Here is a 72,089-nt window from a genome sequence, read left to right as displayed (position 1 = left end):
TAAATCATATTTTATAACACAAATGTCCCACTAATTGGAGGTGGGAAAAATCTCTGTTTCTAGTAATGTTTATTTTTACGTTAGTGAGATGTTGGGCAGTGTCACAGCTAGAAATCGTAAGATGAGATTAAAAAACAAGAAGAATGTCACGAATATATGGAATTCAAAATGCGATCTAAAGCAATTTTCCCCAAATGTTAAAAAGATTTGATAATTAAATTTATATAAACAGTACTATTTTTATTCTATTTACATAATAAGTTTATCGAACAAAGTGAATTCAATTAAACCATTTCAAATTGTGAGTTCTGATCTAACGCTGAGTTGGGAGGGGAGCTATTATGGGAAAGGATAAATACCTACATTACTACTTTTTTTGGTGTGCCACCTGATGTTTGATATTCGTTTTAGGTCCTGACTAATTCAGATTCGCATCGAGAAATTTTATTTTCGTGATAAAGTTCCCTACAAAATAGCTTCATTCTCGAGGCTAAAATCTGAAACATCTGATTGAGGATGAATAATATTTAAGATTACTACACCATAACTTTTGATGGACGGTACAACACTACTTAAGATGTCTTCAAAAAGAGGTGACAATTTATGCATACCACATGCACATTTCAAGAAACTTGACTAATTATAGTAATAAATAAACTTAATTAATTGTTCTTGTCAGTATGGGATTTGAACCAAAATAAATGAACATGGGTTGCTTGGTTGGTGAAGTCCCTATTTTGATTTGATATCGAAATGGATCCAAAGCATTGGTTGAATATCTAGCCTTTGGACTTTTCTAGGATTAGGTATCAGGAGAGGGAAAATAATATGACCCTTCAACAATATTATATACTAGTTCCTCCGTCTCCAAATAGGTGGCGTTAATTCTGTATTTTTCTTTTTTAAATGTGTTGATATGTGTTACTTAAACTGAAGGTCTTTCGCATAGCCTCTCTACCTCCACGAGGTGGGGGTTAAGTCTGCGTACACTCTATCCTCCCCAGATTCCACCTATAAGATTACATTGGGTATGTTGTTGTTAGAAACTCAAAAATTACAGAAAAATTCTTTAATAATAAACTAAACTAATGTAGATATATATTTTAAACTATTGATCATTATTCACATCATTTGAATGTCGGAAAGAAAAAAGCGACAAATAATTTAGACAGAGGAGCAACTAATAATGAAAAAGTATTTTCTTGGCCAACTCATAAATTTGAGGTATTCAGGTGCATTATTGCACAGTTTGACTTGAGAAACAAAGTACAAAAATGGGACAAGTGTTTCGACCACGTTGTTACTTATGAGGATTGTTGCTCCCAAACGCACATGCAAGTATATGTGGTCGTACAAGTAATATAAGATTTTAAAGTCTAGATATCGTACCAAATAGTCACAACATCATCTACTTGAAAAACCTCAGCAGCTTTCTGCGGCCCTGCATGACTCATTTCTTGATACTCGTAAACACCTTTAGACATTAGCTTAAGGAGAGCCTCCATCTTTTCATATGTTTTGTTCAAGATCTGTCCCCGAGCTGAAGCATTCAACAAGGCTCTTGATTCATGCCTTAGCCCTTCTACGAAATAGTTCCCAATGATCTCCTTCATCTGCATGTGATGTGGACAATCTCCCAAATAACCCTTATACATTTTCCAATTTTGTGATAGAGATTCAGATTCTTTCTAAGTGAAGTTGGCAATTTTACCTCTCAGCTCCTTTGTTTTCTTGGGTGAGAAGAATTTATCGATGAATTTGTTCGATAATAGCTCCCACGAAGTGATAGATCTAGCACGAAGATTCGTCAACCAATCCTTCGCTTCACCAATCAATGAGAATGAAAACAAGACCAGCTTCACATAATCGTCGAAGACATCTCTATATTGGAAATTTTCGCTCAACTCCACGAATGTCATCAAGCGCTTATGCGGGTCTTCATGAGGTTTACCCATATACTGGCACGTATTCTGCACCAGCCGCACTGTTCCTTCTTTTAGCTCAAAATTTTCAGTGATATCAGGCTTGATGATAGCCTTAGCAGTATTTGCCAGGCTAGGTCTAGCGTAACTAGACAAAAAAACATGTTGTTCTTGTGCCATCTTAGCAACTCTCGTGGGAACTTGGACAACTTCCCTGTTATCAACTCCAAGATTGTCAACCAACCCGAGATCACGCCCGTCGTCCGCCGCATTTTTTCTACGCTTTGTGTAATGTCCGTTCAATTTCTAGGTCAAAGTCAGCTAATACTTTTCTTCGACTTCGAGAGTTTGGCATAAACAAGAAAATGCACCTGAGGAGCACAAGTCAACCAAAGAACCAGAGTAAAAACTCGAATAGAAATTCAAAAATCCAAACTAGAAAAAACAGTAAGTTTTCTGAGTCCCCGGCAATGACGCCAAAAACTTGTTGCTCCCAAACACACACACCAGTATACGTGGTCGTACAAGTAAATATGATTTTAAAGTCTAGATATCGTACCCACAGAGACTTAGATTTTATGTTGTTCAACAAATTCAAATTTTGTTGTAACTATTCAAGAAGGTAACAATCAAGGTGTTTGTTGTAACTAAACAAAAACTGAAAATAAACAAATAAATAAGAGTGTTTTGTGACTGAGAAACTTGTGAGGAAGACTGTATGGTTTATCAGATGAGATAAAGTTCCAGGTCATGGCTTTCGACAATCCAGTTAGTCCTTTGACAATTTTACCTATATTATCTCCTGGGTTACTAGTTGATGGGTTGATGTTAACTTTATGATATTCTTTCGAACTACTCACAAGACGGTAGATGCTACTATTAAAGTCTATATTTCTATAATCGCAAGAAGTAACAAGAACGCATTTATATCTCCGTAACCAACTAAGTAGGGCTAAAGGGTATACTTCTATCCTCAATAGCGAAACGATTAAATCGAACAAACTCTATTTATTCTTATTACGTACGTGAATTCCCTCTTTCAAGTCCAATTCACACACCATAGATAGTGTATAATTAGTGATCAAGTAATTAAACAATTAAGCACAATAATAAATAAGCAACCCAAAATATGAAAATTTAATCGATAGAAATTGTTGCCAAACCAACTATCATATCTTTGCCACATCCCCAGAATAAAGAAGTTTAGCTACTCATGATTCTAGATGAAGAACAAGAATTCATGAATAATCAAGGGTTGAAAGAAGAAAATAAAATAAAACCTAGGAGAGAGAATAAGAACGACGACTTACAAGTCTTAAGAATATCCCAGCACATCGTTTACAATTAATAAAACGTCTATTTATAGTCTAGGGTTAAAACTAAAATAAGTAGATCAAATCCCAATCGAAATGGAAAAAACTGTGTGATACCCGCGTCACACCCACTTCGCGGGTCCAACATGGGCGTGGTCTGAGATTTCTACTGCCGATGTTCAGAAAGGGTCTTGAGCTACTTTGGACATGCGACGCGAGTCCAACGCGTGGATACACCATCTGCGACGGGGGCTTGACACGTGAGGTCCTTCGCCTTGCCCAAAATTCTCTAAGTGTTGTGCGATCCTCTCGTCAGTTCGTGCAAATAGAATCACCTCCAAAATCTACCAAAATTGCTCGGTTTTCCATCATTTGTCCTTGTTGTACCTAAACACACAAAACTTACCAACATAAGCTCGAATACAACGATTTCATCATAGAACATGTGATTAAAGTACTAAGAATGAGAGGTAAAGTGACACTATATATCGATATTCGTGCCAAATATCAAGGATAATTGGAGAAAATCTTACGTATTTATTTTATTATTATAGGGATTAATATAAATGGAACAATGATAAGTTTTTTGTTATAAAATTAGAGCAATATAAGACAAGAAGTGTAGATAAAGATGTAAAGAGGAGAAGAAGACTTTCTTCTTATTTCAAGTGTGCATTCAAAGGTGAAGAACATCCCAATTTATAGGATGAAAAATCATCCAAAAGGTTACAAATATTAAGTGCCCAAATTAATAGGTACATGTCTCATACAAAAGGTTTCCGGAACTCAGCAGATATGTATGGATATCCATACAATGAATATGTATTTCATAATAATTTTCAACTTAAAATAGAAAGCTATTTGTATATAGAATATTGGAAAGATCTCATTCGCCATAACTTAGAGGCTCAAGAAAGATAGAAAAAGCTCGAGGCTCAAATATTGAAGGACGTAGATATTCGAGAAAGAGAGTTAATAGTCATAATTTACGGACTGCGAGGCCAATGAAGATCAAATTTAGCATCACTTCACTTAAAAGAGCAAGATTATTTTTCTGAAATTTTTTCTCGAATCCAAATTTTGCTCCTCATAAAACTACATAAAAAAACGTGAGGCCTTAGATTTTAAAGATTTTTTTTCTTTCCAAAGTTCGCTAATAGCCTAACACACACTATCCTTCCATGAACATCACTTGACGTGAAATTCCTTTTCATTCTCATGTTAGTAGACTCGTTGATGTCAAAAAGATGGAGTACCGATGATCAATTATTTTCTCCGGCGTAAATTACGGCGATAACGCATGAATACTATATATCTAATTATTTTTCATAATGTAATCATAACGAATATAGTATAATATATGTGCATTTGGAAGTAATTCATATATAAATTTTAAATTTAAATATATAAAGTCTGATTGTAAACTACAATTACATATCATCGTCAAAGGAACAGTCTAATAACGCATAGAATTACACCCTAGTGATAGTATGACCATAAAGCCTTGTTAAGATCTTTCCTAATATCTTGTTAATTATAATTTAGAATTTCAACTTGTTTGAAATTGAAGCCTAATACTTATTTCTTGAATTCAAATAAAAAGTTACTTCTTCTGTCCTAATTTATGTAATACAGTTCGGATTTCGAGAGTCAAATTTATTTATTTTGACCATGAATTTGGACTATAGTCTTTATGGTTTTTTAAAAATAAATTACATATTTAGAAACCACATAAAAATTATTATAAGTCACAATAATTAACAATTTAAAATATTTAAAGGGCATAGGAATAAATTGCGATCAAAGATTCTCTTGTTTGACTCTCGAAAAATGAAAAGTATCATATAAATTGAAACTGAGAAAGTATATATTTAACTTGATGACTACATAAAATAAGTAATACTTTATTAGATGTCTATCTAGCTATGTACTAGTGTCGTTTGGCCAGTGCTAAGTCCGGGCCTAAATTCAAGATATAAAAGTATTATTAATATTTTTTTAGTATTTATTAAGTTTTAATGTCACTCATAATATTTCATGTGACAAAAGTTTATGTTAGTTAAATGTGGTGATTCAAGCTTGCTTTTAGACGAAATTAAGGGAAAAAAACTATGTTCATTAATTGAACCTCAAGAATCAATTTAGTTCTTCATATATAGTTTATGCTTAAAAGTATTAATTCTAAGTTAAAATTACTTTATAGTACTTTTTGTATTTTTAATATCTAAATTTTAATTTAAAATATTAAGTTGATCTAAACCAATTTAGCTTTAAAATTTAGGCAACTCTGGGACGATGAAAAGTGCCACATAAATTAAAACGGTAGCAAGAGTAATTAGTAAGATCTAACAAATGCTCCAGTTGAAAACGATAATGTGACTCCATAATTGCCTAAATTACTTTACTGCTATATATAAGGGAGAATGAGAATTTTCTATAGTCCTCACATGAATTTTGATCCTATAGTATTGTTACACTTGGCTTTGCTTTGTCTTTTTCTTGCCTATTTTCATTTTTTGGCTCATTTTTTTTACTTAAGTCCATTACTATATAGGCCTATATAATTGGTGTATATATTGTTGTAGCAATATTTTGTGAATCTTTCTTTATACTGAAAAATGATGTAAAAGGTAATCTAATAATCCTTTCGGTCCATATTATCTTGTGTTTTAAGCGTGGGCACCCCCTTAGGAAATCACCTATTGCTAGAAAGTATGAAGCGTTTCACTAAATTACCTTGATTAAATAGTACCAACTTAATGTTGTTTTTTATTTATGTAAAATTCACTTATCTAAATAATAATAAATTTGGTAAAAAAAATTATTAATACCTCCTCAATTTTATAAAGAAATATTTATTTGAACTAAATATAAGAGCTAAAAATACAATATAATATAAATAGAAGGAAATAAAGGACAAGAAAAGATTCACAAAATATTAATACAATTCAATATATACACCAATTATATAAGCCCACATAGAAATGGACTTAAGGAAAAAATGAGCCAAAAAATGAAAATAAGTGAGAAAAAGACAAAGCAAAAGCCAAGTGTAACAACACTATAGGATCAAAATTCATGTGAGGACTACAAAAAGTTTTCATTCTCCCTTATATATAATAGTAATATGCAAGATGCCAGGCACGACAGGCACCACACACATATATATTACTACTATATATAAGTGAGGATATCAAGTTTTTGTAGTCCTCACATCATTCTTTGAGCAATGAGGTTGCAACATGTGTTTGTTGCTTTTTTGTTTACCTATTTTCATTTTTCTCATTCATTTTCTTATGATCATTCCCACTTGAAACTTTGTAATTGAATTAAATTGACACCATATATAGTAATTTTTTGTGGATATCTTCTTGTACCTTATTAGATTACTCCTTCCATTTCTTGTTGCTTGTTCCTTATACTAAAACTAATTATTTTTATTTGTCTATTTTAACAAATCAAGAAAGATTTATTTATTTGTCCTATACTATTCTTATCATTAAGTAACTATATAAGAATTATATCCTCGGTCTAAAATTATCTGTTGTGATTACTAAAAATAGTTATCTCAAATTATTTGTCGTTTTAGAAGTTCAGGGTACAATTAATTATTTTTCCTCATTTTGCCCTTAGTAGAATTTTGTCATTAATGAAGACGACACATAAAAATAGATAAATGTTTAATGGAAAGAGATTATAACTTAGACATAAATAAGGGTAAAATAGTCAAATACCCCTCCTAATTATAATTTCTTAAGGGGCTTGTAAAACAAAAAAAGCGACAGATGATTTAAGGAGGAGGGAGTATATAACTTAGACATAACTAAGAGTAAAGTAGTCAAATACCTCTCCTAATTATAATTTCTTAAAGAGCTTGTAAAACGAAAAAGCGACAAATAATTTGAGACGTAGGAAGTAGTAGTCAAACTTACCTCATAACTTATCTAAATAGTTGAGGCAGAAAAATGAAATAATTGATAGTTGACGTGTGTTTTGTTAAATAGTTGGTGATAGTTCATGTAGGAAACTTGCACACCTTATAGTACATGTAGGAAACTCACGAAAAAGTCATAGTTCAGGTGTATTTTTGGCCGTTATGTCTTATTATTATTATCATACATTTTGATAAAATTCATGTAAATTTGGAATCACAATTTCATTTGCAATGAAAACATTTGTTAGGTCTTACTAATTGGTACTCCATATTCTTTTAGATGTGTTCGGTATGAAGAAAATATTTTTCACGAAAATTATTCTTTTAAAAATAATTTCTAGGAAAACAAGTGTGTTGCTTACTTAATTTCTCATCTTTGGTGTAAGCAAAACTATTATGCCAAAATCATTTGTCTATAACCTCGACAAGTAGTATGAGAGGTAGGGGTGGGGATGTGCGGTGGTGGTCGGTGGGGATGGGAGCTACAGTGGTGGGAGTGAAGATGAGGTGTATTGGAATGTGGGGAGGACACAATGAATGTGAAAGCCACTTTATCGAACTTGATTTCCCTACTTCTATTATGGAAGTTATTTTCCTCATTTTAAGGAATATGTTTTTCCAAAGAAGATGTTTTTCAAAAAATTTATCCAACCAAACATGAAAAATTGAAAAACATTTTTAAAAATATTTCCCTTCATACCAAACACACCCTTTATTTGTTTTAAATCATCAAAATTCTGCTTCTTTAGTGAATATCGAATCTTGTGTCCCTTTGTATTTGTTAATTGTCCTTCCAAACTTCCATCCTCATATATAATTTATTCTTTAAAAATTATGCAATTATGTGACTAAAAAACTTTAATGATTATGAAGACTTACCAACAAGACATGATTACGTGTTGCTAGATTAAATTAATTATGCAATCGAAAAATGACATAAATTATAGTATTTTTAAATTAAATTTACTACGTTTTTATCATGGGTTTGGGTCCGGGCTCAACACGGATCACATGCAACTAGTGTGTGTATATATATATATATATATATATGTGTGTGTGGGCACTAGTTAAAGATTCGAAAGGCTAGAGGTCACAAGCAGGACCGTAGTTAGAGGGGCGCCGTAATAGGGTCATAGGCTCATAGCCATATAAAAAGTAAAGGGTGTCTAGTTTCTGGTTTCATTCCAACCCTTTTCGTTGAAAAATTATTCCAAGTAGGCGTTTGGCCATTAAAACCAAATACTTTTCACTTTATTTGGTATTTTGGAGTTAGAGTTGTATTTGGTTATAGTTTTGATAAAAAATATTTAGTTGTTTGAATGTATTGAAAGTGAAAACAGGTATTTTGGTCTTTTTCAAATTCAAGTTGTATTTGAAATTTTCATGATCAAACGTTGATTTCCAAATAAATTAAAAATGTTTTCCGGAAAAAAGTGAAAAGATTTCATGGCCAAACGGCCCTAAATATATAAGATTAAATTATTTTTTATGTTCATTGAAAAATTATATCGAATAAATATATAGAAAGTTATAATGTATGTTAGATCAAAAATTACTTCTACCGAAATTTCTGGTTTCACAATTGGGGCGTTAGAGGTTCATTAGAACCCTCTTCGTCGGAAAAAATACATTATATACAAGATTAAAATATTTTTATGTATATATAGTAGACGTTGAATCATTTTGACTTCTTGATGCGTTTACTTTTTTATATTTCGAATCCTTTTAGTGAAAATTTTAGCTCCGCCACCCTTCTCGAGTGTGGTTCAATAACTGTGATACCTTCACCTTTAACTAGATATTTTGTGTTCGAGATCAAGAAATATAGAACTTCTCGATAGGAAAGAGATATTTCTAAGTGGTGATTGTGTTTTAAATACTTACGTTGCAAACGGATTATGTTTCAAATAGTTGCCCTAAAAGTAACTGTCGTTGCACTTTACCGTTTTAGTAAATTTATGCCGTATAAATTTGAATTAGTCAAGTTAATAGTATATTGCGTATATTGAATGATTAAACAAGAAAAAAAAAACTAAACTGAATCATCGTATTTCCTTTTTCCAACTACGTACCCGAATAATTGAGAAACAAAAAGAACGAACAAAACGAGGAACATATACTGAGGCCTGTTTGGGAATGTTCTTTTTCCTTTTTAGAAAAAAACATGTTACTTCTACGTACCCTATTCTAATCGGCTTTAATTGTGCTCCTATAGTTTCATCACCGTTGAATGTGGGTAGCAAATTTATTCCTCTAAAATTTTATATATATATATATATATGTATACTATATTTAAAGCACGAAGGACCTTAAATATGTTGATTGAACTTTTTGCCCTTCATTAAAAGACTCCGCAATAGACAAAACTATCATTTACTATATTTATTGAATGAAATTATACATACAAATAAAAATTCTTATTGAGAAAAAAATTTGCCTTATGATAAAGAAGGAATAAAAAGAAGAGAATAAGTTGGAGATTCCTTCTTTAATTAATTTCCCTTACAAATAGTGGTTCTAGTGAACTAAAAAAGGGACAAAGAATTAATAGGAGAATAAGTAGAAAACTTACTGTTGAATATATCCCTATTAAAGAGAAGTAGTCAAATTGTGTAGGTCTAAAAGGAAAAGGAAGAAGAGAATAAGTAGGAAATTATTATTTAATATCCTTATTAGAGCATTAAAAACCACGGTTAATATCCCAATGTGTTATTCTCTATGGATACTAGGTTTAATTTACTGGTAAGTATTCATTAACCTAATCATCTTCCTTCAACATGTTCAAGAACTACAAATTTTAAAGGTAGTAAGCAAAATTCCTTCAATGCCTTTTGTTCTAAATACCTCTTCTTCTTATTTATTTATTTATTTATTTATTTATTTATTTATTTATATATATATAAAGTCTCGAGTATCTTGTAATTTAGTAGGCTCAATGTACATACGTGGCTATATGCAATTCAAAAATTCTCTAATCTTTTGTCTCTTCTTTTTTCTTCTAGTTAGTTGAAAGCATCAGAGGGCACGGAGGATATCAATTGAAAATCTTAACGTTTGAACTTTTAACGGATATAAATTTTGCAGTAGGTTAAATTCATCTTAATTCAGCATGTTCAAGAATTGTTGCTCTTTTAATGGATATGAATCTTTCCCTCATGCTTTTTCACTGCCTTTGTATGCTCCTTAACGAAATGTTCTTCTCGATCACTTTCCATTTATTTTAGGCGTAGAACTCTTTTGTTTCTCTTCTCGATCACTTTTCAATTATTTTAAGGGTGAGACTCTTCTTTTCTATATAAATAATAACAAACATAGGAGTAGTATAATTAAATTCCATATTTGTGATCGAATAGTTGATTAGACAATATAAAGCGTAAGTTATGTCTAATATAATTTGAAAGAACTTATGTCTAGAAAAAATTTAAAGTTAATTTATTTTTTTGCGGATACAAAACTTTCCTTTTTGATCGGTTTGGGTATGTTTTGTCATGTGTTTCAGTCCAGGTAAATGATTTCGAATATTTGTCTATGATGACAAATTTTATAGCTAATAGGGCTTTTAATTAATTGAAATACTCTAAATTTTTACATGAAATAACATTCACTTTGTAATACTAATTTAGGTGTCAGCACTATTAGACACAAAGTGATAAGTACCAAAACAGAAAATTGTAGGAATAAATAAATAAAATAATAGTAAAATAATTATGCGAAGTACAACTTCCTCAAGATGGACCTGATTTAGTAACTAGAATTTTTAGGGGAAAATTGCAAAATTTAAAGCAAAAGTATCAAGAAAATATTATTTGGTCATGTTGCCAGTTTTATATGCTTCATCTTTCTTTATGTTATACCTATATTAAGCTGCCTGCCACCACGAGTCGGAGTGCTATGAAAATATCATTATCATGGATCTCTCTTTGGTTGGGTTGAGTCACTTGAAGATGCATAGATATAGTTTACAAGTCCGGAAGATCTTGATGGGTAAAATATGTATAGATGCGGAAGGTGCGCTTGTTATGTTCGTGCATAATGATAACCCCAAATCCACTCCTCAAATAGAAAATGTACACGGTCGTATGCAATATAATTTACTCAATTAGGAGTCGAGTCGATTCCACAGGGAACAATATACTAGGCGATTTAAACAAGTAAGAAATTATCACCAACTACGCTAAGCCAAACACTTTTTCAATATTTGATTTTTGTTTTAACAACTAACAAAGATAAAATTAACTAGAAAGCGGGTAAAATGATCAATGGCCACAAGTATGGATACAAAGGAAATTACATTCAAGTAACGATCCAATGTATTTCACGATTTTACAACTATGACGGAGTTTATGCTAATTAGATAATGATCTCTAAAATCTCATCAAAAGTCTCTCGACCAAATCAATAAATTTCACTCTAAGCTTTCTCAAGCCTTAGAGTGTGATATTAAGCACAATCAATATCATCTCAAGTAACTTTTTTATCTCTAGCTCAAGTTATTAGATGGGTTTTAAAGCCCCAAATTCTTGTTAATTAATCTTTCTCAACTTCAATCTTCCTCTTTCGAGCTCAAATCGAAGTAAATGGGCGGGTCTTACAGCTTGTTTGGATGGTTGTTACCTATTGTATTGTACTGTGTTGTTAATTTAAATACAATGTTTGTTTCGATTGTTACTTAAATTTTCATGTGTCATATCGTTAAATCCATCGTTACATAACGACGAAAATTCTCATTTTATGTAACAACCGATTTGGTGTTATCGCATCGTTACTCTTATCTTTTTTTCTCACTTTTATTATCTAATAATTTTATTTTATCATTTAACCTACTTTTTTATGGTAGCTCTATCCCGTACCCTACCCTTTTTGTGTAGATTTACCCTTCAAGTCGCTAATGTGTGAGATTATGTAACGATGAGAAACGATACAATCTATCCAAACATGTGTTATTCAAAACAATACAATACAATACAATGCAACACATTAGAATACAGTACGATACATTATAAAACAATATATAACAACCATCCAAACAAAGTGTTAGGGTTAGCTAATCCCTTAAGAAACATTAAAGAACAAGATTAATTAAAATTACATTAACTCACTCATTAGCAATAAAAATCATTCAATACATAAGCAAAACAAGAGTTTCATCCAAACTTTAATCATAGAATATTTTCATAAACAAGATTCAAGTAATGGAATGGAGTACTACACACTTAGATATTCAATACATAACAAGGAATTGAAGAAATGAGTAAAAGAGTAAAAAATTTCTCATCTAAGTCTTCAAATCTTCTCTTCCAAAGTGTGAGTTGATGAACCCTAGTCTCCAAAACTTGTGTTGAAAATGGCCAAAGATGAAAAATAATTCCTTCAAGTCTTGCTTTTGTAGTCCCAAAATTTTTCCCACTCCAAATTAGACCAAAACAACCCCTATTTTTTGTGTTTTTGCATATCTGTCCCGTTTTTGCATAACTATCCACTTTTTGCAAAACTACGCAGTTTTTGTCATTTCTTCAATTTAGCCTCTTTTTGACTTGTTTTTCAATTGGTTTTTTCCAAAGCACTTCTCAATCATATGAACCTATAAAATAGAGATGTGCTTGAGCGAAGAGAAACTAAGCTGAAATTACATGTGCGCGACATACGCTTGAGGGGCGTGGCTTTCATGCCCCTTTTTTTTTCAAAACCAAAAATACCAAACACCCAGGCCTTTTTCAATACTCTTGTACCTACACTGTTTTCCTTCCTCTGTTGGGTTCAATTGTGACATTAAATTCTTGCACAAAAAAAATCTTCACTGTCTACATTATTTTCAGCCCTTTGGTCTAGTCTACTTCAGTTATAAAACTATGCGTGTGATGCCCCTTTGTTTTCACTATTTCTCTGGCTCTAAACCCGCAACTGTCCAACTAAATCAAAGAATGTGAAATTTGACAGATTGATTAAAAATAATAAAAGAAAATAATCTAAAAATTAAAATTGTAAAAGTGAATTTAAAATATAAAAAAAAATGGGTTACCTCCCATAAAGCGTCACATTTAACGTCGAGGCACGACGTGTGTCAACTTTATCACTTTTCCTTCCATTTGGAGGATATGAATTTTCCCCCCAATTTTGAATCAAGATTCCGGTGACGTACGTGGGGCGGTGGTAGGAAAGCAAAGAGGTCAACTCTCGGGTATTGCATTTTGCACTTTTTGGCCTTTAAGTGAGGCATGTCATTTTGTCTTCTTGGCATAACAAACTTCAAAACGAAAACACTTTGTTCTTCATCTCCAAAATTCTTCATAGGCTCGGTTAGTTCAACTTTCATTTCACTAACCAAGAATAATGTTGAAAAATGGTTGGAATGCGATCTAAGGCGTTCCATTTTCAAATTCGCTCCTTTTTTGACATCCTCACCCACAAATGAACTACAACCTTCAAAAATTATGTTATGAACTCTTTCATTCAATTCTAGTATCATTTCTTCAATTTCGGCATCTTGCATTATTTTTGGGTTGGTCGGTTGGCAATTCACCATTAGCCCTTGAAAGTCAATCTTGACCTCTTCTTCATTGGAAACCTACTCAAAATTACACTCCGTGGCTTTTAGATATTGAACATCACATTCCTCAATTTTTGCATTCAATTCGGCCTCCAATTTCCGGAGAGCAATTTCAAGTAGCTCCACTTCTCTTGACTTTGCTCAACATGCATTTTTAGAAATTCTTCCATCATCCGTGAAATGCCTTCACAGTGATCCCCACAGATTCCAAGTTATTGAGCTTGATTCATTAGCCACTCTTGGCTCACAATTTCCACTTTGTCAAGTGTTTCTCCATGATGAGAGTCGTTCAAAGTTTTTAAAAATCCACCCATGAAAAAATTCATGTTTTGGACACTCTCTTGTCTACTTTCAACACCCTCAAGTTGGTGAGCATTATGAGCCTCAACCAATAATTTCATTTGATCTTCCAAGGTGCGAATAGCTTTGTCATTGTAATTAATTGCTTGCCTCAAGTCCTCGAGTTCTAAGTTCAACTTTTCCTCCTTTTCGAGAATGGTCTCCAACATGAGCATTATCCTCTCATTTTTAGCATTTGAGACTTCTTCCACTTCCATATCCCTATCATCATCAAAACCAAAAGTAGAATCGCCATAGTGGGGGTTCGGGGAAGGGAAGGACAAATAAGCATAATTAGCCCAATGACCATTTTGACCACCACACCTATCACAAATACTCCACTCATAGGTTTGAGATTGTGCGCATAATCCACTTCCAGGAGAATTTAAACAATTTTGCCATGAGTGGTCCTCCACAATAAAGACAAGGGTCATCAAAGTATGAACAACTACCATCCAACCAATTTTCATTATATGATGGCATTTACAAAAATTAAGAAAATAAACAAAGACAAAGAAAATAACTACACAAATATTCACAAGTTTGGATCAAAGCAAGTAAGTTTAAATCCCAAACTAACCCAAATACGCCAAATTGTTCCCCGGCAACAGCGCCAAAATTGATAACGTCCAAATCCACTCCTCAAAGAGAAAGCGTACACGGTCGTATGCAATATAATTTACCCCACTAGGAGTCGAGTCGCTCCCACAGGGAACAATATACTAGGTGATTTAAATAAGTAAGGAATTATCACCAACTACGCTAAGCCAAACACTTTTTCAAATTTTGATTTTTGTTTTAACAACTAACAAAGATAAAATTAACTAAAAAGCGGGTAAAATGATCAATGGCCACAAGTATTGATACAAAGGAAATGACGCTCAAGTAACGATCCAATGTATTTCACGATTTTACAACTATGAGTGAGTTTATGCTAATTAGATAATGATCTCTAAAATCTCATCAAAAGTCTCTCGACCAAATCAATGAATTTCACTCTAAGCTTTCTCAAGCCTTAGAGTGTGATATTAAGCACAATCAATATCATCTCAAGTAACTTTCCTATCTTTAGCTCAAGTTATTAGATGGGTTTTCAAGCCCCAAATTCTTGTTAATTAATCTTTCCCAACTTCAATCTTCCTCTCTTGAGCTCAAATCGAAGTAAATGGGCGGATCTTAGGGTTAGCTAATCCCTTAAGAAGGATTAAAGAACAAGATTAATTAAAACAACATTAACTCACTCATAGCAATAAAAATCATTCGATGCATAAGCAAAACAAGAGTTTCATCCAAACTTTAATCATAGAATATTGTCATAAACAAGATTGAAGTAATGGAATGGAGTACTACACACTTAGATATTTAATACATAACAAGGAATTGAAGAAATGAGTAAAAGAGTAAGAAATTTCTCATCAAAGTCTTCAAATCTTCTCTCCTAAAGTGTGAGTTGATGAACCCCAGTCTCTAAAACTTGTGTTGAAAATGGCCAAAGATGAAAAATAATGCCTTCAAGTCTTGCTTTTGTAGTCTCAAAATTTTCCCACTCAAAATTAGACCAAAACAGCCCCTGATTTTCGTTTTTTTGCACATCTGTCCCCTTTTTGCATAGCTCTCCACTTTTTGCAAAACTGTGCGCTTTTTTGTCATTTCTTCAATTTGGCCTCTTTTTGACTTGTTTTTCAATTGGTTTCTTCCAAAGCTCTTCTCAATCATATGAACCTATAAAATGGAAGTAAACGACATTAAATGCACTATTTTCTGAATCAAACCATAACAACACTCTAAGATTAAAGAAGAAATAAGTTGGTAAAATACCAACTTATCACATAAAAGCAGTTCAGCATACAGGAGGCTCCAAATATCTTGACTATTGTGGTGAAGAGATTTTAGGTACAGTTTTTTTTTATAGAAGTCACTTATTATGCATTTGTTTTTCATCAAAGAGGTTGTTCTGTTTCTTTTAAACCAAGAATTATTATTAATTTCTCTCTATTACTATATGTTGTTTTTTGTACTTCGGCTATCGTATTATTTAGCTATTGTTACTGGTCATATCTTTCAGCATGGCATGTAGTTAGAGAACTATTTTCCCTCATTAAAATATTCTACAATAGACAAATTGTCATTTACTATTTTCTTTCCATTAATATACATAAACACTAATAATATATATTTCCTTACAAATTAATTGTAATACTAATAGAATTGCATAATATTAGTAAGTTGATTATGTTTAGTTTTTTATTAGATATGATTCGTAAGTGATTTTCTTTGCTTTGTTTCTTCTTCTAATTTTGTCTTTTAATCATCATTTAGTTCTTTTAGAAATGGCTATTGTGTTGTTTTTGTGTATATATCACTTTGGTTCTCGGTAGAGAAAGTGTAGTTCTTTAATTGGTCTTACGCGATAGAATTCGAAAGCAAATATCGGACAAGGTGAGGAATATAATTTTAAAAAAACTGTAGATCACACTTTGGTCGCAAGATTTTGTGAGTTTGGATTAACTTCGTTTAGAATCTTAAGATCTTATGTCAGATACAATTATAATATTTCAAGCTTTGTCTAATAAGAATTTACATGAACTTCTAACCTTTCAGATTCCAACGTTCATCTGTTTGAGTTCGTGTCCTACGAATTGTTAAAATTCTAAAGTCATACTAATTCTATAAGGACTAAGAACAAAATCTAATCCAGCGTTCATGTCATCACTATATCAATTTGCAGTAGCCATGTTGCTCATTGTAGTAAATTGCATGCATAATGATTTTGTTTATGACGGGATGGAGAGTAATTAAATGTTCGTAGTAAAATAGTGTCAAGGGGTTAGGTTTTGAGCCCGCGACTTTTGTCGTACAAAAAAAAAAAAAAAGTTGAACAAAAACAACACTAAAAAAAAAAAGTAGGTTTCACGCACGAATTCTGTGCGCCAAAGGACCAAATTGTAAAGTTAAAACTTTGGTCCTTTCACGCGCAGAATTCGTGTGTGAAAAACATACCCTCCAATGTCGTGACCCACTTCTCCTTCCCCACCACAAAATTCCCCCATTTCAAAAAAAAAAAAAAAAAAAAAAAAAAAAGGCCATTAAAGGAGATTCTGTGGTCCCCAAGCATAGAAAATGTCGTTTTCGTGTATATTGGTATATTGAAGTGTAGGAATAAGTTTCTAAGGTTTGATTTCGGAATAGAGCGGCGTAGAAGCTAGCCGACATTTCAAAAACTCAAAAAAAAGCTTCAATCTAGGTATTTCACTACGAATTTTCTATTATATTGTTAAATATATTATTACCCTAAGCATGATTATTGTGTAATTGTTGCGGACGTCGAAGAAAAAAACTTTTACGCATTTTTTTTTTTTTTTGCGTTATTGAGGGCTGTTTGGACTGCCCCGTTTTTTCATATATTTTTTTTAATTTTTTAATTTGTTAATTGTTAGATTTGCGACTTAAGTATTTGTTAATTGTTAGATTAGCTATTTTAATTGTTAGACTAGCTAATTATTTATTTAGTTTTTGTTAAGCCAATTATTTATTTGTTAATAATTTGTTAATTGTTTGATTAGTTAGTTAATTGTTTTTTTATTAATTATATGTTAATAATTTGTTAATTGTTTGATTAATTAGTTAATTGTTTATTTATTAATTGTTTATGCCAATTGTTTGCTAGCTAATTGTTAATTATTTGACTTATTAATTATTAATCTTTATATTTTAATTGTTAATATATTTATTTGCTAATTAGTTTAGGATTGAAAACCCTTAGTTTAGGATTGAAAACCCTTAATATAATTTTCGATAAAAGATTACATAACTAATACTACTTGTTAATGATTGATTTAAAATACGTAAAACAGATGGATTACCACAATCCTTAATATAATTTTCGATAAAAAATTACATAACTAATATTACTTGTTAATGATTGAAAACCCTTAGTTTAGGATTGATAACCCGTAGTTTTGGATTGAAAACTCGTAGTTTAGCATTGAAAACCCTTAATATAATTTTCGATAAAAGGTTATATAACTAATACTACTTGTTAATGATTGATTTAAAATGCGTAAAACAGATGGATCACCACAATCTTTAATATAATTTTCGATAAAAGATTACATAACTAATATTACTTGTTAATGATTGAAAACCCTTATTTTTAGGATTGAAAACCCTTAGTTTAGGATTGATAACCCGTAGTTTAGGATTAAAAACCCGTAGTTTAGGATTGAAAACCCTTAATATAATTTTCGATAAAAGATTACATTACTAATACTACTTGTTAATGATTGATTTAAAATGCGTAAAACAGATGAATCACCACAATCCTTAATATAATTTTTGATAAAAGATTACATATTAATACTACTTGTTAATGATTGATTTAAAATGTGTCAAACAAATGGATCACCACAATCCTTAATATAATTTTCGATTAAAGATTACATAACTAATATTACTTGTTCATGATTGATTTAAAATGCTTAAAACAGATGGATCACCACCCTCTTGATTCGTGGCCCTTCGACCGAAAGGTACTATATCTTCAGCGGGAGCATAAGTTGCAGCATATATGGACATCCGAGCTACAGGCTGAGGCTCAGGTCCGTACTCGGTTGGGGGACTCAACATGGGAGATCTTAGCTGCTCGCCCCCCACATCCTTGCGTCCTGGATATACTATGTCGGGGCGGTATCTACCGGTGCGTCGATGTTGGTCGGGTACAGCACGATAGGTCGCTAGTGACGGCCTTGATTGAGAGATGGCGACCGGAGACGCACACATTTCATCTCCGCACCGGTGAGGCTACCATTACCCTCTAGGATGTGGAGGTCATTTATGGGCTACAGGTTGATGGACGCCCATTGTATATTGAGGAGCCTCAGGAGTTGCCGCCTTACCGGGATGAGTTGACTAGGCTCACCGGTTTCGAGGCTCCGGGTGATGATTTTCAGGCCAGAGTCGGGTTTTGATATCGGCTCTTCATGCTCACTTGCGCCTCATAGACATGGAGCATCCGATTGGAGAGGACACGCCTCAGGCTGATGTTGACCGACATGCGCGTCTATTCCTACTCATCATATTCGGGGGCATCCTGTTCCCGAACACTTCGAGCTCGCATGTGAGCTTGAGGTATCTTCGGTATATCGACGATCTCGCCGAGTTAGGATGTTATAGTTGGGCGCTGCTGTGCTGGCCTACATGTATCAAGGATTATGCCGATGTTCTATGCGCACGAGGGTAGAGGTCCCTACATTTTGCTCGCTCCTTCAGGTAATATATTTAAGTGAGTGTAATTAAACACAAAATATATATATTTCAAATGACGACTGATAAAAAAAATTTTAATGACTATATCAGATATGGGTGTGGACTAGGTTGAGACCTTTCATCCCACACCTGCTCACCCTCCCGCTGACTATCTTGCTGAGCCGATGCCATATGCGTGAAGATGGTCGAGAGGTATACGCCGACGTTCGAAGATGCACTACAGCCTTCTCCCGTTTAGGGATCAGCTAGACCGCATGACGGCGCAGACGGTATGTTCATATTTTGGATCCACACGCTAGACCACATAGCTACTATTTTAGTCTTTTATTGTTAACTAATTCAATTCTTTTTACAGGCTTTTTATATAGACGTCGTATGATCATATTTTGGATGAGATGCCGGCATTTTATAGTAGGTCAGCACATGTGGATGTCGCGGTGTCTATTGATACATATGAATATCGTTGAGTATCACGCCCCCGACCGCGTGTTACTGCAGTTTGGGTATGTACAGAATATACCCGCGGCTACGGATTGGGAGCACGATTGATTAAAAATAATGTGAGGGACGAGCGTTCGGGGGTCAATGATGCATGTCGGCTCCATGTGCAGCAATAGGTCCAGAGTTGGGATACGAGGATGACGAGCCTAGCGGTGGTCGGACATGATACTCCGATCCATGTGTACATAGAATGGTACATGCGTATCACTCGCATCATTATTGGGAAAATGGCGTCGTCCGGATGGCCTAGGATATGTGCTCTCGCAAAGAGCGTATCTAAGGCGCGGTAAGTTTTATTAGTCTTAAACTTAATCCGTCGTCTTATGTATTACTTTACAAATTTATTCAATTGTTAATATTTGCAAACATATGCGGTACGGACCGTTCGGATGATGCGCTATGAGAGCAACCGCCTACGGAGGCCCCGAGATACGGAGTATGCGGCACGGGTGATTGAGCTTCGGCCTCCGAGAGCCGGTATCTGCTACAAGCACATGACTTTTAGCGTCTCGGTGAGCGTGTTTCCAGTGCTCGCCTCGAGGGTGGCTACCCCACCTTGGGCGGGTGGTCATGGTCGTCTCCGGAGATGGTGGTCACCATGAAAAAAGGGTAGACACTCCGGAAGGGGCGGTGGCCGAGGTGGTAGCCTCAACCGGCAGAGGTGATGAGGCTCCGTTGGCTTCAGAGATCCCGTTGAGTTCTTAGAGGCCGTCGACTACAGATATCCCATCAACTTCTTCTTCCCGGTCATCGACTTCACAAACACCTCTGTATATGCCGGACCCTTTGTCAGATTATATGCCCTGGCCTTCATTCCACATCCACCAGTTCGTGATCCACACGGTGAGCGGTCGGTTCGTGATCTAGAGGGTGGCTTACATCTGGACTTCGACGCCATGTTCGGGGACTTTGTGTTTGATCCCGGCACCCAAATACGCTTTAGGCACCATCCGCATCTGCTCGGGGGCGCTCAGGAGCCCTCTCACCAGGCATCTCAGGAGGGCGTCGACACACAGGTTTAATTTTTAGAATAAAATGATTAATTTTTATATGTTATTTCCTGTTTAGCTTAGAATAAATCTAAACTAAATTGTTTATATGTTATTTCAGGTTCATTCTTTAGACCCATCTCTCCCGGCTATAGCTCGGGGCTCACTCTCAAGAGACCGTTGAGGAGCGCCCCAAAGAGCCCTCTCGCCGACCATCTCAGGAGACCGTCGACACACAGATTTGATTTTTACAATAAAATAAAATAATTTATTAATTAATTGTTTATTTCATGTTTAGTTTAGAATAAATCTAAACTAAATTGTTTATATGTTATTTCGTGTTTATTAAAACTTTGCGCCAAAGATTAATGTGGACGGGTCTCTCCGATGAGATTGACGAGACTCGATCGTTTTTTTGTTGTCCCACTCCCACCGCCCACCGTCATCTCCCATAGGAAGCATGTTATGAACCAGAGTCCGAGTCGAAAGAAGGGAAGCAAGGATGATCATGCCATAGAGCATGTACGAATTAAGAGGAACAAGGGGGATGGAGATGATAGTGAGGGTGGTGGGGTTGGCCTTAGGCCTATCTGTCACACCCCGATCTCACTAGGGTGTGATGGGCACCCGACCCCGTAATCGGAGCCGAGCGAACCCACTGACTCTTCCTACGTACTAATTTTTTTTTTTTTTTTGAAATCTCTACGTCAAGTATACATAACAAGGTGAAATATTCCTTTGTTGCTTAGAATCAAATAAAATAGGTAACTATACGTAACTTGTATCGTAGTACGGAATCGACTCACGGAACCCACGACTAGGTCGCAAAGTCTCTAACTCGAACATATCGTCATGGCACACATATACGTGACTCGGCGGCACTCCCGGACAAGTGGAGCCTACCAATTCCGGCTTACGGACATCTTCTATGCTAGCTTCGGCTCGAATATCCGGGTTTACTCGCCGCGGCATGAAACGCCCCAGAAGAAGAGGGGTCGCACGAGCAATGTACCGAGTATGTAAGACATGAATAGTAACATGGAAAGAGATGTAATCATGTACAACAACGGCATTTAACCGTAGAACATATTATGTAAATCCGTAACCCGTACTTATAAGTGCCATGTTGCGTAGTATCGTGCTTTCGTAGCTTTCCTTACTCATATATATATACATATATATATAAGAATAGAATATATATAATATCATCCGAGGGCGTCGAACCGATCCATTTAACCATAATATGCACATCCCGCGTCCGGCATCCCGCGTCCGGACGATATCATGTGCCATACTCCAATATGATCGGGTGGATACGCGTACATAACGCTCGCCCTTATCCCTATTTTCCCCGTAAATATATGCATATTTCATGTATAAATATCGGCGTATAAACGCCCGTCTCTTTCATCATATACATATATCCGTCTATAGCGCTACCGATTCTTTTTGTCATAGGCACATACTTATATCATGTATATATATTCCGGCGTCTATACGAGTCATATATCATATATGTATACTTATATCATGTATATTTATCGAGCGTCTATATAGCGCTCTATTTTCGTTATCATATATATATGTATGTCGGGTACACATATCTATCGGGGTCATAAGGCATAATTCCGTGTGTTTAAAATCCTTAGAATAGTCATTACCTATACTAGACTCGGGATATCCGGAAATTGTTTAGCATCTCCATATTTTCATTGTTATAATTATTAACACATCGTCAATATATCTATCGTAGGCATTTCATGTACTTTGGAACCTTTAGATATAAGATCGTTCTCGTTATGCCATTGAAAAACGTAGCCTTGGCTATTTCGTCATATACCTTTTCTTATTACGGCATCATTATTATCATCATAGAACTATGGTCGTCGTTTTAGTCATTAAGGCGTTCAATATTGTAAAACTTGGTTTTTGAAGAAAAATGAATATTTTGGAAAATCACTTGTAACTTTTAGTAAAGAAAATCAAAAGGGTTTGTTAAAACCATACTAATTTGATAGTAGGAACGATAACCAAAAACTTTTATTAGCTATCAGGGAAGTAAGCTTAATGTAACAATAAGAAGGGGTTTGGGAATAGTGGGCCCGCCTCGATCGAATGAGGCGGCGTACACAATTTACGTATAATACGTTTCATAATGTGTATGGAAGTCTTAGGGTGATCGGGTCTTATTCTTGCAAGTTCTAGGGTGTTTCGACCTTCCTTTCACTATTCGAGCACTTTTGGTTCAATGCCACTGAATGAATAGTAACTACTTTTCAATCTCGGATTTCTAGAGTTAGGGAAGTCCCCGAGGCGCGAAATCAAGCCTATACGTCTAAGACATGCCAAAGAAAGAAAGTAAGGTCTCACATACCTTTTTTTCCGCTTCTTACGCTCCTCCAAATTCAAGCTCCAAGTTCGCTTTAATCTACATATTGGTCACATTTACCAAACGAGCATCTAAAGGTGAATTCTCAAAATAACACTTGTCTACCAAAATTTCGCGAAAGATTTCCTCTAATGAACATGCGCCATCCCCGAGATTCTAGCTCGGCCCAATTCAACAACAACAACCCGAGAATGGAACTCGGCCACAATACCACAACAATGCCAACAATTCAATTCAATTAGATTCCATTCAATTCATATAACTTTCAAACGATTCAATCAATATAACTTCATCCAATACTTTCCAATTCAATAAGAACATTCAACAATACATTTATTTCTTTCAAACTCATAAACTATATCAACATTTCCATAAGTTACCAACATCATTTTCATCAACTCAAGTGACTATATTAAAATTGCATTATGCTCCAAATCAGCCCACAACAATTATATTTCCATTGGAGTCATCAACCTTCATTTTCATCACATAATCTACAACAATCAATAACCAAAATACTATATAAAATGAGTCCATTATACTCTACTAAAACAGCCCCCACACGGCCTTGTCTTCAACATGCATAATTTCCATGAAGTCCATCCATTTCCACACATTACAACAACACACAAACATCTATAATACATACTCCAAACATGCTAAATAAATTAGTTTTTCACTTCTATATTTTGCAACATATACACGGCCACACATTAACATCCATGGCTCAACTTCAACAACCCTATTTTCATGTTTTTCATTCATTTCCACATACCACAACACCCACAAACCATTCATAACATATAAAAGGGAAGATTGGATCATACCTTCTTCATTCCACTTTCCTACACGGCTAGGCTTTGCTCCTTGCAAAACGATTGGTTTTCTTCTTCCAACAACCACTCCATGTCGACGAGGGCCTTCTACTTAGTAGGAAAACACGAAGGAACAAATTTTTCTTGATCATCTTCCATGGCACCATTTTTGGCGACATATGGCCGAATACTACTATGTCTCTCTCTTCATCTTCTCTTTTCTTTTCTTTCTTATTTCTTCAACTAAAAAGATGACTCCAACTATATATATATATGTCTTCCATTACTTTCCATATTTATTATTTGGCCCCTCAACTAAGGAAATTTTATCACATAATCCCTCTCTTTAATTTCTCTAGAATTTTCTTGAAATTCCATGGCAAGGATGACTCATTTGTCATCTTTCTTTTTTTTTCTTTTTCTTTTGTGTCACATGGCCAATTTGGCCCTTTTTAGAATTTTCATGAAATTCCCGTTTTGCCCCTCGACTTTTCTCAATATTACCATTTTGTCCCTAACCTTCCACATTATTTTCACGACCCATTTTGCGAATTTCTCTTCTTGCCCTTAGCCTTTCTCAATATTTCCACAATTCCAATATTCATAAATAATTTTCCCAACGACTCCGACACTAAAATTATTTTAGAACATAGTCTTGTCCTTAATTTCTCACCATTGTCTCGCAACATCCGGACGTACGAAATACGGGCTATAACACTATCCGTACTCTAAAGGCTCCCAGATCTGGGACCTGAGATTGTGCATTTGTAAATACAAATAAAGTGTACATTTTATGTTAATATTATATATATTTTTTGTTATTAATTTCTTAATGATAATTAGTTATCTTAGTATTTTTTGTCGATTAATAATAACTCGTGCGACGTCCTAAATTAATCAAAACCCTATAAAATATGACACTTAAACCTACGGATAACAAGTTTCCAAACAAACAAAACTTACTTCGGGGTACTTTAGAACCCCTAAAACGACGATCCAAACGCTTAGGTGTACTTGATGTAATGAGCCGATATTATTGTACGCAAAAAAAGATATTAAGTTCTATATAAAATATTGATATTCTGGCATTTTGAAACATGATTAATCTTCAGTCAAAGTACCGAAAAAACGTGATTTTTTTAAAAAATTGACCAAAGAACAAAGGCAAGGGGGCAGTTTATGTTGCCCTCTTTCACGCACGAATTCTATGCGTGAAAGGACCAAAGTTTTAACTTTACAGTTTGGTCCTTTCACGCACAGAATTCGTGCGTGAAACCTACTTTTTTTTTTTTTAAGTGTTATTTTGGTTCAACTTTTTTTTTTTTTTGGGTACCACAAAAGTCGTGGGTTCTTAGGTTTTCGGTTCTTAAAAAATAGGGTCAAAAAAGTATATTTTAGGAAAATTAATTAATTCGAAAGAAAAATTTAGTCAAATTATAATACATTCATATTAATAATTGTAGGTTAAAATAATTATTACAAGAAAATTAACATAAAAGAGGTAAGAATAATATTGTAAACCACGAAGGAGATTAATATAACAAAGCGAAACTTGGAGAGAGGTCTTTGAAACTCATTTTTATTTTAATGTAGCTATTCTTCATATCATATTATTAATTCTTGATAAAATATATTCTAATAGTGGAATTTATATATAAAAAAAAAAAGATTGCTTTGACTAACAATATGTAATAAATCTCAAAACTCTTCTAACAACAAAAAGTTTTTTTTTTTTTCAAGAACTTATCTTTTTGAGGTTCGAATAATATCCAACTATGTTAAATTTAGATTTAGATGACCACATGCAAGTACAATTAATCATTTTAACATAATTTTTTATAGAATTGACAGGGGACATTCGTGCAACACACGAACGTAGGCACAAAGCATCTTAGCAAAATGTCATGCGTCTTTTTTGCCCTTTAAAAAAAGATTTAAGTGAATGTTGCATATTTTAACATTCATTGCTATTTCACATAATTTGTTTGATTTATTGACACGTGCAACACACGTAGCTGAAATATATATATATATATATATTCCTATTGTAAAGCAACAATCATTACTATCATGACGAGGATGCATCTTAATTAAGAAATTTATTCGGTTCAGTATTTTTAAGCACAACATAAAATTATATATGAAAATTTTAAATTTGAGTATGTCAGCGAATTGATTGCGGATCGACAAATATTTTTCTAATTTGCTAAAGATTGTCGCAACATCTATTGTAAAACAGAAGATTTATTACGATGCTCATCCGAAATGGATCTAGGATTTTAAATTTATGGTTTTGAATTCTACAATAAATAGTTTATAAGGTTACAAATATACATATTTAAATTTTCATGTACCAATATATATAGGGATTTGTGTCAAAGTTATTGGGTTCCGTCAATTATAGCTCTATCCCTTAATCCCTGGTGCACAAACCAATTTATGATGTCTCAATCTCTGACGTTTGTCAAGTTGGCCACGTGGAATGCCCAGGGACTTTTTCGACTACCCATAATACTAAATTTACAATGCATTTTGTGTTTAAGAATCTTAATGGACGAATCGATCAATTTTAATAGGGAATTCGTCTCTTATAGCCTGTTTGGTACAAGTTTTCTAAAATTTTATTTTTAAAAGTAAAAAAAAAAAAAATACTTTTGGCTAAAAATAATTTATGTTTGGCCAATTAATTTAAAAAATCTTTTGAGCGAAGCAATTAATGTTTGTAGAAGCTTTTAAAAGTGTTTTTATGTGTATTTTTCTCAAAAGTACTTTTCAAAAAAGTGCTTTTGGACAAAAGATATTTTTTTAGCTTTTTCAAAAAAAGCTAGCATTCCTCAAAAGACTTATTTTCTCCCAAAATCTTGACCAAACACCTCATTTTTTTTAAAATAAGTACTTTTGGGGGGAAAATAAGCTTAGCCAAAAAGGCTATTAGTTTATTTGAGTTAAACTAGCCTTTTACTTAATCATCGTCCGATAGGCATCGAGCTTTAATAGATTAGGCTTAAAATTAATCAATTTGTTTAGGGGAGAATTTTTCTTTAAATGCCCAATAGCACTATCGATTAATTTCTAAATATCTAATACTAAAAGTACCAATCATTTCCCAAAAGTATGGCCATCCTTCACTTTTTATGTTTTTTTAATAAAAAAAAAAAATCCATTTCCTATTCCTTTTCCCAAGGCTAATAAAGCACCTAGGAACTCAAAAGTGGTAAACATTTCTTAAATAGAGGCAGTGTGGTTGACACACATCGATCCATTTCAAAAATTCTACTTTCTGTTTTGTATAAACTTTCGATTAATAAAAAAATTGTATACATTTAAAAAAAAAAAAAAAAAGGAATCTTAATCATAAGAATATTGTATGGCCATCAATTGTCTTTTTTTAAATATTTCACTTACGATTAATACTCTACCTATTGAAAGGAAAATAATAATATATATAACTACGTTATATTTCAAAACGCAAGACGATTAATATTTGGAAGCGGAGTCACATTCCTCTCTATTTTAAGCTTATTACGTATTGTGTGAAGCACGTAGATCACAAAACTTTCCCAAAACTTCCGATATAAGGGTCAAAAACACATCTAAATTATCATTTTTTTGTGTGTTTCATATCTGAACTATCCGAAGTGAGCATATCACACCTAACCTATCACTACATAGTTAGCAAAACACACATGGACTTATATATGATGATACGTGTACTGCACTCTTTTTTTTTTTGTTTAAAAATAGTGCCACGTCCACTCCACGTGGACAAATAATTTCACCGTGGCAGAAGTTAATTCCACATGGATAAATAATTCCACATGGATAAACAAAGGTTAAAAGTTAAGGGGTAATATATTTGGGTAAAATTAAAAAACAGGGGTCATTGTAAAAATTTAATGGGTCTTAGCGGTTAGTAAAATTCTCACCGGAGATTCTCTTCTTCTCCCACAGTGATCTCGTCTCTGCCGCGCTTGGTGTCTTGATTTCCCCCATTAAGCTCCAATTTCATCGTGGATTCCATATTAGTTGCCAATTTTCTTAAAAAAAAAAAAAAAAGTTAGGGTTCTTCATGTCACAAAATATTGGGGATTTTGTATAAAAATTTAGGATTTTGTGATTCGTCTCGTCTGAAAAGAGTTGAAAGGAGTGGAAATCGACTACACACATGTATTCTTTCTTCAGCCACAAATTTCTTTATTTTTAAATTAGGGCTGAATCTGAATTTTACTTGAGAACTAACTTAGTTTCTCCTATTTTTGCCATTTATTTAAACATCAGTGCTTTATAAGGATTTTGATACAGTTTTTATGATAGTTGCCTTATTAAACTTTGCATATATCTATTGTTCCAGGAAAATGGCCGAAATGAGTCAGCAAATATATAGCAGTTACATATACCAAATGAACGAAATTTTTTGATAAAATTTTGCTTCACGGGCATTTAGGTGAGTGAGGTAAAACATTTAGTCTAGTCAGCGTTCAGGTGTGTTTTGCTAACTATATAGTGATAGTTTAGGTGTGTTTTGCTCACTTCGGATAATTTAGGTATGAAATACAAAAAAAAAGTGATAGTTTAGGTGTGTTTTTGACCCTTATCCCACGATTAAGCTTAAGTAAAAAAAAAAAAAAAAATGTTGTTATTTGTCTCACTAAGCCTGCCATAGAAACTACTACCTTGACAGCCAAAATACGAGTAATAAGAGGAGTCCGGAACCAAAATTAACCAAAAAAAATCGAAGTGAACCAAAATACCCCAATAAGAAAAGTGGTACCAAAGTATCTTTAACGCAGTAAATTACTGCGTTAAAAAATTTAATGTTAACGGCGTGGTTAAGTCCAATAGCGCAGTAATTTACCGCACTATACTGTTTTTTTTTTTTTTTTTAAATCACACTTTTCTTTTCATTATCCTTCACTGTGTGATTTGTTTATGTTATTAGATGAATGTTACTGCTCTGAATTAGTTCTTAGTATCATTTTTACTTAATTCGAAGCTACTGATAAATGTAATATCATTTTCTTCAAAATTCAACCGTATTCTCGTTTTTCTTCAAAATTTAACTATAGCATTTTTTAAATTCAAAAATTTCATTGTCATTTACTGTGTGATTTGTCTATGTTTTATATAGATATAGACAATAATTTCATTGTCATTCCAAAATAAGTATCTTCCAAATAAATGTGATAATTCCAATGAATCCCAAGTTGTCTTTTTTGGTTAGCCTATCAATAATTCCCTAAATTAGACATGTTTAATCTAGAACAGAACGTGGAATCCTTGAATAGCTAAAATTGTCTAAGTGAAAATAGCTGTGTGATTCAATTTATATAGAACTCGATTTTTTTTTGTGTGCAATTAATAGAATTTCGGGTCGTCGTTTTAGTGGTTTTACTTTAGCGTGTTATTTTTTAGTCAATGCTTAACTTTTTTTTTTTTATTTATAATTAGTTTAGGATGTCACGCGAGTTAGTTATAAACAGTAACAAAGAGTAAAATAAGATTTATCATTAAGAAATAGCTACGCAAAAAATATACTTAATTTTTACTTAAACCATGCATCATGCCGCCATAGTAGATCTAATGTATTCTACTCATAATACCTTCTCAATGCTCCCACCTAGATTTGATCCCAAGTGGTTGGCATAAAAAAGAAGTAAACCACCAAGCCAAGTTGGTCAAAGCTACAAAGTAGACACTTTTTATTTTTTATAATGTTCACTAATGCTATCTAACTTGTTTTTCATAAATTGAACTCAAGCCTTGAAATTGACATTCAAAACATTATTACCATCTTGAAATATATTTTTTATCATTAGATTTTTATTAAAGATGAACGAAAATTGTGCAATAATTTGGGGAAAAATTCAAATTGAATGAGATAAAGGACGTTTTTCTAAAAACTGGCCCGGCCCGACGGTTTGCACAGCTAGATCTCGAAAAAATACCCAAAATATATTCAATTTTATCTTATTTTTATAACTACTTAAGTCTACTGGATGGAAAATTTATGGGACTTGCATAACGCATCAATTTAGTGAGTTATTCAAACAATTTTTTTTTTAAGAACGTCATTAACGCAGTAAATTAATGCGCTATTGGACTTAACCGTGCTATTACGGTTAAGTCCTTTACTGCGTTAAAGATACTTTGGTACCACTTTTTTTTATTGGGGTATTTTGGTTCACTTTTTTTTTTTTGGGGGGTCATTTTGGTTCCGGACTAGTAATAAGAGAGACATATCACACATGGACATAGTTATCGAATCTAGATAGCCTTCACCTATACATGGTGTTAGTTGGGTGGCCCACCAAACCACTCATGGTGCTCTGCTACTAATTTATGTTTATTTTCACATAATATGTCACTTATAAAAACAAAATGATATTTAATTGGCAAAGACACCAAGAACACTTTTTGCAGATTATCGGAGCGAACCAACACCGATCGTCTCTCGTGGATTAAGTGACCAATTAAATTGTCACATTTCATTTAAATTGTTCAATTAAATTGTGTCAACTCATTTTAATTGTAAATTCATATTTGTAAATTCGTGGAGTTTTGACCATTAAAAATTGGGGCTTTTATCAGTTGGATGTGCAATGAGGTGGCGCCGCTTTGGTGTTAGTTTCTTTGATAACGGTGCAAAAAAGTGTAAGTGGAATAGGAATGGCAATCTGAAGTGAATAAATGGAACAAATATGAGTGAAAGAACATTGGCTTGGCCAAAAATAAAATGATATTTAATTGTTGATTTAAGTATTTCACGTTACGCATAGTTCGGGGAAAAATCGTATCCCAAGATAGTGTGTAGTGTAGACAATCTACTTTGATATGAACATTATAAATTGATTTAAGTGTTCGAATCTGTAACCTATAAGTCACACCGAGATAATGCTACTCTTACCAAGGCTCTCCTTTCGGAGAAACCAATTCTCAAAGAATTTTAAAAAGGAAAAAGGTAATATTAGTCGAATGATGTGATTTCAAAAAGTAGGTGTAGTCAAATTAGAATTTCTTCCAAGAATCAATGAGGGATGTTGTTTAGACATTTACGGTCCCCATTGATTCTTTAAAAAGAGGGGAGATTTGGATTTCCGTGGGAAGCGTTACCATGTTATATATATATGGTAAAAAGTTAGTTGTTTCGATACTTATACGAAATAAATTTGTAATAGTATATATTTGTACATATAATTCTCACTTAACCATAACTAATTACTACATCTTTACATTAAATAAATTACTTAATCGTGATAAGTTTATATAATTGAATTAGCACTGATATAGATAACTCTGTAGCCGTAGTATGACCCTTGCTTTTTTACTTGGACTATCCTATATTAAGTTTTTCTTTCTTAAAAAAAAAAAAAAAAAAAGTAAGGACACAACATTAAACGACTTTCTGTTTTAGATTTTTTTTTTTTTTTGGCTATAGGATATCAAGTTTTTGTTCGAGTTTCTTTTTTTGGCTTTAAGATATCGACTTTTTATTCGAGTTTCTCTTTTTGGATTTAAGATATCGATGTTTTATTCAAATTCCTTTTTTTGACGTTAAGATAATGACTTTCTATTCGAGTTTCTTTTGGCTTTAAGCATATGCTATCTAAATTTGTTGATCTAGTTAATTTGAATTTGCACTGAGATGATTGGGAATGACACATTCTCTATTAAAGGAGATTCCTTTTCCGGATCTTGAACTCGAAACCTCCTATTAAAGAAGGGGAAAAAAATACCATTATATTACACTCTAGTTCAGAATTGCTGTTTAAATATTTTTTTTTTAAAAAAATCGGATATATTTGTCCAAGTATGGTGAAGGTTAAACAGACCCATAGCGTATATTAAAAGCTACTAAAATTATAAACACATGAAGCAATGCCTACTTAATTTGTATTGTTGCTTTCCGATATTCAATATTCTTCTTTGCTCTCTTTTTTCTTCTTTCTGCTTGAGAATTTAGATTATAATTCTCTGTGCTGTATGATTGTTCTTTCATAATCATATTTCAATTCTTATAATTTGTTTGGCCAAGCTTTTAGAAAGTTAAAAGTATTTATCTTCTTAATAAGTGCTTATTTAGAAGTTGAGGTGTTTGACCAAAGCTTTTAGAAGAAAAAAGTATTTTTTGAGTAGTAGTAGAAGAAGTGTTTCATAAGCTGAACAAAGCTAGATTTTCTGCATAAGTATTTTTAAAACCTTGGTCAAGCACAAATTGCTGTAATAATATTGACAAAAGTGATTTTCAATTTGATTAACCAAACACACACTGCTACGTAGTGAAATAGCATGTGAACATGTTCAAATTAAGAGTTTATATACTAATAGCATTAAGAATTTTTATAATATCAGATTATGAGAAAACCACTTACAGGTAACTAGCTATAATAAGTATGAATCCACAATTTGAAATACGAACTAGTAACTTGTTATAACAGGTTGAAATATACCGATAGCAAAAATTAATCTCATTCATACTTGTCCATTCATTCTCTATATTTCCTGATTGATAGGTAACCATATAGTCTATGGATATTTCGGCCCAGGACCACCCAATTAGGAAAAGTCAGTGACCAACTAGATTATGGTCCATATCTCAACTAGAGAAACGAAATTTGTTACAAGTTGTATGTTAATAACAAATGTCTATACTGATTGCAAGTTGCATGTTAACATTAAATTTTCCCGTGCCCTTAATGACATGTTTTTAGAGCTACACAAATGTCCTGATATATTTAAGAACATAAATTTTAAAAATCTTTTTTTTTTTGTTGTTAAACTTCACGCGGAAGTCAAAACTCTGTCACGTTAATTGAAACGAAAAGAGTAATTTTTATAACATGTTAAACTACAAGTCTACAATAACAGCACAAAATATTTTACGTCGTACATGTGGATTCCGGTTCACAATTCCGCGTGCTACGTAACTACATCTGGCACTCTAGGGATATTTGGCCTAGGCTCACCCAATTTGCAAAAAGTCAGTGACAAACTAGATTATGGCCCATTATAATGGGACATCTAATTGTTGAGCTTGTTGTTTTTAGTGCAAAACTTGCCTAGTTAGGATAATCACATAAGAGTTTAAGTCACATATATTATCACTATTAATATTTTTTACTATTAAGTCATCCAAAAGATATCTATAGTTAAAGATGAGATATATAATCTTGAAAGTAAGATAATTCACTAACACAACAGATAAAACGTGACCTAATATAATAGAATTTTTTTTATAGTATATAACTTAAACTCGAGAGATAAACCCGAATTTAACACAAGTAGAACGTTGATGGAGAAATCTAATTGAACACGTACTCCTATATCCTGGACCATCTTGAATACTTGGACCACATGATTGTTGACATATTTGTAATTCATTTACTGGGCCTAGTTCACGGGTCCAGTCAAATTTTAGACTCTCATTATTCATCGGTTTGAATAACTTTTGGCCAATTTTCTTGACTTTTACTTTTCGTAAATAGTTGTTCAATTATGCACTTCCAACTATTGATTCTCTAATTTCAAGTGGAATAGTTCCTTCTCTATATTGTTCTTATCTATAATTCTGGTGTAGGGGCCAGAACTGCCTTGACATCTTATTCAATTTTTCTTAATTTTCGAAGGCTTTACACCAGCACGATATTGGGTATAATAAAAAAAATGGATATAGGAATAATTGAGAAAGAGAAGAGGATATGTCGTATATTGAGTCTTATAGGAACTTAAGGCTCGTTACTAATACTATGCATCTATTTCGGACTTTCTAGAACGAGAACTAGAAGCTCAAACATAACAAAAGGACACAATATTGGGACCTTCTTCGCATGAACTGCACTGTGTGATAGCCATTTTTTGTTTAACCATTCGTATTCGGGATCCACTAATTAATCCAGATTCTTGTCGTGTAGGTTCTCTTTAAGGGGGAAGTGGCCCCTATCGTGAAGTTCTTCATTCCAGGATTTGAATCCGAGACGCACAGTTAAGAGTAGTGAGATTCACACACAGATCCAAAATTTGGAACTTATGAGTTTCAACAACCACCTCAAGTTAATATACGATAACAACTGGATTTACAGTCAAATATTTAAAAACATTTAGTAGATTTCTTAATACATACATAGAGCTAGGCAAAAGCATTTCCCATAAAATTACAAGTACATCCATCTCATGGAAGACCTCATTCATCCCACCGCATCTCTTCATTGTAATCCCTATGACGAACAATATTGGCAAGCGTCAAATTAGGTTCAATTGGGCTGGGCCATTAAGTCACTATTTCTGACAAAGAATTAGTACCAGTCTACATGAGAATTGAGAACACTAACACAGTCATGGTTCCTTGTGCAAACTTTTCAAGTTTGGTGAGGTGAAATTTATTCAACAGCAAATGGATGGATCTAAGATAGAGTTCAGCCCAATTGCTCATATAAAACAGTGTGCTTAATGGGCTATTGTTACACTCTATTCACCCAACTAAGTTTCATTGACAAAGAAAAAGCTCCTAGTGAAATTTGGACATAACCTAAGGTATAGTTAATAGGGGAACTTACACAAATACTACTAAATATACAACTATTTACGGGACTTACAATTATTTTTTAGTTTACAGAATCTATAAAATATACCCTATAAATGATAAAAGGAAAAAATCTTTAGATATGGTCAATTTAGTATAAATATGGTAACAAATTTATACAGGTTATATTTTTTCTTTAATTTGTCCCTACAAATTCTCCTTTCCTACCTATCATTATAATAGAATTAATAATTTACTTAATTTATCCCTACAAATTCTCCATTCTTACCTATCATTAATAATAGAATTAATAATATGATGAAGGCAATAATATTAAGTATACTTGACATAAACAATATACATATACCATATATACTAAACATGTACCTTTAAGTCGTCTTTTGAAGGTTTTTTCACTTTCCCTTTGAATTTAGCCTTCAAACATAGATAGTGTTAATATAACATATATTAAAAATAATATACTACTATATACTATATAGATGCATATATGTGCATCGATATACTATATTAGTATAAGTTAAGCAAAGTGCATTGATATACTATATAATTTAAGTTATATTAAGCATATAAGTGCATAAATATAATATAATTTTTATGAAATACATTAATATAAAATACCTTTATTGATGTTTTTGGAATGTAAAAAAAATAGTATTTATGTAATTAAAAAGTTCAAATTTTGAATAAGTTGTATTTGTGTAATTTTTTGCATGTAGTTGTAATCTTTTTAATTACCATTTTAAAAGGTTGTATTTGTGTGATTTTTCCTAGTTAATAGTAGGAGAAGTTACTCATATATACGGCTCACCCAATTAGTTTATGGCCACTGTAGCCACTTTATTTTTACAAAAAAAAAAAAAAAAAAATAGCCACAACCCACCATATTAAGGGGAGTGTCAGCCCACCAATTTAATAATTTCTTTTCACCTTTTTCTCCCGAGCCAAAACTTTGAACTCTCTTAATATTTTTATTATACAATACATTACACCCTCATACATCATTATACATTATCTATACGTTGTATTTATAGTGGACATTATATATATAGTGCATGAATGTTGTATATATTATATATAATCATGTACAAACAACGTATAACTATGTATAAACAATGTATCCACAAATGTTATATGTGAAATCAATGGTGAACCAGGTCGTCTTCTTCATCAATTTTCCATCTATAGATTTCTAGGGCTAGAATAACCCAAAGCTTCAAGATCTCGACAATAGTAGCGTTCAAATTTCTAAATTCACTCTCAATAATCACCAAATCCCAAATTAATCGAGTTCCAATCGGACCAACTTCAAAACTCGAAACAAAAAAAAAAAAAAAAAAAAGGATTTTTACACTCTATGTTAATTAGGCTAAAATAATTACCCGGTTTAACCCATATTATTTCTTTTACCCGCTTTAGCCGCATCTTCTCCGCTGAGATCTTTCTCTCGTTCTTCCTTTTTTCTCCTCGGCAGTATGTCATCAAATAAGTGATTAGCTCTGATAAATACAAGAATCTATATATATCTTATAAAGTTTACTAAAGAAAAAAAAATTGTTAAGCCCAAGGCAAATTGTTAAAATACTAATAGCATATATTTTATTACGACAATGGTCTAACCAAAGCTAGGTTGAATCGGATAACTTCTAGAGAAAGATATTTGGCCAGCTAGATGGACAATTCAACCAAACCTAACAAGTATTCAAATGCTATTTGAACACGTTTAGATAATCTTTGATTACAAATAGTAATTAGCAAAAATAATCGGGGAAAGTGTGTATGAACACCTCTAATATAATATTATACACTTTTATACGGTGAAAACGTGTGTATAAACACTCTTACGCATTATATATAAACCCCTCTTATGTATAAACACCTCTTGTATAAGTTTGTATAACATTGTATACTAGTGTAAAAGTATGTATAAACACCTCTTATACATTATTATACACTTTTATACTAGGTTGATACATTATCTACAGTAGGTGTATAAAGTTGTATATTGTTGTATACCGTGAAAAAATGATTATGCGAATGTAAATTAAAAATATGGCTATGTGAATGTAATTTTATATCTTTGGATTGTACATTATTGAAATTTCCCCTTAAAAAAAAAAAGGAAAAAAGGTGTGTGGAAAAAGAAAGGAAACGAGAGATCGCAAGAAGACAAACACAAAATTACACCATAAACATAACAAACAAACAAACAAACAAACAAGAAATCTGTGTTCGCCCCGGAAAATCCAATAACAAATTAAGTTGCCTTACTATTTTTGTGTTTACTTCTCTGTGAGCTTTTTGTTGTTGGAAAAGAATAAGAAATTAGGAAATCAATTGAAGCAAACAGTTTATGGTTTGACTCTGTATCATGTACCTGTAGGTCATGCTGATGCTTAGTCTTTTTATCTATTAATGAAAGATTAATATAACGAATTAAGAAGTTGGACACTAATGTTTTTCCAGCTTCCACATGAATGGCATTTCAATAGCAATTGTGAAGAATTTCGTGACACTTCACTCGTTTTAATTATCAAAGAGTTTGGTCACTTCGGTGACTTAGATCACTAAATGGTGCAGTGAAGCAATTATCAAAGAGTTTGGTTAAAGTGCAATTACGCGATCTAATTCTCAAGGGGAGGTGAGAATTGATAATAATTATATGCATACTGTAGTACAATCAAATAAGAATTGAAGGTTTCGTTGTAATTACGTTATGACAAACAGCAGAGGTCTTTAAGTTGTGTAATTTCTAAATTCTGTAATTACTAGAGTAGTGAATGCACATGTAAGTAGTTACACGGTGGTTTCCAAACACACCCTTAATGTTATTGTTTGATAATTAGCTATACCTTTTTTTTTTTTTTTTTTCAAGAATAAACACTTGATGATTGTGAACATCTCACTAACTTGAGACTACAGGAGCAATTAAGGAATTAATCAATTTTAACTATTTTGTGTGATAAAAGATATGAGAAACATATAGAAATAACACTCAAGCGTATATGTGACTTTCAATTGCAATTTTGTAACTTAACGTGAATATCATGACGATTATAAAACATACTAATCATGGACACTTCACTTCAGGATTAAGTTAATCTGCATATTAGATTACAATATACGGGGGTTTTCTATAGTTTATCAATATGTCAAGCATAAAATGACCTAATAATACTACTTAAGACTATAAATTATAAAACATAAGGATACTTTTCCTTATTTACAAAATATAACAATTTAATTACTAAACATACCAGATTTGGGATTAATGTGTTTTTCCATGATTTTGGGTCCTTTTTTAGGAACATAATCTGGATTTGAATTTTTGGCTTAGCATAGCACGGTTTTTTTTTTTAGATTAGTACAGTACGATTCAGTTTCATTTTTAAAGTCTTTTTCAAAGAAGATTTTTCTCTCTCATGTACTCTTTCTCTCTCTTCTCATCGCATCAAAAAGATTTTTTCTCTCTCTGATTCCCTCTTCTTCTTAATCTCTCTAACTTCTCTCGTAGCGAGAATCGTACTCAAATCCAAACTTTATATTTTTTTCCTAATAACAAGCATTTTCATATTCATGACAAACAATTATTTTTTTATGTTTCTTGGCTACTAGAAAATCCTCCCCAATCTCTATTTTTTTTCTTATTCATCTTTACTGTTGAAGCAATGAGTAAAAAAACTTCAATGGAGTCTCCTACTCGTAAAAGCAACAGGCTATTTGCCTCATCCAGCCCAAAAATAGGGCCGATCCCCGACTTTAATTTGCATGCATACACTCAAAGTCCTGTTAAGGAAGGTGGAAAATCACCTATTGTTACAGTAGTTCATCAAAAAATGCCTTCCCGAAATCATGCTAAAAGTAAGGGGAAAGAAATTTTGCCTGCAAATTCCAAAGAAATAGTCTACGATTCTGGTTTTGAAGGCGAATTTGGTTGTCCTACTGTTAAGAAAAACAGGGTTGACGGTGTGGAAATAGCAAAAGGTTTTGACAAAATTGAGGCTCCTATTGTTGTTAAAAAAAGGTTAACAAAGGTGAAACATCAAAGGGGACGCGTGACCAATCAAAATTGAAGGTATAAAACAAGTATTTATTTTTCAATTGTTGTTTTATGGTCAAAATGATTGGTATGAATTTTGTATAGAAAATGGTATCTTTCATTTTTATTTTTGGGTTTATTATTTTGGGAATGAATATTACTTTGAGTATGAATAAAAAGTGTATGAAAATGGTATGTTTCATTTTTATTTTTGGGTTTCTTATTTTGGGGATGAATATTGTATAATTTCGGTATTTTTTAGTATTTTCATTTTTACTTTTGGGTATGAATTTTGTATATTTTTATTGTTGGTTTTATTATTTGGGTGTGAATATTGTATAATTTGGGTATGAATTTTGTTTAGAAAATGGTATGTTTCATTTTATTCTTGGGTTTATTATTTTGTGCTTAATGTTGAGAAAAAACAGAACATTGTGCTTAATGTTGAGAAAAGACATGATTTTTTGTGGATTTTGACTTCCAAATTTTGATACGTTTGTCATATAAGATGTAATTTTGAGAAATAGCCCTCTTTGAAAAAACTCAAATTGCTAACTAAATAGTCAAAGTTGTTAGGGGTGTGAATGTGTTACCAAGACATCCATAATTAGGATATTCATTTTTGAGTTTTTTACTTAGGTTGCCTAATGGAACAAGAAGTTTTGTTAATATTTTGGGTATGAATTTTGTAATTTTGGTATATTTTAATACATACACCTAAGCCATATTTGCAAGGCATATTTCATGTATATTTTTATTATTTGTTCATATGTGGTTAATACATATCCTCTTTATTTACTTTATGAGAATAGGGTTATTTCAACAATGTGATGTCCTTGAATACTTAATGTATGAAATGTATATCTTTGATTAATTGTAATTGCTTCTTTTAGTCTTAGTTTAACCACTGTTATGTATCCCATAAAGTTGTTGGATTCCATCAACTGAACATGGTAAACAAGCCTTTCAACCTTAAGGGTTCCTCTAAATATTGTCAAATTATTTTGTATGAATTTTTATAGAAAATGGTAGTTTTCTATTTACAAGTAGGTTCTTATTATTTGTGTATGAATCTTGCTCTTGAATTTGTATAGTAATAATAAAAAAATTGTTATTTATTACATATTCAGGTGAAGAAGAAGCCAATTCGTTTTTGTTGTTACACCAACATCAAAGCTATTGATAATATAAAGGGTCGACTTAAGGGAAAGCACTTGCAGATGTTTAGGGATTCTCCATTTGGATATTTTCTTGATTTACCGAATATCAAGGTTCACCCACAGCTCATTCGCAGCTTGATGTATGTGGAGACCAAAAACGATAGGGACAATATGTTTATCGTCATGTTGAATGGGAAGGAGCTCTATTTTGGCATAAGAGAGTTTTTCATTATCAGTGGTTTGAAATGCGGCATGCCGAGTGATTTCATTTCGGACCCTAATTCACCAAACCGATTAATGAATAGTTACTTTCCCGATCAAAAAAGAGTAGCAAAGAGTGAGTTGATGAGGATTTTTGAAGGAAAAACTAGTGTGGGGGATGACAATCTTGTGAAAATTGCCATTCTGTATTTTATTAGCACATTTCTATTCTCAACTGAGACTTCTACAGCTTATGTATTTAAGATGCACTTTGACTTAGTTGAGAGTGGTGAATACAGGCCTTATTCTTGGGGAAACGATTGTTTTAAAGAAACACTTGGTTACGTTAGTCACAAGTTGAGTGGTGATCCATCATATTATATGGTTGGGGGCTTTTCACTTGCTTTGCAAGTATGGTTCTATGAGTGTTGCTCAAAGGTTGACATGAAAAAATTAAGAATCCAATGGCACAAGTAAATGCACGGACTTTGCAAGAGTGGGAGCAACCTAAGATGAACGTGTCGAATAATGTTAGTGCATGTTCCACCAGTGGGAGCAGCAAACTTTGAGGTCAAGAAGATTATGCTACAAATGTTGCAAAGCAAGGGACAATTTGCTAGGCTAAGTTCTGTATGAAATATGTATATAACTATATAAATTTTGCATAATGGTCATGTTGGTTTCTGGAGATTACATACAATTACAACAACATTGTTTACAACTTTCATACAATATCCACACAAATTTAATAGAACCACAAACACATACATCTTAAAATACAAATTTCATACAACTCAACATACAATTATAATACAACTTTGATAGAATATTTACCTCGATCACCTTTATATTATACACATTATATACATATTACATACAACTAATACATGTGAGATTTTTTACCACTATTGTTACGCCAGTAAACATTTGATTTGAACACATAAGTAATACACTTATGATACAGTTGTATGGAATCTAAATGAAAGTAGTATATTGCTATGGCGTGAACATGTGATCTTGAATATCCATGTCTTCTTCAACAACTTTTCGACTGATCTTGGCAATCTCTTCTTCTCCCTTATGTTCTTGATTATACAATCCAAATCTTCACGATTTCTCACTAGTAAATCTCCATGCCCTAATTATAGTATCGTATAACCAACAATCGAATATCAGATTTTGGTCTATTGGTATTGTTATCTCTCTTAAATACCTGTAATCAACAATATTATACACAGAACAATATATATGGATGAGTAATTCATAAATAAAACACAAAACATGCAATATATATACATATAACATATAGTTTACATACATTTGAAAGAAAGAGAGAAGAAGTGTATAGACAAACAATCTTACACCCATACACAATACATACAATCTATAAATATTTGACAGAAAAGGCGGAAGAAGTCTACTACATGTTTACATACACATGTTATACAAATACTATACATTCAGGTTAAACTTTAAAAATAAGACACAATTTCTCGATAAAGATTTCAGGTGACCTTTATAAGGATATATACAATATCCATACATATTTCATACACATAAATTAACTAGACAATTAACACAATTTAATACACAAGAACTAGGACTGAAAATCAGTCAAAACTAGCTCAAATTTTACCCAAATAGCCTCAAAATTTAGATCCAGGACTCCTTCGACCTTCAGTTCTTTTGACATATCACCCACTCAAAATTGAATTCATTTGTGGAAAATCAATTTTTCAAACTTGAGCTTCGATCTCTTTTAATGGCTGACAATGAAGTTTTTTTCGAATTTGGTTCTTCTATTTTTAACTTCTTGAAAAAAGCTTAAAATAAGAACTGAACGAAATCATGGGTGAAGTTAAGAGAGAGCCTTTTTAGTCTTTTTTTTTTTTTTGCATAATAAATGGAATCCAAAACACAAATAAACTAGACTACTGTGGAAAGTTGACTCTTACAAAACTGAAAAGGGGAGATACCCTTAGCAATGGGTAATTCGTGCGTTGATGAAGATGAATATATGATTGAAGTTGAGTGAAGGATAAAAATTTGAATGAAAATTGCATCTTCAAACAGTGGTGTAGAGAGAGGAGCTTTTGAAATTAAAAAGATTTTGATGAAGAAGGAAACTGAAATCATGTTCCAATCGTGATGTGGAGAATCTGCCGCTTAATGGATTCAATCTCAAACTTCCATGAATCGTGGATGAAAATAGGGAGAGAAAATTGCAAGGAGATATTATGGGGAGAGGGAATACTGAACGGTTACGTGATTTATGGCTTTTGCTTTACTGAATAGTAACTTTTTTTTTTTCTTTCTGTATTTGATATTTTGTATAGGTTTTGTAAGTTTTCTAATGTTAGGTTTTGCAAACTTAAAAGTATCGTTATGTTTTGTAAATACACCCTCTATCTATGTATATATATGTTTTTCTCCCTAAAAATAACAGTAAAGTGTTTAAAAATTTCAATTGCAATTTTGTAACTTAACGTGAATATCATGACGATTACAACACGTGCTTTATATAATTTTTGTGAAATTTTGGTACTTTCATTTCAAGGTTAAGTTAATCTGGATATTATATTACTATATATGGAGTTTTTCTTATAATTTACTAATTATCTAATTAAAATTTTAGGTCATCATTCAATTAGTTTAGTAAGTAAAACCAACTTGACAATTATATTCATCGTAAGACTCATAATGATCAACTTTACGAAAATTCCATTCTATTTCGGAAGCTTACAACATTGGTTCCAATAAACCCCAATTTAATGCTTCATCTCCCCTAATGATGCCTACACCTTCAAGTCGTTCCGAAAAAAATAGGATTCTTGGTAATAAATTTATGCTACTCAGCACCCTTTTAAAAAGATAATCACAAAAATCCAAACATTTACATATCTCGGTAGCCACTCCTCCTATACGATTTTTTCTTTTTGTTGTTTCCCACCCAGTGTCTGATACCCGCATTAGAGCCCGACTATATCCGTATTCACTTCGAATAGGGCCTCATTCGGTGGAAAGCGCTCCCTACCAATGATTTTTCCATACCTAGGTCTCGAACCTGAGACCCATGATTTAGGGAGGAGTAGCCGCATATACCGCACCACCTCCTTTGTTGGTCTCCTATATGAAAATAATTACTCACATACTTGCAAATTAATCAGTCTTGTTGTAAATACCCCGTATTGTGGATGTCCATTCAAATACACGTTATCATCTGGATAAGCTTACAACTAAGCAGGCAGCTTACAAGTAGCTCAAGCAGATAGCTTGCCAGCAGCTTCCTGAAAAGCCTTGCAGCAACTTTCTTAGGCTTTCAATCAAGCAGGCAGCTTGCAAGTAGTTCAAGCAGCTTAAGCAGATAGCTTGCGAGTAGCTCAAGCAGACAGCTTGCCAGCAGCTTCTGAAAAGCCTCACAGCTGCTTCTTTTCCTCTATAAATAGGAAGTCAATTCAATTCATTTGTATATCAGTTCAAAGTTGAATATTATTTCAGTCTCTCTCTATATACTTCTCTGGTGTATTTACTTTATGGTCTTTATTTTATAAGACGTTATCAGCACGAGACTCTGCCATTTTGAGTTTGATTTTTCATTCAATCGCAATTTTTGAATTTACATGAGTGCAAGATAAGTATTTTACAATAATTTTTCATTGTGTTTAATCACTTCCATCTTTGGGAATTTGATAGTCACTCGTTGAAATGTTTTACTGGAGATTAATGAAGTTCCCTTTTGTTGTATTCTTTTTCCGGTGATAGAAAGAATTTGTGGAAGAACCAAGATTCAAGAACAAGTTGAAGAAACACTTTTCTATTAGAAAGCTCCAATCTATCAGTGGGATTTGCTATTACTTATATTCTATTGACATATTATTTCAGAGGAGTTATGGTAAGTTGTGTCTTGAGCACTATTTTCTTTACAAAGCTACAGAGAGTGCCTTGAGCACTTATTTTTTACAATACAAAGCTGCGGAAAAAGCATTAATTATTCCCGAAGAGTAATACATGATGAGGCTGCGGAAAAAACATTAATTGCTCCCGAAGAGCAATATGTGATGAGGCATCAGAATATGGTTGATGTGATTTTGGTTATTGTCTATCAATATGTTAAATTTATTCTTTAATAATTTTATAAATTGGATATCTCACAGTGCTTCATAGCTCCTAAAGCAGTAATTGCTTTGAAGCCTGATATACTCTTCAAAGGTATGTTAGAGAAAAATATTCTCTATATTATCTGTATGCCTCGATTTGCTCTTGAAGTAGCAATATTTTGAAAGAAGTTCTAACCTATCACGGTTTAATATGCTTAAGGCATGTTCAGATGATTATGTTCCATTCTTGAAGAATGAGAATTTTTTATAAATGTTGCAAATACGGATCCATTCCCTGAAGTAAATGTGACGGTATGTAGTAAAGCTAATGAATACGGACGTGTATTTGGTTGTGAAAATATCACGACTCATCTCCAGAAGAGATAGAAAAATTAAGAAGAAATATTCTGAATATTCTACGTTTTACTCTCGAAGTAGTAAACTCAGAAATTTGCTCCCGAAATAGCAAAACTCAAGACCCTACTCCCGAAGTAGTAGAACTTTGTATTCTACTCCCGGAGTAGTGAATATTCTGAATTTTACTTCCGTAGTACAAATATGAAACTCTACTCCCGAAGTAGTAGAACTTTGAAATTTACTCCTAAAGTAGTAAGACCTTAAAATTTACTCCCGAAGTAGTAAACCTTTAAACTTTACTCCTGAAGTGGTAAAACTTTAATGTTTACTCCAGAAGTAGTAAAACTCTAAAACTTTACTCCTGCAGCAGAAAGAATTAATAAAATATTCTGAAGCAATGTCTTCTTGTGTTTGAGCAAAATAACGAGCTATTGATGAACGTCGTATTTCAAGCACATTTAATAATCAGGTTCTTTCCCCGAAGTGAGTGAAAAAATACCACAACCTATCCCCTGGAGAGATAAAATACAAGGAATGTACATTTTTTTTTTTTTTTTTGTGGTATGAAATTAAGACATTGCAACACGTACCTATCGTATGTCGAAACATATTGAAATATCATTCTAAGGCAAAAGGAGGCAGAGTAGAATGCTTTCACCTATAACCGCATTAACACATTATGATTGGTTGTTATTGATTTCCTTGAAGGAAATAAACATTAATGTATCTCTTCCTGAAGGATGTGATTACCATGTGATTGCCGTTTTGATACAAAATATTCAAATGTCAATGGCTAATCTCCTTGATGGATGAAGTTATAGTTTAACGTTTATTTTCAAAATTTATAGTTGAATATTGTCTTTAAATTTCCATTTGATTACTGTTTTCTTTCATGACACCAGTAGTGTCTAACTAAATTTTCTTTCATGATACCAGAAGTATCTAAAAAATATTTGGTAGTACAAACTAATAAACAAGGGCACCAAAAGAGCTAATTGTTTATCTACGAGTATCACGACACCAGCAATGTTCAAATAATATCTGATTATGGTAGATAAATTGAAGTCTCTCGAAGAGGTTATATGTGATAGCACCATTTATCCGAGCTCGTAATTGTTACGTTCGGAAAACAAACTGTAGTAGACCTGAAGTTTACTAACAATAAAAATAGTTATCATATTGAGACTATAAATGATCGGAATATTAAATATCTTCAAGTTACTACGTGTAAGAAATACACATGTGAAATGTTACCCGAGTATGATGAGATCACATACCACGATAAACTAGAAGTTTATTGATATACAATCTCATGCAATAGCAAACCAGACGTTTATTAAAATAAAAAGCACTCGTCATGGTAAACTTGAAGTTTAGGGGTACAGATAATTTTATCAGTTGACCAGACCATGTTGGTCGTCCTGATTCAAATCTGATGTGCTAATTGAGTATTCCGAATATATTAAAGAACTAGAAAATTCTTCAAGACTTCTTTTGTATTGCTTGTTCTCATGATAACTTGATTACACCAGCTAATATTGTGACTGAATCCCCTAAATTCTGAAAAATATAAAAAGTGAATATTGGCCCCTTCACCTGCGATGTGATGTCTTAAATAGATGCATCTATGAGACGGTCACATGTGAGTTTATTGTCAACCTGTAGTTTGACATCTACGAAGTTGGTTGCTCAAATAATTGAGTTGGAAGCACAATTTTCAGAATATGTAATCAAGACAGTTCATCTTGATAATATTGGTTTATATCCAAGCTGGTTTGGCGTTGAATGCGTCTGATATATAGCTAAATCATTGCTTATGAGAACAAAGCTTTATGTGTTGTATACAACGACGCTTGTATGCTTCAGACCAATAAATTATGATAAATTCTCCCCTTATAATTAGTTCAGAGCCAGGAACTAAACATTTAGCTTTTGATGTGCGGTATATGATTAATGGATATACCAAGATGCACACAGATGGATTTCCCAAAGAAAATGGGGATATGTGTTAGTTTTTCTAACATAAAGGGGAGAGATATAAGCAATTAAGATATATATTGTGAATTATCATCAGTATGATCCTCATTCAAAAGATAATTCAAGTCAAATGCCGGAAGCATTCATTGACCCAAAATTAATCCCATATTTTTGCTGCAAATGCTCCTATTAAATGTCCCTAAAGGAAAAGTCTACAGCATGCATGAAAACATGGTAGACAAATCGGTTCCGAATACAGTGACCTTTGAAAAGGTTGAGGAGCAAATGATTTAAATGATCATAATAAGGAGGCAATGTGCTCTTGAAGAGCCTACGACATAACATTCTATGGGAGGTTCGCCAACTTTACCTGAAAAAAATAAAGTGATAAGATCTCAGTAAGTTATGTAGAATTGCGAACCGATAAAAAATGATATCTCCTCGACGATATCTTTGATACGATATGGCGCACAATATTGTATAAGATTGTGAGGATCTGAATTCTACGTCTCTTAAAGCATGCTGACGTAGAAATAATTACTAAGTGATATGATAAGTCTTGGTAGTGTAAACTTTTTGAAAATGCAGTCCAGATATTACAAGTTCTTAGGGATCTTGCCCATAATCTTTATATGGATTAAATCAGATAAGGTGAATGTGATTTAATCACCTTAGCGAATATTCATTGACGAAGGGAACAAAGATGATCATGTTGACCCTCGTCTCTTTGTGATAGTTAGAACCTTTCATATGAAAATTATTGGAGCTGTTGAAAAGTTTACAAAAGCAGAAGTTTATCTGCTAAAAGAAGTTGAAATGAGAAAATTATATTAATCCTGAAGTACCATATATTTGTGCAATTGATGCATTTTATTTATCTTGCTTTAATCATGAGCATGATATAGTTTCTCTCTCCCACATAAAGATATTGAAATAAGATCGATTGCATATTGAAAATGAAAGCCCTGACATAAATGTATTTATCCTAATAAATATTGTCAAATGTTTTGGATATACAAGGCATTCATCTGATCGACATAAGAGTTCGATCCAGATACGTTATCTATTGCCATGAAGGATTACTGTCATACCATGTTATTTTATTGATAGTCAAATCATAGAAAGATAACGATAGTTTATAAAGCAAGTCAAGAATGTACTTGGCGTGCCTTTACATTATTTTTCATTGGCCGTACCTTTAACAATACTATATGGCGATGATGCGACTCTAATCTAAGGAATAAAGATAAAGTACGGGATGATCAAGTAGATCGTCAAATGGTCATTTAGAATACGGTAACCGTAGAGCAAATGATTTAAATGATCATAATAAGAGGCAATGTGCTTTGTCAACCTCGAGATATGATAAGTTAGTATACAAGCCGAAGTACATCATATTCAATGGCGAAATATTGTGTGTGCTTTAACCGGATGGAGTAAAATACGCGTTGTAAACTTTTCTTTTTCCCTTAACTAGGATCTTTTGTCCCATTTGTGATTTAATCACTTTTTCTGGTAAGGTTGACCCTTTTTAATGGCAACTAAAGAATGTCTTTTTCCTTCACCGTTGATTTTTTCCCACTCGGTTTTTATTTAGTAAGGTTTTAACGAGATATTGAAATAAATCTATTAATGAACATCAATGGATTTATCCTAATAAATAGAGTGTTATAAATACCACATATTGTGGATGTCCATTCAGTATTTATTTTTATTGATACATAGAAAAGATAACGATAGTTTCTGGATAAGCTTACATAATATATGGCGATGATGCAACTCTATCTAAGGAATAAAGCAAGTAGCTCGTTTAGGAGACAACGACTTGTCAACCTCGAAAAGCCTTGCGGCGGCTCATATTCGAAATTATGTGTTGCTTTAACCGGGGAAGATAAAATACGCGTTGTACTCTTTTTCCGAGCACCGTGGTTTTTACGGAGGTTTTTAATGAAGACGATAGTAGCTCCGAGCGGATTTTTTTTTCATTTGCCGTTTTACAAGGTTTTAACGAGCCCTAAAGGAGAGTGTTATAAATAATTGTGGATGTCCGTTCAAACACGGTCGAAAGCCTCGCTACTTCTTTTCTTATATAAATAGGAAGTCGGTTACGAAAAGCCCAATTCATTTGTATATCGGTTGATTCGTTTGTATCTTAGTTCCAAGTAAAATAATATATCAGTCTCTCTCTATATAGTTGTCTGTGGTGTATTTATTTTAAAGTCTTTATTTTATAAGAAGTCTATCATTATCTTTCTTACTCAGGTTTTATGTAATTTGAAATACAACGAGGGACCTTAAACGCAATATTACAATCCTAGTGGACGCAAAGTGCAAAATATTAGCTTAGAACTTACAAAAGTTGTTGGACAAATAATAGAGAGAAAAAAAAAAAAAAAAAGATAAAACATTACTTTATTTAGTTTCCGACACAGAAAAGTACTTACAATTTCGAAAATTCAAAATTTTGGTATCTTTTAGAATAATAATAAAATAAAATACTCCATACTTCACACAAAAATAAAATAAAAAAGTATTAATTAGTAGCGGAAAAATTAAGTCAAAAAAAGACCCAATAAGTGGCGTCAAGTTAAAGCCAATTGCTCACATATATAAACCCTACTTCACAATTCATTTTTCTTCACTAAAAATAAAAAAACCCTAGTTCTCTTTTCTCTTTGAAGCTGTGCTGCGTTTTTTTTTTCTATGGTGAGTTAATTTTATTTTCGTTATACTATTTATTGCATTTAATATTCGTATATTTTGTTGTTTTTTTTAGTTTATTCTCTATAATTTGCACAAATTAAGGTGTTTATACGATTTGTTGATGTTTTTTTCAATTAATTTCATATACTCTGTTTCTCATTTAATATTTATATATTTTGTTGATTTTTTTGGTTATGTCTCTATGATTTGAACAAATTGTTTATCTTAATTGGAATTTGTATAGAATCAATGATTGAGGTGTTTATACGATTTGTTGATTTTTTTTTTTCAATCTTAGTTTTCGTATACACTGTATAGCATTTAATATTCATATTTTTTGTTGATTTTTGTGTGCAAATTGTACATGAGATTGAGGTGTTTATAGATTTGTTGATTTTGTTTTAGTTTATTTTCTGTAATTTGCACAAATTTTGTTTATCTAATTGGAATGAAGAGTGTTAAATACGAGAGAATTTGTATAGATGCGAATTGTTTATCGTTATCGGAATGATAATGGATTTTAATATAGATGAGATTGAGGTGTTTTTTTTTTTGAACAATTTGTTGATTGTTTTTGCTCCAGTTGTTCCATTTTCTTGTTAGAAGTTGGATTTCACGATGCTTTTAGAGTTAGGGTTTGCTGAAGTGGTTAAAACACCCCCTGAACTTTGCATGTTTTCGTACTTTAGTCCCTGAACTATTTTAGGCTGAAGTGGTTAAAACACCCCTGAACTTTGCATGTTTTCGTACTTTAGTCCCTGAACTATTTTAGGCTGAAGTGGTTAAAACACCCCTGAACTTTGCACGTTTTCGTACTTTAGTCCCTGAAGTATTGACCCCCTTAAAAACACCCCTAATCTTGGCCAACTGAATTTAAATTCACCCATGTTGCCACATGGCACAACAAGAAAATGCTAAGTGGACAGCGCGTGGATTCACGTTGCTGAGTTGTCCTAACACGGGGGTGAATTTAAATTGAGTTGGCCAAGATTAGGGATGTTTTTAAGAGGGTCAATAGTTCAGGGACTAAAGTACAAAAACGTGCCAAGTTCAGGGGTGTTTTAACCACTTCAGCCTTTATTTTATTCTCTATAATTTGCACAAATTGTATTCCTTAATTGGATTGAAGAGTCTAAATACAAGAGAATTTGTATAGCTGCAAATTATTTATCACTATCGGAATTGATCTTAATATAGTTGAAATTGAGGTGTTATTTTTTTTGGAATGATAATTGTTCTTAATACAGATGTGACATGTAATCGTGTTCCTAAATAGTTAGAGATTGAGGTGCTTATACACTTCGTTAACTTTTTTCTCCCTTTTTTGTCCAACTGCTCCATTTTATTCTTCTTAGAAGTTGGCTTTTAACTTTGATTGGGATGAGTTTTTGAAGATGTAGATGAGTTTTATTTGTGGTAATATGTGATTAGGGTTAGATTGTAATTTTTTTTTTTTTGACGGATTACAGGCACTACCAAACCAACAAACCGTAGATTATCCAAGCTTCAAGCTTGTAATTGTGGGTGATGGAGGAACTGGTATGTTTCTATGCTTATCTGAGATTTGCTTCTAGTATCTTTTTGTTTCAAAGAGAATGTCGGTAAAAATGTTTTGATGTCAAACAAATATATTTTGTTTTGATTTCTCCAAACATATGAAAAACATTGTTAGCTATAAGGAATTTTGATTCGACATGGTTTTCTTAAATATGAAAATTATTTCTATAAGTTAAGTAATCATGTCTGAGTTTACACTGAAAATTTATACGATAACTGCTAGGTGATGTTGCCAATTGTATCTTTGTTAATTGAAGTGAATATTTCATTGAGATTAGTGGCTTGCTTCCTCTTGTTAGAGTACTCTAATGGTTCCTGTTGTAATTGTTATTATTTTCTCCAGGAAAGACAACTTTTGTCAAAAGGCATCTCACTGGTGAATTCGAGAAAAAATATGAACGTAAGTTTACTGACAGAACAAATTTGGGTCATTATCCTGTTTTGCAATGGACTTGCTCTGTTTCTTATTATGTTGGTATTTCATGAGTGGATTATTTATTAAATTTTGTTTTCATACAGCCACTATCGGTGTGGAGGTTCACCCATTAGACTTCTTCACAAATTGTGGGAAACTTCGCTTTTATTGCTGGGATACTGCTGGACAAGAGAAGTTTGGAGGTCTTCGGGATGGCTACTAGTAAGTGACTCTAGACAGTTAAAAACCTTAATTTTCCTCAAGGGTCTGCTGCTTGAAGGATGTTATCTCTGGTTAAAAGCGTTTACTATCAAATCCTAAGAGTGAATAATGTGTAAAGTTCAAAGTTCCAGATAAAAGGATATTGGTATTTACTATGCTAGTTTGTTCTGATTGCGAAGAATAGTTGTTAACGTTTGGTGTTCTACAACAAATGCCACTATTGGTATTTCTACAATGCGGTCTTGTATCTTAGGTTATTATATCTCAGGTGACAGAAATTGTGCTCTCTCTTTTGAACTCAAACACTTGGATGACTGTCTTGCCGTTAGTTATCTTGCTTTGAAGCTTTTGGTGACTGTCATTTTTGTCTCCTCATATTTGTCTACGTTTCTCGTGCAGCATTCATGGGCAATGTGCAATTATCATGTTTGATGTTACAGCCCGTCTGACCTACAAGAATGTTCCTACGTGGCATAGAGATCTTTGCAGGTGAGAAACTCTTCATAGGCTACCAGCATTATACTCATACTCATAATTTGATGATATGCAATTGAATCTGAAATGACTTTCCCATTGCTTCTTCCAGGGTTTGTGAGAACATTCCCATTGTTCTCTGTGGAAACAAAGTTGATGTCAAGAACAGGCAGGTTAAGGCAAAGCAAGTTACCTTCCACAGGAAGAAAAATTTGCAATACTATGAAATCTCAGCGAAGAGTAACTACAACTTTGAGAAGCCTTTTCTGTACCTTGCTAGAAAGCTTGCTGGGTAATGCTAAAAATAAATCTATTTCATGTTTGCTCGAGTCATATATATTGAAGCTGTATCGAACCTAATTTCTTCTCCTACTTTTAGGGATGCTAATCTTCACTTTGTGGAATCACCTGCACTTGCTCCCCCAGAAGTACAAATTGACTTAGCTGCACAGCAACTGTAAGATCTCTTTTACTTGTGGTGTTCCATTATTTTTTGTTTTTGCTTAAGATGTTGTTATGTTTTGTACTTGTGCTTGAGATTTTGTTCTGTTTGTATGAGTTTTAACCTCACTCTGTATATTCAGGCACGAACAAGAGCTTGCGCAAGCCCTTAATCAGCCTCTTCCAGATGATGATGATGACACATTTGAATAGAAGGCATAGCTCAGAGCCGATCAATTTCACCCTTGCACCTTTCTATATTCCTAGTCCTTAAATTTTCTATATTAGGACTTCAGTCTTTGTCGTTTGAGTATTTGTTTGCTGCTTCCTAGTATTATAGATTGGTTATTAGATATGTTTGTCTGAGACCATGAGGCTGTGGTTTATTAGGGTAGATAGTGTTATATCCTGATCCTGATGTAATCGCGCACTTTGTCGAGGCTCTGTTTGAGCTTGTTATAATATTACTTGCCTACATATTCGACATTTCAGAAAGGGGAGCAGTTCATTTCAGGAAGTCTACATTAGAAGATCTTGTAGAAAATATAATAAGCAGCCGGCATAATGGTCCGGTTTAAACACGGGATGGTTATGTTCTTACAATACAAGGACGGACCAAGATAATGCAAGTAAAAAATTTTGCTTTTCAGTGAAGCAAAGATGAATGAATTAAAGGGTTCTAATCCTAGATATTTTCCACCTCATCCATCAGGTTTCTCTTTTCAGGGACATTATGCTGGAAATCATGGATGATAACACTTACAGCAATAAAGTTCCCAACTGTCTATCGACAGACTAGTTAAATCCTACTCATTTCATGTATGTTGTCTTATTTTGCTTGATGCGAGTAATAGCGGTGCTATGCTACACAGATAAGCTTTGACCTTGAAATAGGGAAATGGAAGCGGGAAGGAGAAGTCGTAACAAGTTTTCCGAATCCACCCCGATATTCGAATGACTTAGCCCTTGGTCTCTTAGTGAACCATTTCTCCAGTGATTGTGAAGGATGTTTTACTAAAAATTATTCTTGTTACTGCTTCAATATGGTAATCGAACACTAACAGAACAGCACATACCTTAAACTAGTTGTGCAGCAGAGATGGAAGCCGATTCGATAGATGATGATCTTGCTATAGTACAACCTCAAGCAGAACTTGAAGAGGCTAAATAGATGGTGGGAAGGAAAGATTATATATGGGGGAAATGCCTTAAAGAAGCACATTAATAAGGACCTAAAATTTATTTATAATCTGAATTTGCTAGCTATATGGTATGAGAATCCATAGAATACTGCTTTTAACTAGACATTATACAGTAAGTATTGAGGATATGTCAGTGGGGGAAAGTTGGAAATCTGGGGAAGAGGAGTACCCCGGATCAATTATTTACTCTTGAAGGCAATTCAGAAAGTATTCGTCTTTACTTCTTCCAATTTGGCTTACATAAAACTGATTATATTGTCTAGGTATTTATAGGACTTTTTCTTGCATGTACCTAGTCTAGTACACATATCATAGTTCTATTCTGAACTTCTCGTTTTCCAGATTTCATGAAATAAAAAAATACCTGCATCATTGTTTTAATTTCCTACTACATGAACCAAGTAAATTCATGTGCTTGACATGATGTAATTTATTTTTCAACAAAAATATCCACACCGGTCGAATTGTAGGATTCTTGATCCTCAGTTCCCTGAATGTGAAGCTAAATGGAGTTTCACATCACTACCCAATAAGTGTTGAGATGTTCAAGTGAGCTAACAATGACTTGCACTGAGAAACACATGGTGGATTTCCTTTTGGTACAGAAGACTGGATGACGTTTGTCGAGAACCATATTATTATGTAGGTTCTCTACTTTTTTGGTATACGGCTGGTATGCAGAGGTTTAGCCACTTCAGTAACATTATTTATATAAAAAAATAAAAAAAATAAAAAATCATGAACATCACGGATTTGCTGAGACATTGAAAAATGTTTGCATTTTCCCCAGTTCAATCTTTTAATGGAGAGGGGATTCGGTTGAACCATATGTTGCTCGGATTCTTTAAAAATGCCAACCGCTGCGTGTCAGATTCTCCAAAAGTAGTATATTTTTGGAGAATCCGACATGGGTGCGGCATTGAAAGTGAAGAGTCCGCGCAACTTAGATTGAACCTCCTTTCCTTAGCTTGGCACCGCCCCTGTTACCTGTAATTATCTTTTAAATCATCTGGTAGAAAAATTTTATACTACCGGTACATAAAAGTTAAAACTCTTTTTGTAACAACGCGAAATATGGGCCCCGAAATTAGCTTTTGTATTTATGGGTTTTGTTATGGACTGAGTTTGGCCTTGTCTATGATTTTCTGGGCCATGGACCTAAGGTGGGCTCTAATAAGTTAAATCAAGCTTTTAGCAAGGAGCTTAATTTGCCCCACAAAGGTTCAAAATTCAGGGTGCAGAAAGACAGAGCATGCTTGTGGTTCCTTCATGAGTTGCCAAGTTTGTTGTATGAGAGTTCCAACAACCAAGATAATAATGAACCTCAATCAAGAACCTGTTCCTTTGAAGTTATATTTCAACAACCACTTAGAAAGACAAATAGTCTTTAGACATGTAACCATAAAAGACATGGGCTTCATTTTGTTTGGGCCTCCATTGTGGGACACCTTTGAAAAAGCCCACTCAAAAACTCTTCTTCATTAATCAAGTGATGTGTACTCCATGGGTAATTTACAAGAATGACATTGGGGTGGGTGGTCTTGAATTTTTTATCCCGCTTGCCCAATGACTTGCACTCTGAGAAACACATTATAGATTTCCTTTTGGTACAAATTGGATAGCATTCTGTGAAGAATTATATTATTGTGTAGGTTCTTTACATGTTTGGTATATGGCTTGCATACAGAAGTTCTCTCACTTTAATAAATCACTTACTAGCCACAATATAACCCCGACACAACCTACTTTGACAAACGATAGTTCTTTAGAAATTGAGCAAAAAATGGAGACTCGAATGTAATGATACGTATTATGTGAAGTTTTGGGATTCTTATATAATCTATTAATATAATAATTGGGATCATGGAGCCAAAAAAATGACAAAACAAAAAGGGAATTCAACTATTTATATATAACTAAAAAAATATATACATTTTTGCCTTTTTCCCAATTCAATCTTTTAATGAAGAGGGGGGTCAATTGAACCTCCTTCCCCTTAGCTCGGCTCCGCCCCTATTACCTGTAATTATTTTTTAAATGACCTGATTGTATGAAAAATTATATACTATAAGTACATAAAAGTTAGAATTCTTTTTGTAACAATGCGACATATGGGCCCCGAAATTAGCTTTTGGATTTATGGGTTTTGTTATAGACTTGAGTTTTGCCTTGTCTATGATTTTCTGGGCCATGGACCAAAGGTGGGATCTAATAAGTTAAATCAAGAAGCTTAATTTGCCTACAAAGCTCCAAATTCAGGGTGCAGAAAGACAGCATGCTTATGGTTCCTGAGTTGCCAAGTTTGTTGTATAAGTGTTCCAACAACCAAGATAACATCTTATTGAACCTCAATTAAGAACCTGTTCCTTTGACGTTACATTTCAACAACCACATAGAAAGACAAATAGTCTTTAGACATGTAACCATAAAAAGACATGGGCTTCATTTTGTTTGGGCCTTCATTGTGGGACACCTTTGAAAAAGCCCACTAAAAAACTCTTCCTCATTAATCAAGTGATGTGTACTCCATGGGTAATTTACAAGAATCGGAAAATGGGCTCAAACTATCATCTAACTATAGTTTGCCATTTATGCTATCGAACTATAGAAATGACTCATTTATGCCATCGAACTATAGGAAATGACTCATTTATGTCACTCATCAATAGTTTGACTCATTTATCTTTATCGCCCGTTAATAAAAATGACTCATCCATGCCATATTTCATTAAAGTCGTTTTACAATACCATATATGACAGGTGGCCTCCAACTAGATTATGGTTGTGGGTGGGTAAGGTGTATGGGTCGGATTTTTTATTAATTTGATATTTAAAATTGGGTTGGTTTAATTAAACGACGTAGACCTCTAATTGGAGGCCACGTGTCATATATGGTATTATAAAACCGGCGTTAATAAAAAATGGCATGGATGAGTCATTTTTGTAACGGGCGATGGCATAAATGAGTCAAAATATTGATGAGTGGTATAAATGAGCCATTTCCTAAAGTTTGATGGCATAAATGAGTCATTTCCTATAGTTCGATGGCATAAATGAGCCAAACTATTGATGAGTGGCATAAATGAGCCATTTCCGATAGTTGGATGGCATATTTGAGCCTTTTCCGTTACAAGAAATACCTTGGGGTGGGTAGTCTTGAATTTTTTATCTCGCTTGGCCAATTGACAAAATTTCAAGTTTAATGAGTTTTGACTTTTGCCCTTGAACGTTTGTGAGAATTTAATCACCAAAACATCTTCGAACTTAGAAATGGATTCACAATTTTAAGTTAATGAGTCAAAACATCAGTACAACAACAACATCATACCCAGAATATCACTACATTCATTGTTTCTTTGTGAAATATCAAACTTAGAACACATGCATGTACGCATACATTCTCGCTGCCCTTAATGACAAGCTTTTATAAGATTGGCATGACATATATAATAAATGTGTCAAAAATCTTTATCTTTTCCTTAAAAAAAAAAAACATGTATTCAGTAAATTATGGTCATACGAAATGAAAAAGTAATCTATAGCCACCAAATCTTCTTTATAGTAAGAGGTGGATTCAAAATTTTAAATTAGTTGGATAGAGTATGATTGCACCCCTTATTACTATGAGGAAAAGGTTCAAATTACGCACACGCACTAAACTATATATAAGTCGAGTTGAAGACAGTGGGTTCACAATACTGGTTAATAATATAATACATTCACCGATGTTTTCCATTTATCTCAATCTTTAAACAAATTTGTATGAAAATAATCAGATATGAGTTAAAGGGAGATGTTTGGCTTATTTGTATAGTCCAAGTTTAAACATTGAAACAAAATTCACAAAATAACAAATGATCCATTTAAGTAGTTAGGGTGCACCCTTGTTCACCTTATCAACTTAATGCCAATAGATGTGTCTCCATCCATGTCTGTTCAAATAACAACCAAAAATGAAGCCCATTCCCTAACTTCCCAACCCCACCCCATACTAGCACTCATTGACCTTTTTTGAGGCCATTCTTAAATTTTATTGCCGTTACTCCAATGGGATAAATTTTGTCTTTAAAAGTAATCATATAAATTATTCTTTTCGTAGAACGAAATTTAATCCACTGCACTCACGGGGATAGAATGTAATGGCCTCAAAAGATGGTCATTTGTGAAAATTCCCTACCCTCCCTCCCCCAAACTTGCAATGTGTGGGCTTTGTTTAAGGCCATTCTTTAAACTTATGTTCTATATTTCGCCGTTAAGACCTATATTTCCGGTGGGACTTAAATATAGGATAAATATAACGGAAAAACAAGTAGTAAAATTATATTTATGGAAACAAAATCTATTCCAATTTAAATTAAAATCGGCTTTTAACCCCGATTCACGCAAATATCCTCCCATTCCATATCGATCTCATATCTCATTCAAATGGATAATAAATTCAAAAAGTACATTCATATTTTTAACCCAAAAAAAAGTTACTTGTTCATCAAAATTTTTTGAGGAACGAGCTTCGTTTTAAATGACGAATATATATTTTTCATCGTTGAAATATTGAATTCAAGTTGAGTTCATAATTGAGGTAACAATGTTTTCACCGTAGAATTTTTTTATTTTTTTGACGAAATTTTGAAAAATATAGTCAAAATATATCCGAAATATAGTCAACAAACCGAATAAGTAATATTGAACGTAATAAGCAAAAAAAAATACAATTAAAATATAGTCAAAATATAGTCATAATTGAGGTAAACGATTTTCACCGCAACTTTTTTTTTTACTAAATATAGTCAAAATATATGAAAAATATATCTCTCAAATAACGCTTAAAAGTAATATTAACATAACAATCAAAATACCCAAAATATATATGAAAACAACTATTAAAATATTCCAAAGTGGGAAAAAAAATATTACAAGGTGAAACGTAAAAATCAAGATAGAATCTTACCTTTTTTTGGGATTTAGACTTGAATTATGAGTGAAATTAATGAGTAGTTAATTAGGAGATAAACAAGGAAGTTAAACTATTATAAAACTCATATTGGGCATAATGGCTCTTAAATTTATGTTTATCGTGATGAGTGGTAAAAAAGTGGTAGCTATAGGAAGTAAATATGTTATATTTTAGCTACTAAATATAATTATTGTAAAATTTAGTTATGTTTCATTAATCTATGCCAAGTAAATTTTACATTCTTTAAATTATGTCTCATAAGTCCGGATTTACTTGGTGTAACTTAAGACTTATTTATGGATAATATCTAACCTTTTTAATATTTATGATCCATAAATATATTTTTCAAATTTTACACTTCATAGCTACCCCACTTTTTTACTAAATAACCGTGCAACACCATATCCCTGTTTAGACGCATAGTTCCCAAATATACTCTATCTCTCTCCCTAAATACACGCAATTAACTCCCAATTCCCCCCATTTCTTCCATAATTCAAATCAGTTTCTTTCACTTCTTCAATTATCAATTCCGTTTTTCACTCTCACATAACTCCACATTATTTTTACAGTTTCTAAGTAAAACATTTACCAAAAATAGGTAAGTTTTTTTTCGGTTTTGATTTTGTATACTGTATTTCAGTATATTTTTTGGCAAGATGCATGTTGTTTGCTGTTTTTTTATTTTTTTGTAAAATTCTCCGTTGCTTTAATTTCATCATTCTCAGATATACAAATCATCCATTCTTAGTGTTGTTTTTCCTCAAGATTCATAGATTCGATTTCAATGGCTGAAATTGGCTCTCCGGGCACGAGAACTCGAGGTATAGAAAATATAATAGATGGTCCTAGTTTCTCTTTGGGATTTACTCAACAAGAAAACCCCATTGCAGGAGGGTCATCTTATGCTGAGACGCGTAGCAAAAAAATCAATGATCCAAGAAGGACGAAACAACATCATGATGATAAAGAAACAAAGAGGAAACAGTCAGCACCAGATAAAAAAGTTTCTCAAGTGCCGCTACAGAAGAAGAGAAAGGTTACCAAGACTGTTCCTGGAGGCAAGGGTAAAAAAAGTAGTTCGGAAAAAACCTTCAATTGATGTAGAAGACGATGGAGAGGTATTTTTCCCCTTTTCATGAATGTATTTCAATTCACCAGATCTATATTTCCCATATATTTATGTGTATTTTTTTTCGTATTTCCTTTGGTTTTGAATTATTTATGTGTTTTTCAATTTGTTATATACATTTTATCATCCGGTAGTTATGTTTTTGTGTTTTGTTATATTTTTGTTTTTAATCTGGGTTGGACATTCTATCAGTATAATTGTTCATTATATTTCAGTGTATTTCGGTGAATGTCAAAAATACAGCATGTTTGTTATAGATTTTAAGACTTTAGCAGTTGTGTTTCTTTGTAGTTGTGATTTCTTGTTTTTAAATTTTTGTATCTTAGCTTCGTAGGGAAAATTGACTGTGTTTTACATATGTCATTTGGTCCAGGATTCTAGATTTTTGGTCACGAAGCAGCCTGCTGTGGCCCCATCTATGCAAAGATACACGAACGTCAATGTAATCAGTGACATTAGGGGTAAACTAAAGGGGGCTGGTCAGATGGACAAGTTTGCAGACTCTATTTTTGGGAAATATCTTAGAATGCAGCATATGGATGTACAAGCACAGTTGTTCAGGTGCTTCATGGTTAAAGAGCTTAAGGGAAGTACATACAAGTGCTTTACATTTGAAATAAATGGAAAAGTATTGCGTTTTAGCATTAGAGAATTTGCACTAATCACTGGATTGAATTGTGTCTCCGACGCAAATGAGTTTGTATACGATAAGACGGAAAAAAATAGGCTTATGGATGATTATTTGGGTGGAACATCTGATCACATCAAAAGAGGGCAGCTGATTGAGTGTTTCAACAATACAGATTGGGAGGACAAAGGCGAGGACGCAGTCAAGATGGCCATATTGTATTTTATAAATACATTCGTATTCTGCGGTGAGCCTGTTCGATCGAACATACCTAGGATACATTTTGACGTTGTAGAGGATGGGAGATATGTTGATTATCCTTGGGGCAAAGAGTCCTTCAAAGAGTTGGTTACAAGCATTAGTCAGAAATATGCCGACTTCAAGCAATATTATAGGATTCACGGAATGCCAATTGCCATGCAAGTTTTCGTATGAATCTTGTTCAAAAGTCCCATCCAATATTGCAATTAAGTCGGGAAATTTAATTCCAAGAATCTTGAATTGGCGGACTGTTGAAGAAAGACCGAAATTTGATGCTTTGATGGAAGGCATGTTTAGAGATGACATACACCCGGTAAATTTTACACATGCATTCCTTTTTTTTTTTTTTTCTAACTGTATTTGAATCAAAGTTTATTCATTTGCATCCCATTGTATATCACTTGTATTTTTCCATATATATTTATTGTATTTCAGTATATTTCTCACTCTATTTTACTGTAATGTAGATCATCACTTTTTCGGGGGGGGGGGGGGGGTAATCATATGTATTTCACTATATTTTTCATCGACTCAGTCCTCTATATCACTGTTTTTCTCATTATAGCCCCCAAATATCATAAATGTTTCCATATATTTTTTTTTGAAACCATTATATGTATCTATACAAATATATTTTATTCAATTTCTTTTGATGTACTTAATGTATATCACTTGTATTTTCCATATATATTTATTGTATTTCAGTATATTTCTCACTCTATTTTACTGTAATGTAGATCATCACTTTTTCAGGGGGGGTAATCATATGTATTTCACTATATTTTTCATCGACTCAGTCCTCTATATCACTGTTTTTCTCATTATAGCCCCCAAATATCATAAATGTTTCCATATATTTTTGTTGACACCATTATATGTATCCATACAAATATATTTCATTCAATTTCTTTTTATGTACTTAATGTATATCTCACTGTTTCTAATTTTTTTTCACTGATTTGTACTTTTGATGATGTTGTTCCAACCACTGCTGAGTTGGAACGACTTAATTTGCCTCGTGTTGTTTCACAAGCTATCCCCAACCCAACAGACGGAGTTGAAGTTGCCGAAGGCAACGAGATGGTTGATGATGACTATGATGACTTCAGTACCACACCACCACACAATGTAAGGGGTAAACAGCAACAGCGGTCTGCCGTATCTGATTCACCGCCTCATAAGAAACGCAGACAGGTTTCAGTTACAGATTCTACTGTTAGGAAACAACCAGCCCGGAACGAACCACTCACAACATCGAAGGACGCTTCGACATCAAGGCATCGTGATGTCCAAACAGCCACCAAAACTGATGAGGTGAAACTGCTCAGACAAGAGTTTCAAGCTTTTAAGAAAGATGTAAGTGTTTTGTTCTCCTTTTTTTTTTTTTTTTTTTTTTTTTTTGTAATATATTTGCTTTGTTAAGGGTTTTGAAAATTTTGACGTATTGTTCTGTCAAAAACACGTAGGTATCTGCTCAGTTTACTGATCTTAACAAGTCCATGGATGATATTCGCAAGTGCATCGATGACAACTTCAAAAAGGTTGTTGAGGCAATAAAGGGAAATCAAACCTCAGAAAAGGTAAATCCAAAATAAAATTGATTTTATTCACAAAATACAGATTTTGAATGAAAACTGTTCCCATACTTTTACGAATAACATATATATATATATATATATATATATATATATATATATATATATATATATATATATATATATAGTGAAGCTCCGGTAAATCAATACGAGGTTGGCATACAATACTCGCATGAATTCAATCAAGAACAACATTATGCCAAAGAGACATCAACTGTCAAAGACGATATTGATGAAAATAAGGTAAAAACTACCCTTTTAACAATATGTACTTTTTGTAATTTGTTTTGTTATACATATAGGAACTCACAATAATATATATTATTGGAAAAAAAGATGAAGGTTGCAGGCACAATGTTAACTGGCGATGTTTCTGGTGTTGGAATGCGCCGAAGTACACAAAGTGGGGATACTTTAAAGGCTTCAACTGAAGAGATTCAAGGTAGCGGTGAAACACCCCCGAAGCCAACACAACCACAGGTACCTAAGAACAAAATTTGCATTTTTTTTTTCTTTTCAGAATCCCAATGTTGGTTTTGTAAAAGGATGTGGTACACACATGTTTACTTGTATTCACATAACAAGTTTAGTATATCTCACTGTATTTCTAACACTAATTTGTATATTTCACTGTATTTCTAATATTTTTTAGTATATTTGACGATATATTTCACTATATCTCTAATTCTTCTTACTATATTTCAGTGTATATTTCACTTGTCACAACATTTTTTTGTATTCTACTGAATTTCACTGTAACTTTTTTTAGTATATTTCACTACATCTCTAACACTTTCTAGTGTATTTCACTATATTTCTAACTCGAGTTTTTATACTTCAAATTATATTTCACTGTTTTCTAACTCATTCTTGTATTCCAGTGTATTTACTGTACACTGAACACTACACTGATTTTTTTATTGTATATCCCGGTGATGTTTTTAATTCATTGTGAATTTGTATTTTGTTGTTTCACTGAATGTTTTTAACTGGTATAGGGTGAGGCAGTCATGGTGCATACACATGTGCCGGTTCCGGCTGTGAATGTAGGCCAACAAATTCTGGTCACAAGTGATGAAAAAAAGAGTGGAGAGGTGTTATCAACACCACATTTGCAACCTGAGGTACTCAAACATATATTTCTAGTGTCAATCATGTGATATATTTTGAAGCAATCTGTAGCTGATTTTTGCGTTTGCATTTTGATATTGGTAGCAGGCTGTACAATTTCAACAAGGTGGGGTAAATGATAATGCAGAATTTAGTGCATCAGAGCAAATGGTAGCAGAGTTGCTAATCCAGTGTCCTCTTGCCACTGTGATTCCACTTGGTCCCCCTGCAATACAAGTCAATGATCAAGCTGATCCCTATATGTTTAAGACCCCCCAGAGCAGAAAAGTTGAGAACGTTGTACCAAATTCTCAATGGTTAATTCCTGATGATCAATTACCCAGCCAACTTGGAGTACAACCAACAACGGGGCAAGGTTCAACTGCTGAAGTAGCACAACCTTCAATCGAAAATACTGAACGCCGAATGATTGTCCACCCAAGCATTGTGCGAGATAGGAAACCCAGCAAATACACTGTGTCCCCTTTCATGCCAAATTACAGCTCAGCAGGATCTTTCGCAAGGTCTTCTCGTCCCTATCAAATTTGAAAAGAAGCACCCCTTTGTAGAACATCCAATCAATGCCCCTGTGGACACGGCGTATTTTCAAGAATATGAAAATTGGCTCAAGAAGGATCTGTTATTAAGGCATGATAAAAAGTAAGTTTTTTTAAGATTACGTTTCTTTAAAAATATGAAAATGTTTTTTATATAAGATTTCTAATCATATGTTTCTTTTTTTCTGTTGATATATAGAAGAGACAAGGAAAACCACTATAGAAAAAACAAGGAATTAGTGGATCCTGAAGACGCCGATATGTCACTCAAGTTAGGCGTCACACTTGTTAAAGACAAAAACTGGTTCTACTTGTTATCAATGGAAGGGAAACTTTGGAATGATGAGGTTCGTTTTTTTTTTTTTTTTTTTTTTTTACAGAATTTCCTTTTTCCATTTGCATGTTTCAATGTTTATTTTACAATGTATTTCATTAAATCTTCCTAATTTTCACTGTTTTTTCTTCATGTATTTCACTGTCTCTATCATATATTTTCAATGTATTCTACAGATCGACTTCACTGATTCTCACCCTTTCATTTAACTGTGTTTTCAAAGTGTGTATTTCAATGAATCTTATCCTATATTTCACTATATTTACCATATGTACCTTTCGTACTGTTATTATTTTTTTTTAATAACATTCTGTTATATTTCTACTGTTATATGCTTCTGTTTTTTTTAGTAGTTTTGCTGTATCTTTTTCAATATATTTCAGTGTATTTTAATGAAGTATCAACTGAGATTACTGACTGCCCCTATATTTATTTGCAGCATCTTGATGTTATTTTTTATTACCTCCGTAAGAAAGGCAAATATGAAGATAACAAAGACATATAAATTTACCACCGTCACCGTATACTACATACCATAATCACCGAGATTTACCATGCTTGGAAAAATCGAGAATCATCCACAAGTGTTGCTAGTAAGGAATCTGATGTATGTGAGTACATAAACGGGTACAGGTTGATGGGTAATGTACCATGGCATACAGTTGACAACGTATTAATCCCTGTCAATGTGAAAGAGGAAAATCACGGATTTTAGTGGTAATATCATTCATTGACAGGTGTGTATTTGTTATTAAACATACGCTATAGAAATAATGAAATACACTTCTATAATGTATCTTTTGTTGTTTTCTTATATTTGTTTCTGAGTTTTGCAGTCTGTATGTGTACGACTCATATCGAGTCACAGGGCATGATGCCGTCGTTAGGAGAGAAGTGAACATCTTGGTGCCCTTGTGCCACATCATCTACAAATGTCCGGTTTTTATGAAAAGAAGAAGGATATAGATTTTCGTAATCACCCCGCTTACAAAAACGAGCACTAAATGACGATTTTGATGTCGTTAATGTGGACGATCTACCACAACAACCCCCTGGAAGCATGTATGGCTTTTTTTTTTTAATTGTTTTTATCTTTGAAATACAGATTCAATAACATTGTTCTTTTTCTAAACTTTTACTAAAGCACGAATAAATTTTTGTTCATTTGGTTTCAGGGATTGTGGTGTATATGTGGCAGCTTTTCTTTGAATTCTTGAGCTCGGGTGAAGGCATTCCAGTCAATATTGATTCAAAGTTTCACCGTCAGAGATATGGTGCACTTCTTTGCGACTATGCTTGGGGAAAGGCAAACCAGAATGCAGAAAGTGATAACGAGCAACCAGCAAGACCAGTCAGGCCTATAGTTGATTACGATGCAGTGAATATAGTAGATGACGTAGAGTAGATGTTGGGGTAGATTAGATGTTGTTTAGTTCAAGACATTTTTTCATGTGTTTTTGATGTTGAACATCAGTGTGTGGATCAGTTAATATTACTTTTAGACAGTATCTTTTTCTTTCAGAATACAACGAGTATGGTGTTGTCTTTTGTTTAGTGTTCTCGGATGTTATTAAATACACTCGTATTCTGTCTGCAGTCATTTCGTGTTTGTTTGTTATAAGTACGCAATACATTTCCTTATTCATTGTATATCTGGTAAGCTTCTTTTTTTGGAAAACCAGAAATGCAGCAACCAAGTCATATATATTGCAATACAAGTCAACTGGTTCATAAGTTCATGTGTGTTCTTTAAAATGTATTCCCCAACAATAACACTATATTGAAATACAAGGAAATAAATTGAAATACAGAGAAATACAAAGAAATATAAAAAAGTTACAAAACTCCAGAATGCTTTCCCTTTGTATTATAATTCGGCCAATTTGTTCTGTATGAATCAAATGTATTCCCACAACAATCATTGCACATATAAAGTCATTTTTTGAGGCACAAGTATTGACCAATGTATTTCAATTTTATTTCATTGTAATTTTATATTGAACATATCAGTTCAATTCTATAACATAACACCAGTGAAATACATCACAGAAAAGAAAAAATGAATTCAAGATGGAATACATTTGATTTTTTTTTTTTTTTAAACATCATCGGACAACTGTCCTAGAAATAAAACACAAATGAAGACTAGACATTTATTTCTTCTTCTTAAGTGGCTCATTACCACACGAACGCCTGTTATGACCAAGACGTCCACATGTACTACAAGCATTCCTACGTTTACCAATCATCAGCTCCATTAATGGCTTATCCCTCTTCTTTTTTGGCCTACCAGGAGGTCGCTTGTATCTCGGTGGAAGAACAACCTCCTCCAATATGTGTGTTGGAACATTCCACTCACTCTCGTCGGGAAGTGGATCAATCGGCACATCATACGTATTCACCACTGTATTTGGCTTGAATAATTCTGAGCAATATGCATCAGCCGTTAGATTTTTACTCTTTAAGACAATTGCATGTGAACATGGTATTTCGTCCATTTGGAACATCCGGCAACTACAAGTTTTCCTCTTCAAATCAATTATGAAACGCCGCGGTCCATCATTAACCGTATAAACATATTCAGTTGATGCTTCAACCTAAGAAACATGCACATTCAACAACAAAAATACATTGCATGTCAGGTTCCATAAACTTAAAAGAAAACTTAAGGCAGTTAGCTAAATACAACGAAATATAGAAAAACATAGAGAAGTATACCCTGAGATATAAACAAACTAGTTTTATCATCAAGAAAAAACTTACCCTCATGCGTAACGATTTATACTCGTTCATTGAGAGCATTTCTTGGTATCGTCTCGAAAGTGTTGAGAATGTGTATGTACCATTTTTCCTATTTGTGCAATTCCATCTCCCAAACATCCTCCTAACTTCTTCAAGGAAATCAAAAACAGGCAACTCTCTTGCCGCTACTAGTTTTCCATTAATACATTCCGCTATATTCGAAGTCATCGTCCAACCTCTGTTAACAGGTGAATATAGCCGAGACCATTTCTCCCTTCCAGCATCATCCAAATATTCCTTTACCCGTATATCAACATTCTCAATCTTTTCCATCAGTTTATCGAACTCATCCTGTGTGTATGCTTTGGCAAGTGAATAAAACACGGGACTCAATACTTCATCATTCGACTTGTATTTCTTAGTCACATTTTTCCACAAATGCCATATGCAGGCCAAATGAGGAACAGTAGGATACACCCGATACACCGCTTTGATTATGCTTTCGTGTCTGTCGGACACAACACACATGTTATCCCTAATACCATAAGCTAGCTTGAACTGCTCAAAGAACCAAGTCCAGGACTTATCATTTTTCGAATCTATCAAACCATATGCCAGTGGTAGAATATTACCTGTATATACATTTGCATTTTAAAAAGTTAATCATAAACTGTGTATTTTTATCAGTCTATATTTTAAGTCTAGATAAGAGTAATGTAATCTATATTTCACAGTATATTTCAGTTTATACAATGTATTTTCAGTTTATATTATTGAAATTAAACACACAGGAATAGACATACCTGCACCATCCAAAGTACTTGCGGATACAAATGTACCATTATACGTGCTTTTAAGGTGTGCACCATCCACTACCACTATTGGTCTACAACACTCGAATCCCTTTATGAATGCTTTGAGTGCAACAAAGAAATACAAGAACTCATTTTCACATGATTTATGCATTTTAACATGTGATCCAGGATATGTTTTATCTAGGATATAGACATATGCCGGAAATTTATTGTATGAAGCAGTAGGATCCCCCCTCAAATCATTCATAGCTTTTTCTCTAGCTCTCCAGGCCAGCATGTAAGAAACATCTACGCCGAATTCATTTTTTACGTCGTCCATTATATCCCAGGGGCTAACTTTCCTCTTGTGGTTCGCTATTTTCGCTTAACAACCGATTCCCTCAATAAACCAACTTGTTGCTTGTCTCGTGAATATACCTTGTCCTTCAAAGGGCATGTATGTTCATCATGGAAATACCTAACTACGAACTAGGTTCGTATTTTCCAACACTTGACGCTCGTAATTTCCATTCACATTCAGGCGACATACATACGACTATATAGCTACAAAATAAAACATAGATCAGTATGAAGTCATTCTCAATAACAGCTTTATATTTTTTGTAATGCATTTATTATCTCATGCAAAGGTAGAATATGAAAAGCACATACCTTATAGCATTTCATATCTCACTTTTGAAATTGAATCGTTTCTGAATAGCATAATTCGCCATTACAAGTTTCAATGTTTTATCCTTGTAAATTTGATCTACAAAAATTTCCTTTTGTTCTGCATTGGAAATAATCAATTTGTTGTCCTCCTCTAAAAATATAACAGCCTTTCCACAATTTGACAGATAGAATTCATTAGAATCATACGCATCCATATCCTCCAAATTATCATCGTATCCAAGTTGAAGCACATCGTCTCTAAAAACACACTCACCAGTTGCAATCTCCTCAACATCATTATCTGTAATACTAACGCACAATGGATACATCCCCAAAACACTTTTTTCCCTCTTAAGCTCAACATACACCCTAACTCCCATATCGTTGTGTATTTTCATTGGTTGAGTATCCCCCTCAACAACATATTTTATTGAGATTTTGTTTCTGCAACTATCCAGACCAAGTTGAGTTGAAATCGTAGCAACCAATTCATCGTTTTTGCAATAATCACTGAATACAACTGCATCTATTTTTTAGTTAACATAACAATTTTGATCGTTCCAAAAATCGAATGTCGGATCAAAGCGGTTACATTGGCCATTTATATCATTACAAATAGAAGCGATACGTTGTAATCCGATCTTCCCTTGCTCTCCACTAGAACAACGTATCTCCAATCAGATTGTTGAAAAATTTAATAAACGAAAGGGATTTTTTTCTATATTAGCGCAAAGCAGATTGTTGAAAAAAAAAAAAAAAAAAGGAACTTTTGCTATATTTTGGGAAAGATAAGATGCTGATTTTGTTTTTTGAATTCAAAAAGTATTTGAATGGAGTTAATTTGATTGACAGACGTTAGCTGTAATGGAACCTCATGAGGTTTGCGTGAATCATGGAACCATTAATACAAATCACCATTTAATTTGGAAAAGATTCTTATTGCCATAAATATAGCCGTTTTTTACTCAACAGCCGATCTATATATCAATGTATTTCACTATATTTCAGCCAGCCGAGATTCATCTGAAATATATCAAAAACCAGCTACGAAAAGTAAATATTCAACTTATAGCTATAACTTGTTAGAGGCTACTAAAAGGTAGCTATTTATGTAAGTTTTACTCAAAAGTAATTGTGTAGCTATTTTTAAATATATAAATCTAGTTACTGGACTAAAAAAGGTCATTTGTGCAAATGGCCCACCATTACCCCACTTCTTTAATGGACTGAATACACTGTGTATTGCCCACTAGGCCATCCCCATCATTCCAACCCAAAAGTGGGTGGACAAAAGCTGGTCTGTTACTTCACCAGCATGTTCAAAAACTAGATGAGTGGTGTGGCCTCAAAAGTACAGTTCTAGCAGAAAGTTTTTCTTGGCCCATTTGAAAACAATGGGCCCATTTTTAGTTTTTGGGATGGAGTTGAAGGCAACAATTAGTAACTTTCATTGTCGGTGGGTGGTTGTTTGCTACTACATATATGTTCCAAAATTGCTTTATAACCGATAAGAGTCGTGACAGAGTGATAAGTATTTTTCATTCTTAATTAGAGGTCTCGGGTTTGAGACTTAAGTATGAAATCGTCTTTGTTAGGGAGCGCTTTAAACTTCTATATGAGATTTTAGGATGCGAATTTTGATTTAGTCAAGCCCAATATGGGTACTAAATACGGAAAACCAAAAAAATGGTCTTCACAAAATGAATTCAGCCAAATTTTCTCATACATCTTTTCAAGACTCATCTTCTATTTACTATTATCATGTATGGTTACCCCTTGCCTTTGTCCCCACTGTTTTGCTTCTCTTTTTGTGAATTGGCTATTCATTCTGTTTCTTTCTTCATGATAACTCACTTCTTCAAGATCTGTCTTTTTACGTACATATATATATTCTATGCATGATGACTTGTAAAATATCAAACAAATTCTAACGTGTCAAAACCAAAATATTAGTAAAAACTAATATCACATGCATAAGCGAAGTGTTATATTCCTTGATCATGTTGGCAGTGATATGTAATACTATTGAAAGGGACATAGAGTTCTTAAAATAATAAATTTGGGAGTTCTCAAGTATCACATGGACTATCATGTGATGATATGGAATTTCAAGAAGCCAATATGGATCCTCTTATGGTAGGGTAAAGGGTATATCATGATCATGAGATGTGATGGAGAGAATTAAGAACTTAGGACACACGGCATTATTAAAAACACACATTTTTTCGAGGGATAAAATTGATGGAGAACCCTCAATAATCACTTATTTCTAACAAAAAACTGACGTGACACAAACTCTCGAAAACAACTATGTCGATAATAATAACCGCCAGAAGCTATCGGAAATTTCCTGTAGCCACGATCGATTAATTAAGTTAAAAAAACCGTCAATATTTTTTGACATTCTATGGGAAAAGACGATTAAATAACTTATGGGACACTATCGGTATTATTAAATTAAAAAAAAAAAAAAAACGTATTTTAATTGATTAACCGACAGAGAATGCAGCGCAAATAGGTTATTTCATATCGGTAATTAAGAATCTATGAATAGATTTAATTTCATTATATATACACACATTAAATTTTTTTGCATATGTATACATATAACAAGTAAAAAACAATGGCCGAGTTCAGATGACTGTACTCAGTGGCAGAGCCACATGTAGTTGAGGAGTGTCAATTGACACCCCTTCGTCGGAAAATTACACTGTGTAGCTAGATAAATTTATTTCGAGGAAAAGAAATAAATTGAAAAAAAAAAAAAAAAAAGGCAAAGTAAAAATTGAAGAGGGAGGGGGCAGAGTGCTTTGTAATAGGACATGTTGGGGCATAGTGGCATGTGGTTAAGCTTACAAAGGGAGAAGCAGAAAGAGGAGGATAGCAAGCAACTGTCCTTTTCTTTGCAGCAAGTAATGCTCACTAGTGAAATCTAAAAGTTCATTGCCTTTTCCTCATTCTTTCTTGCAATCCTCATTTTAGGGAGAGTGGTGGTGGGGATGGCTATTGGATTTGCTTTTAATGATTACTAGATTGGATTGTCATTCCATAGATTGACATCAATAAAAGATCATTTTTTCTTTTTCCCTTTCTTATTAGTTTGTAAGATGAGGATGTCGTGGCTAATCTAGAATTTAGACGTTTGTGAGTTTTAATAAGTAAATTGAGATAATGAGTGTTATATATATATACTTACTCTCACTTTATGATAAAGTTACTATATTTAGCAGCATAACTTATCTTTAAATTGTATTTAGCTTCCTTTTTTCCGATGAGTAAGTGCACATTCTCATGTATATATGTCTTTCCACCTGAGCTTTCTAAAATGTCATTGTTGCTCTTTGCCAACTTGCTGTTCTGTCAATTCAAATGACAAATGGCAAAACATTGACAACATTATATGGGGACATAAAATTACAAACTTTGTATTCTTGTTTACATTTTACTTTGTTATAACGTATCAGCATAAAGTCAATGGATTACTTTGCATATTAAGAGGATTACTTCTTTAGTGCTACCGACATAGTTGCAAACACATGCTAATTTTTGTCTTGAATTTCTAACGTGGCACTTATTTTGGGACATTTTTTTTTTTTGCTAAAGTGAAACTTATTTTGGGATGGAGGAAGCATAAACAACACACTCATTTAAAACTCAAATTTTTTACTAAAAAAACGGTTAACACAATTTTTTCGCGGCAATTAACACAATTCACTAATTATTTATTTGTAAATTTTACGATTGAAGAACAAACAATTCATAGAAGAAAAAAAAAAGATATTTTAAATTAGAGGAAGGCATGACCGTGGGGAAAAGAGATGAGTAGACAAAGTTGGTTTTAAAGGGACAAAACATATACCATGAAATGAAGCATTAGTTTATAAATAATTAGACATGTAAGCTTTAGTTAATTAGAC

General features: G+C 33.2%; 3 protein-coding genes and 2 long non-coding RNA genes across 7 annotated transcripts; 3 read left to right on the top strand and 2 right to left on the bottom strand.

Moving 5' to 3' along the window:
- Positions 1–34,008: 34,008 nt before the first annotated feature.
- On the bottom strand, positions 34,009–36,188 carry LOC132029266 (uncharacterized). Its single transcript, XR_009407758.1, has 3 exons — positions 35,959–36,188; positions 34,918–34,965; positions 34,009–34,292 (listed from the first exon to the last, which is right to left on the bottom strand). It is a non-coding gene; the product is annotated as an uncharacterized LOC132029266 (long non-coding RNA).
- Positions 36,189–50,509: 14,321 nt separating this feature from the next.
- Positions 50,510–52,686, top strand: LOC132031037 (GTP-binding nuclear protein Ran-3-like; the record flags this gene model as incomplete). The annotated part of the gene is made up of 7 exons (XM_059420879.1): positions 50,510–50,621; positions 50,983–51,039; positions 51,159–51,276; positions 51,676–51,765; positions 51,863–52,042; positions 52,130–52,207; positions 52,335–52,686. Coding segments are annotated over 7 exons (705 nt in total), but the record flags the coding sequence as incomplete, so codon positions are not given.
- Positions 52,687–58,637: 5,951 nt separating this feature from the next.
- On the top strand, positions 58,638–63,060 carry LOC132031035 (uncharacterized). Of its 3 annotated transcripts, XM_059420878.1 has the most exons (6): positions 58,638–59,468; positions 59,853–60,681; positions 61,326–61,724; positions 61,835–62,206; positions 62,300–62,443; positions 62,962–63,060. In XM_059420878.1, exons 2-4 carry the CDS (start codon positions 60,406–60,408, stop codon positions 61,961–61,963), a joined length of 804 nt encoding a protein of 267 aa, XP_059276861.1. In that variant the 5' UTR covers positions 58,638–59,468; positions 59,853–60,405; the 3' UTR covers positions 61,964–62,206; positions 62,300–62,443; positions 62,962–63,060. The 3 variants fall into 3 exon arrangements, with proteins under 3 accessions (XP_059276861.1, XP_059276860.1, XP_059276859.1); XM_059420877.1 differs by lacking the exons at positions 61,835–62,206; positions 62,300–62,443; positions 62,962–63,060 and having other exon boundaries at positions 58,638–59,171; positions 59,241–59,468; positions 61,420–61,645; XM_059420876.1 differs by lacking the exons at positions 61,835–62,206; positions 62,300–62,443; positions 62,962–63,060 and having other exon boundaries at positions 61,420–61,645.
- A 459-nt stretch (positions 63,061–63,519) lies between these two features.
- LOC132031036 (uncharacterized) lies at positions 63,520–64,688 on the top strand. Its single transcript, XR_009408157.1, has 3 exons — positions 63,520–63,733; positions 63,830–63,977; positions 64,404–64,688. It is a non-coding gene; the product is annotated as an uncharacterized LOC132031036 (long non-coding RNA).
- Positions 64,689–65,979: 1,291 nt separating this feature from the next.
- On the bottom strand, positions 65,980–67,840 carry LOC132031948 (uncharacterized). The gene is made up of 3 exons (XM_059421800.1): positions 67,510–67,840; positions 66,728–67,338; positions 65,980–66,561 (listed from the first exon to the last, which is right to left on the bottom strand). Exons 1-3 carry the CDS (start codon positions 67,838–67,840, stop codon positions 66,118–66,120), a joined length of 1,386 nt encoding a protein of 461 aa, XP_059277783.1. The 3' UTR covers positions 65,980–66,117.
- Between the last annotated feature and the right edge of the window lie 4,249 nt (positions 67,841–72,089).

Source organism: Lycium ferocissimum, chromosome 9 (assembly GCF_029784015.1).
Source record: "Lycium ferocissimum isolate CSIRO_LF1 chromosome 9, AGI_CSIRO_Lferr_CH_V1, whole genome shotgun sequence".
Lineage (NCBI taxonomy): Eukaryota > Viridiplantae > Streptophyta > Magnoliopsida > Solanales > Solanaceae > Lycium > Lycium ferocissimum.
Note: the sequence above shows the minus strand (reverse complement) of the source record. Positions and strands in the feature narration are given on the sequence as shown.

Excerpts from the sequence above, each read along its gene's own strand:
- LOC132031035 (XM_059420876.1), top strand. The coding sequence starts at position 59,190 with ATGGTCCTAGTTTCTCTTTGGGATTTACTCAACAAGAAAACCCCATTG. Across the intron at positions 59,469-59,852 it reads ATGTAGAAGACGATGGAGAG|GATTCTAGATTTTTGGTCAC; the intron begins GTATTTTTCCCC and ends CATTTGGTCCAG.
- LOC132031948 (XM_059421800.1), bottom strand. The coding sequence starts at position 67,840 with ATGGACGACGTAAAAAATGAATTCGGCGTAGATGTTTCTTACATGCTG. Across the intron at positions 67,339-67,509 it reads AAGTACTTTGGATGGTGCAG|GTAATATTCTACCACTGGCA; the intron begins GTATGTCTATTC and ends ATGTATATACAG. Across the intron at positions 66,562-66,727 it reads ATAAATCGTTACGCATGAGG|GTTGAAGCATCAACTGAATA; the intron begins GTAAGTTTTTTC and ends CATGTTTCTTAG.